The 72,089-nt window shown below is 37.1% G+C and overlaps 3 protein-coding genes across 8 annotated transcripts; 1 reads left to right on the top strand and 2 right to left on the bottom strand.

The window, feature by feature from the left end:
- Positions 1 to 7,537: 7,537 nt before the first annotated feature.
- LOC140012525 (uncharacterized) lies at positions 7,538 to 13,765 on the bottom strand. Of its 3 annotated transcripts, none has more exons than XM_072060644.1 (4): positions 12,231 to 13,765; positions 11,214 to 11,302; positions 8,623 to 10,677; positions 7,538 to 8,431 (listed from the first exon to the last, which is right to left on the bottom strand). In XM_072060644.1, exons 3-4 carry the CDS (start codon positions 10,660 to 10,662, stop codon positions 7,541 to 7,543), a joined length of 2,931 nt encoding a protein of 976 aa, XP_071916745.1. In that variant the 5' UTR covers positions 10,663 to 10,677; positions 11,214 to 11,302; positions 12,231 to 13,765; the 3' UTR covers positions 7,538 to 7,540. The 3 variants fall into 3 exon arrangements, with proteins under 3 accessions (XP_071916745.1, XP_071916746.1, XP_071916747.1); XM_072060645.1 differs by having other exon boundaries at positions 11,214 to 11,299; XM_072060646.1 differs by lacking the exons at positions 11,214 to 11,302; positions 12,231 to 13,765 and having other exon boundaries at positions 8,623 to 11,186.
- A 15,673-nt stretch (positions 13,766 to 29,438) lies between these two features.
- LOC113703707 (SH3 domain-containing protein 1) lies at positions 29,439 to 45,456 on the top strand. 4 transcript variants are annotated; one of them, XM_027225159.2, is made up of 12 exons: positions 29,439 to 29,917; positions 33,558 to 33,671; positions 33,795 to 33,864; positions 33,940 to 34,088; positions 36,171 to 36,242; positions 37,169 to 37,270; positions 37,381 to 37,602; positions 40,195 to 40,257; positions 40,411 to 40,539; positions 40,656 to 40,730; positions 45,035 to 45,133; positions 45,208 to 45,456. In XM_027225159.2, the coding sequence occupies exons 1-12, from the start codon at positions 29,858 to 29,860 to the stop codon at positions 45,262 to 45,264; spliced, it is 1,212 nt and encodes a 403-aa protein (XP_027080960.2). In that variant the 5' UTR covers positions 29,439 to 29,857; the 3' UTR covers positions 45,265 to 45,456. The 4 variants fall into 4 exon arrangements, with proteins under 4 accessions (XP_027080960.2, XP_027080962.2, XP_027080963.2 ...); XM_027225161.2 differs by having other exon boundaries at positions 29,440 to 29,917; positions 37,381 to 37,575; XM_027225162.2 differs by lacking the exon at positions 36,171 to 36,242 and having other exon boundaries at positions 29,441 to 29,917.
- Positions 45,457 to 52,548: 7,092 nt separating this feature from the next.
- LOC140012668 (uncharacterized) lies at positions 52,549 to 55,171 on the bottom strand. Its single transcript, XM_072060949.1, has 4 exons — positions 54,644 to 55,171; positions 54,203 to 54,417; positions 53,452 to 53,546; positions 52,549 to 53,345 (listed from the first exon to the last, which is right to left on the bottom strand). The coding sequence occupies exons 1-4, from the start codon at positions 55,169 to 55,171 to the stop codon at positions 52,549 to 52,551; spliced, it is 1,635 nt and encodes a 544-aa protein (XP_071917050.1).
- Positions 55,172 to 72,089: the final 16,918 nt, after the last annotated feature.

Here is a 72,089-nt window from a genome sequence, read left to right as displayed (position 1 = left end):
GCTGATGTCTCAACCACTCAAGGGACGCAGTATACTGCACCTCTGACAAGGAGTAAGGCCAAGGAGTTAGCAGAGAAGGCTAAGGCGAACGTTGTGACTGAAGAAGCAAATCTCGAGATGCTTCCTAACAAGAAAGGAGCCCATGATGAATCCATTGGTAGCCCAAGTGATTCGGCTGCCTCTGTGGTGATGCCCGTCATGATGACCAATACCACAACTGTGGAAGACCAGATCTCGAATCTAGCCAAAATTGTCGAAGGGCTAGTAGTGCATGCACAAAGTCAGGATGCCAAGATAGTCAAATTAATGGATATGGTGGAAAATATAGGCGAAAATAGCCTTAGCATGTCCAAACAGAAATTCAAAGTGCAAGATGAAGGGGACTCGTCATCAAGGGAGAAGGAGAAAGAGGATGCGAAGTCACAAGCCGCGAAGGAGTTTTCGATCTCCCCTGATGGCACCATTCATGTTGACAATCTGAAGGAATTTATCGAAGGCACAATCAAGGACAAGATTGGTGGAGGTGCCAAGTCATATAGTGGTTACACCAAACCTTACACCGCTAGAGTGGAAAGTTTGAAAATGCCTGTGGGGTATCAACCTCCAAAATTTCAACAATTTGATGGCAAGGGCAACCCTAAGCAACATGTAGCACACTTCGTGGAAACTTGTAACAATGCGGGCACTGATGGTGACTTGCTGGTTAAGCAGTTTGTTCGCTCGCTGAAGGGTAATGCCTTTGATTGGTACACGGATCTGGAGTCTGGAACCATTGACAGTTGGGAGCAGCTAGAGCATGAATTCCTTAGTCGCTTCTATAGCACAAAGAGAACTGTCAGCATGACTGAACTCTCTAATACACGTCAATGGAAGAGTGAACCTGTCATTGATTTTATCGACCGTTGGAGGAATCTAAGCTTAAATTGCAAAGATCGAATTTCTGAATCTTCTGCGATCGAGATGTGCATTCAAGGTATGCACTGGGGACTCAGATACATCTTACAAGGTGTACAGCCAGAAACATTTGATGAATTGTCCACAAAAGCCCATAAGTTGGAGATTAATCTTGATGGACAAGAACCGCCAGTTCCTGACCCTTACAAGGCCAAAGAGAGACAAGAAGCGAGGAAAGGGGGCAAGCCACCATTTAAAAATGAAAAGAAGGAGGCTATGGCTACAAGCGTAACGCCCTTTAAGGTTGTTCCCAAAACTGCCAGGAGAGAAGACAGCAAAATCAATGCACATCAAGAACAAGGAAAGAGGAAACCAACTCTCAAGGAGATGCAGGATAAGGAGTACCCTTTCCTTGATTCTGATGTCCCTGGTATGTTTGACGATCTGTTAAGTATAAACTTGATCACGCTTCCTGAGATGAAGCGACCTGATGAGGCCAGGAACACTGACGATCCAAATTACTGTAAGTATCACCGATTGGTCGGGCATCCCATTCAAAAATGCTTTGTCTTCAAAGACAAAGTAATGGAGTTGGCAAGACAGGGAAAAATTCTCCTTGAAGAAGACAAGGCGAGTGTGAATCAAACGTCCATTGGTTCCCTGCAGTCCATGGAGGATAAAAGGGTCATGGTACCTGTATTGCCAATAATTCAATTTGGATCACTTGATCCTATAGAAATCAAACAAGAAGGTGCTCCTTCAACTCTTCAGGAACATGTATATGAAGATGAAAAGGCGCTACAGTCTGATGTAAATGATGAAGGATGGACTCTAGTCACGCGAAGAAGGAGGCGGAAGTCTTGTCCATCTAGTAGGGCGAGCAAGGTCTTAACAAGAAGTATGGTGATTTGGAAGGGGAAAGAGAAAGACGTAAAGAAAACTAATGATTGTCATAATTTTCAAGGAGGCCGAATCTTCAGGCAAAAGTCGCGAACTCCTATCACTTTAAAAGAATTTTTGCCAAAGGAATTCTTTGACGTTGATGTGGTCGCAAGTCACACAACGCGAGTAGATCATATCGAGGAGCAAAAAGATAATACTTGCGAATCTCTCTGTGAGATGGCCCGTGCGTCCACCGGCAATGAAGAAGGTCGTGTGCCTACCAGCAATGAAGAGGTGAACGTCACAAGTATCACTTTTACTAGTGAAGACTTGTTGCTTGGGTCAACACCGCATAACCGTCCTTTGTTTGTGACTGGTTATGCAAAGGAGCAAAAAGTGAATAGAATGTTGATAGATGGAGGTTCCGCAGTCAATATTCTCCCTTTAAAAACCCTGAAGGAGCTTGGTATCCCGGTTGATGAACTCTCCAATAGCCGACTGATGATTCAAGGCTTCAACCAAGGAGGGCAAAGAGCTCTTGGGTCACTAAATTTGGAGATAATCATTGATGACATGACGTCCAGAACACTATTGTATGTGATAGATGCTAAAACAACATACAATGTATTGTTGGGAAGGCCCTGGATTCATGAAAATGGAGTTGTACCTTCAACTCTTCATCAATGCTTCAAGTACTATCAAAACGGGGTGGCAAGAAGTGTGAAAGCTGATGATAATCCTTTCACTGAGGCGGAAGCATATATCGCCGATGCCAAATTTTACATCAAAAGGCACATTGCGAAGGATAAAACTGAACAACCTCTATTTGGGGATAAAATCCAGAACCCCGAATCTCCAAATGCAAAAGGGGAGAAAGTGATGACTTCAAAATCAAAAGAGGAAGTTCATGAAGAAACTGATGTTTCATTGCCAAACAATGAATCAGTTGTCTTTCGCTGCCCTCCCAAATCAAGAATGGAACAGGGACAGTCACCTGCAATTCAGCATGAAACTCTAAAAGATTTGACTCTTCCGGTAGCTCATCTTGATACAAAAAAGGCGTCATCTTCTCAACTTAAAAGGTCTAACTTTTTAAGCAAAGAATCTGAAGTTGAACAAGACACCATACCAAAGTCAAGAACTAAAGAAGGTTTTGATCCTATCGCTTATAAGCTTCTCGCTAAGGCTGGATACGATCTCAAAGAATCTGCGGTGTTAAATGTTCCATCCCGTCAATCTACCAGTGACATGATTCATGAGTTGAATCCTACCCAAAAGATGTTGAAGGAAAAGGGATACGCCGTTGAAAATCCCAAGTTTGGCCTTGGCTACTCTTCTCCTACACCAATCCGCATCAAGATCAATAGAGTTAGTAGCCAATATATTGCTATAGAGGATGAGTCTTCTCAAATAGTTGGTAAATTTCAAGCTTTTCATGAAAAGGAGAATAAAACTCCACGGGTATCTGTTTTTAAGAGATTAGGACCACAAAGAAGACAAAAGCCTCAAAACTCTCATAAGAGTAAAGGAAAAATGGCAAAGTCATTGCAAAATCTTGAAAAACCTTCTAATGGTTCTCATAAATTTGGTAGTAGCATTCCTTCGAGAATGAGAAGATGCACAGATCTTGTAATAAAGTGTGGGACTGAATTGAGGGTCAGGGAGCATACCGTGGTGTACACAAGACCAAAAGAGGATGATGAAGAGAGTGTTGCTTCATGCAATCATATAACTATAATTGACGGTGACTCGCCTGAAGAAGAAGAAGATGCTGAAGAGGCTCCACCTGAATTGGAGGAAGGTGTTAAGGCCACTGTGGATGATCTAAAGGAGGTCAATCTTGGTACTTCAGAGAACCCACGTCCAATATATGTAAGTGCTTCATTGAGTCCTGACGAAGAGAAGGCATATATTGAACTCTTGTGGGAGTATCAAGATATTTTTGCATGGACTTATAAAGAAATGCCGGGTTTAAACCCAAAAGTGGCCGTCCACCATTTGGCTGTTAAAAAGGGAGTTCGACCTGTGAAGCAAGCACAACGGCGATTTAGACCCGATTTGATTCCGTTGATCGAAATTGAAGTCAATAAACTCATTGAAGCCGGGTTTATTCGTGAAGTTAAATATCCCACATGGATTTCGAGTATCGTGCCTGTGCGAAAGAAGAATGGACAAATCCGCATTTGTGTCGATTTCAGGGATGTTAACAATGCTTGTCCCAAAGATGACTTCCCTTTACCAATCACTGAACTCATGATTGATGCAACTACTGGGCATGAAGTTCTGTCGTTTATGGATGGCTCTTCTGGATATAATCAAATTCGATTGGCACCGGAGGATGAGGAGCTCACTGCATTTCGTACTCCTAAGGGTATTTATTGTTATAAAGTGATGCCCTTTGGTCTCAAAAATGCTGGTGCCACATATCAAAGAGCAATGCAAAGTATCTTTGACGACATGCTTCATAAGAATATCGAGTGTTATGTGGATGATTTAGTTGTGAAATCAAAGAAAAGAAATAATCACTTGGAGGATTTGAGACAAGTTTTCGATCGGTTGAGAAGGTATCAACTCAAAATGAACCCTCTCAAGTGTGCATTTGGAGTCACGTCGGGGAAATTTCTTGGTTTTGTGGTTCGCCATCGAGGCATTGAAATTGATCAGGCCAAAATTGATGCTATATTGAGGATGCCTGAACCTCGTGACATTCATGAATTGAAAAGTCTTCAAGGGCGATTAGCTTATCTGCGGAGATTTATCTCAAATTTAGCAGGAAGGTGTCAGCCATTTAGTCGCTTGATGAAGAAAGATGTGCCATTTCAATGGGATGAGGCATGTAGTAATGCATTCAATAGCATTAAGTCTTATCTTATGAAAGCACCTGTGTTGGCTGCACCTATTCATGGAAAGCCCTTACTCCTTTATATTGCCGCCCAAGAACGATCGATGGGGGCATTGCTCGCTCAAGAAAATAATGAAGGAAAGGAGGTTGCCCTTTATTATTTAAGCAGAATGATGACCCCCAACGAACTAAATTACTCGCCAATTGAAAAGTTGTGCTTAGCCCTTATTTTTGCAATACAGAAGTTAAAGCACTACTTTCAAGCGCATAGTGTGAGGCTCATTTCCAGGGCGAATCCCATAAAATATGTGATGAGTAGACCAGTGTTGTCCGACCGTCTAGCTAGATGGTATCTTCAACTACAACAGTTTGAAATTATTTATGTGCCTCAAAAAGCTGTGAAGGGACAAGTTCTGGCAGATTTTCTTGCTGATCACCCGATACCTGCTGAATGGGAACTAAGTGATGACTTACCGGATGAGGATGTACTCCTTATCGAGATTCGTCCACCATGGAAGATGTATTTTGATGGTGCGGCTCATCGTCATGGAGCTGGAGCAGGGATTGTATTCGTGACTCCTGATGGAGGGATATTGCTATACTCCTTTACTCTAAGTCATCATTGTTCAAACAATGTCGCTGAGTACCAAGCTCTCATACTCGGACTTGAAATAGCTGTTGATATGGAACAGTTGGACATTCAAATCTATGGTGACTCTCAATTAGTGGTTAACCAACTCTTGGGAAGTTATGAAGTCAAAAAGTCCGAGTTAATTCCGTATCACAAATATGCAACGCAACTAATGAGGCGGCTTGGAGGTGCAAGTATTAAGCATGTTCCTAGAAGGGAAAATAAGCAAGCTGATGCATTAGCTGCGCTAGCCTCTTCACTTACCATGCCGGATCATGAGATACAAGTCCGTGTGTGCCGAAAGTGGGTAGTTCCATCACTGATTGATGATGAAAATATTGAAGGAGGCGACGCTCATGTGGTCTCAACCTATGAAATTGACAAAGAAGATTGGAGACAACCCCTCGTTGATTATCTCAAGTATCAAAAATTACCTGAGGAGCAACGTAGAAGAACTGACATCCGTCGTCGAGCCCCTCGTTTTATCTTGTACAAGGACACGCTGTACCGAAGATCATTTGAAGGTGTACTGTTGCGCTGTCTAAGCGAAGACGAGGCATATCGGGCGATGCACGAGGCACATTCTGGAATATGTGGAGCACATCAATCCGGTCCCAAGTTACATTTTCGGATTAAAAGGATGGGCTACTATTGGCCTACTATGGTCAAAGATTGCATAGAATATGCTCAAAAATGTCAAGCTTGCCAGTTTCATGCAAATTACATTCATCAACCACCCGAGCCGTTACACCCGACCGTTGCTTCTTGGCCTTTTGATGCTTGGGGCCTTGATGTTGTGGGGCCATTACCAAAGTCGTCCGGTCAACACTTATATATATTGGCTGCGACCGACTACTTTTCTAAGTGGGCTGAAGCCATACCGCTCAAACAAGTTAGAAAGGAAGATGTGGTGAATTTTATTCGTGTGAATATTATTTACCGTTATGGAGTTCCCCGGTACATTATCACTGATAATGGAAAATCCTTCTCCAATGGCTTGATGGATAAGTTATGTGAGAAATTTAATCTCAAGCAACGCAAGTCCTCCATGTATAATGCCCCCGCCAATGGTCTCGCAGAGGCATTCAACAAAACTTTATGTAACTTGTTGAAGAAAGTGGTGGCAAAGTCAAAGAAGGATTGGCACGAAAGGATAGGCGAAACTCTTTGGGCCTATCGCACCACATACCGAACTCCGACGCAAGCCACACCATATGCCTTGGTCTATGGTGTAGAAGCTGTTCTGCCCCTTGAGCAACAAATTCCTTCTTTGAGAATTGCTATCCAAGAAGGGCTCACGGAGGAAGAAAATGTTCGCCTGCGCCTTGAAGAGTTGGAAGCTTTGGATGAAAAGAGATTGGAGGCCCAACAAAATCTGGAGTGCTATCAAGCCCGTCTCTCTAGAGCTTTTAATAAGAAAGTTCGACGTCGCTCCTTTCAAGTCGGGGACATGGTACTTGCCGTTCGAAGGCCAATAGTTATGACTCATCGCACTAAAGACAAATTCGTCTCTAAATGGGATGGGCCGTACATTGTTCGAGAAGTCTACACGAATGGTGCGTACAAATTAGTGGACAAAGATGGCGTGAAAGTTGGTCCTATAAATGGAAAATTCGTGAAGTTATACATGCCATAAAAAAAAAAAAAAAAGTGAACTACTCCACGACGCATGAGTCTAAACTGCCTGTTGCTCCAGACCCGCATGAGCTAAAACTGTGGATAACAACCACCAATAGTGTAGCACGTGGTTAAACTGCTGAAACACTCCACCAAATCTAAGGTGGTAAACAAATGGATACTCCTGACCCGCAAGAGTTTAAACTGTGAATGGTAGGAACTACGTGTGACTTGATTCCCTGTTGGGATACGTAGGCAGCTTAGAGGGCAACTTCTAAGTTCAGTTACAATTATATAAAACTAAATCCTTTGTCCGGATGATTCTTTTGAAAAAAAAAAAAAAAAGGAGCGTTCATCTTTAAGACAATTCGAATTATTTTGTGACATATACTTGAAAGTGTATTATTCAGATTACCAAATTATTTGGATAATTATCTTTTCAAGTGTGATCAAAATTATGCAAAGATAGAATTGTTCATACTACGGTTGATAGTCTAAAATGGTGGCTATCGAAAAAGCAAGTAAAGACGAGGGCGTCTGCAAGAATGTGAAAAAGAGAGAGCAAGCTTCATTATGAAATGTTTGTGCTCATAGCTACACGCTTTGAGCAGGTAACAAAAGATGAAATTTGAAACAAAGTAAAAAAAAAAAAAAAAAAAATTTTGCAACTATTCCTAGAATTCAAATGACGACAGCTCCTTTTGGTTGCTTTCAAGTAACGCTTGCATCTTGTCCAAAGTTTGACTCTCCTCAGCAAGTAGGGGCGGGGAATTCTCGATCTTTCGAACTTCATTTTGTAAGTCGACCATCACGCCTTGCACTCGGGTAAGATCATCTTGCTCTTCTCGTAGCAGTGAAAGCGTCTCCTTCCTGTGAGTATCCAAGAACTCAAGTCGCTTCCTCAACTCTACTTCCTCGCGATCAATCTCCTTAAGCTTCAACATGTGTGTTGAGATCTTCTCTGCCTGTTGTCTCTCCTTACTCTGAGCGTCTCTAAGATGTTGGGTAGCCGTAGAAAGCAACTCATCATATGATTCAGCTGGAATTTTATTTGAGAGAGAAGATTTCACTGCAACGTAACGAGCTGCATTTGCAAAGAAAGCCTTTAAAAGGCCTTGCAAATTTGAGATATCCGCGGCATTGAAGCTTTGCATTTCCTCTATGATTTCGTTGGCTTTCATTTCAAGTGCAGGCATGCGCTCTAAGGCTGTTTGAGATATCATCACCCTCAAGTTATTCCACAACATTTGGATATAGTCTCGACGGCATGTTGAGATCACATTTTGGGGGCAAAATTCAGATACTCGAGGTGCCCTTGGCCACGATGGTGGATCGAAAATTTTGAGTTTCTTTTGGGCCGATGGAGTCATATGTTCCACCTTCTGTGGCGTGATTTGCTGAATCACATTTCCATCCTCTACTGCCTTTTTGGAATTCTCACTAGCACCCATTTGTTGGGTAGAACTGATCACTTGTTTGGCCAAAAGTTCAAATGCAGTAGGTCCTTCAACTGATATTTGACTTGGTTCTCCATCATCAATGAAGATCAAGTCTTGATCATCCAACTGTAAGGAAAACGTTATGAGACAAATCATGAATATGAAATTGACAAGTAGATTTCAAATGCTAAATTAAAGAAGGCAAGGGGGGTCCTTACAATATTGACACGGCTTATACCAGGCACAGATATATCCGGAATGTCTTTAAAGAGTTCCTTAGGATCTAAACCAATATCATCCAAAGGGAAAGTCATTACCTTGGACTTCTTGCGCTTCCAATGCTGGTCCGTGCTAGTGGATTGCTCATCCTCCTCATCAAAAGGCTCGCTCCTCTTCTCCTCATGTGAATTGCAAGAATCATGATCAATGGCTTTCACAATTTTTGAGGGAAGACGAACTGAAGTACCCTTCGAAAATTGTTCATTAGGGGTAAGGTCCTCAAGGGTAGCAACCTTGTTGTTTGAACTCTTCAAAATTTCCTTCTCGTTTCTCACAGTCTTTTGCTTCATCTCAAGACTGTTGTCAACCTTGGAGAGATTGTTCAGATTTGCAAGTTCCTTCCCTTTTGACCTCTTCTGCTCCCCACTTGATTGGATACTCTTAATCAAAGTATCACGCCCTTTGAGGAGGTAATCATCATGTACCGTAGACCACCATGTTTGAAAGCCTGAAGATGTGTGCTTGCTAGCATTCAAGGGATAGCTAGGAAAAAGTATCTTTGACTCTGTTTTACTACGAATAGCAGTGCGCCAGAGTATTCGACTCAAGTCATAATTTGTGGAACGCACATCTGCCCCGAGTTCCTGTGGAGGAACTTGATAAAACCCGAATTGTCGCGCGAATCTATATGGACTATATGGCTCAACAAGGAAATCCCCTTCAGCATGCAAAACTAAGTAATTTGAGCAGGCGCTTACAAAATAACTTAGTTCGAGATTTGCTAGTTTGCCATCGTCAATAAAGAGTTCATTGCGATTCTTCACAAGAGAAGTGATTCCCCAAGTTACTTTATCTCCCTGATGAATGAGGTCGCGAGCACTATTTTCATCAAAGTATCGTGCGCCACCCTCTCCAGAATAGTTGGTCATGGTAGGTCCAGGCATGGTATTTGGAGTCGAATAATGGGTAGAGAAATAACTCGCTAACCAAGCATATACGTAGTGCACCGGAAAGGCCGCACGTGCACATCCTGGGGTAGCTGAGTTTGAAATTTTATCAAGCCCACGGTATATGCTTAGCAGGACAGGAACAGCAAGGCAAGTCTTACGACCGGCAGCCATCATACTAGCCATTTTGAAAGTAGATGGTCTAATATAGTGGGGGTCCTCATCTGGTAAAACAAAGACACAGAGCCAGCAAGATATAAATGCTGCAAGATAACTCTCTTCCCGCAAGTGAAGTTTAACTCCGATGGTATTAAATACACCATTGTCTTGACTTGAAAATTTGCGCGGTTGTCCAATTTCGCCATCCGGATTTTGGGTTGCTTGAGCACGAGATGCCCTCTTTATCCTTCTCTGCTTTGGCTTTGAGTACCTGGTTTTGCCTTTAAACCAGAAATTAATCCACTGGTCAGCAGAAACTCCAGCTTTGTTGGATTCCCCACGTTGGAGATGATGTAAGGCTGCGAACAGATACTCACAACTTTGTGGAATATGCCTTAATTTCTTTTCATTAACCCCAGTTAGCTCCTCCGCGCATGGGATTACCTCTTCATAGATACCCCCGATGATTGGAAGTCCCCCCAACTTGTGCAAGTCCCAAAGTGAAAGAGACAGTTCTCCAACAGATGTATGCAAGGTATTAGTGTCCGGACACCACGCCTCGCAGAATGCTCTAAGTACATGGAGGTTCCTATCATATGTGAAAAGCGAAGCATATAAGGCATCAAACAAGCAATTTTCACGGAGTTCTTGTTTGTTCCTGCCGAGAATATCCTCCAACCACTCCCAATAATTCTCGATGTAACTGAATGCACCACTGAGTCTCAAGGAAGGACCCCAATGTGCACCTCCATCTATGATCCGCCTGCCAAGGGTCTGAAAAGGAGTTGTCCTTGGCTCCTTATCATGAATAAGGGATTTCAAGGAGTGAACCTTCGTGCCATCATCTTGAGGAAGGTCGAGTGACCAATTCTTTAACTCTGGGTACTGGTGAGAAGGCCACTTACCTGAGTAACTTCCTTGTATAGGGGGATGCACTAATAATTTCGTTCCTTTGTCACCGGAGTCACCATCGCTGTCAGTGATAAGGAGATACTTTTCGTTTGAAAAAGCGACTTCCTTGAACACCACCATTGCATCAAGATTAACCTGCAGCAAAAGGAAGGAAAAAGAAAGTTTGGTTAAAATGGCATGGTCGAAGATAGTAAAAGCTTCTTGAATTTTTGGGTGAGTTTTATTGAAGTGGGTAGTCGTGTCTTATTCTTCATGTACTCCTCAAGCCATGATATGGCTCTCGTGGGAGTTTGCGGTTGCGCCTTCTTCAAATTTCTTGGTTGCACCGTCTTCATGTACTCCTCAAGCCATAATATGGCTCTCGTGGGAGTTTGCGGTTGCACCTTCTTCAAATATTGGTCGCACCTCCTTGGTGTACTCCTCAAGCCATAATATGGCTCTCGTGGGAGTTTGCGGTTGCACCTTCTTCAAATTTCTTGGTCGCACCTCCTTGGTGTACTCCTCAAGCCATAATATGGCTCTCGTGGGAGTTTGCGGTTGCGCCTTCTTCAAATTAAATGTCCACCATACAGGATGTGTCGGGGATCCTTCTTTCATATCACAAAAAAAAAAAAAAAAAAAAAAAAAATTGGCATTGACAAGAAATAAAAGCCATAAGGTATGTGAATTACCTTAGTTTTTTGAACTCCAAGAGCTATGGTCCTAAAATTGTGGACACAATTGGAACAACAATTTGCTCTAGCAGAAATGTCAACGTCTGCTGCAAATAAAAAAAAAAAAAAAAAAAAAAATTCGTCAAGCAATGAAAATTTTGCCTGGCTTCGCAAAAAGTGACATGCAAAAGAAAGTTGTGATGCGTGGCACGTGTTGGTGAGCACTTCGTGCTAGCTACCAGTTGAATCAGCATGGAATTATATTAAAACAAGAGGGGACCGTGGACTTGGCCTAGCTCTACATATTGTGGCCTGAAACAAGGAAAGATGTCTTGCATGTAAGACAACGAAGAAAGCTTGAATGGTCTTGGAATAGGGACACTTATTAGCTAAATAATGGCATGAAGTAATCATCTGGCAAGCAGCCTCACCCTATGGTATTGGTGAAAACAATGTGAATGTGCCGCGAGGTGGGTTTTGTCATGTTCAACTTGATGGGTCCAGCAAGGTTTATCGCTTTTTAAAAAAAAAAAAAAAAAAAAAAAATCATGAATACAGGTGGTTATGCTATTGTGAAGTGATTCATTGGCCCCAATTTGGTGAATAACCAGAATAAAGGGTCATACCATGCAAATTTCGAGAATTCAAGGTTCGGGAAAGACTTGATTCTCAATGAAAGCAAGAGCTTTCATACGATCTTATGATGAGCCAGGTTTCATCCGGCAGTACAAAAAAAAAAAAAAAAAAAAAGAAAAAAGAAACGGAATTGGTGCTTATAAATTTCGTATCTTCATATGATGCCAATTCACATGCAAAGTGACAATGAAGTCCGAAATTGACTTGAGACAGGGGGTCAAGCATGAATCAAAGCCAGGCAGTCCCTATGTGCACTAAGTCTCATTGGGTCAATTGAACAAGCAACACATGCAATTTTTCAGCAATAAAGGGTGCACGAAAATTAAAATTCCAGCAATGACAAACGTGAGAAAATCGAATTTCTTAGTAAGAAAGTTTCCAGATGAGATTGCGAGTTACCTGGGGTGAAGTTCACAAATTGTAATTCCCCAAGAAAGCTGGAAAATTTCGGTCTGAGTGAAAGCTGGAAAACTGCACAAGCTAGAAGGCTTCGCAAATTGTAATTCACCAAGAAGGCTGGAAAATTTTGGTGCGATTGGAATAGTATCAAGACGAAAGCTAGAAAACCTCACAAGCTTGAGAGCTTCGCAAGTTGTAATTCTTCACGAAAGCTGGAAAAATTTTCGGTATAGCTTCGGGCAGCTCTACCTCTGTATATAAAACTCATATACGCTAGAAAAGAGGAAGTCAGTTTCTCATTCAATTGAGGAAGCTGGTGAAATTTGGGAAGTGCCGTGTTGCCGAAAAACTCGTTTAGGCCATGAGTTGGTCTTAGCACTTTCTGGTTTCAGTATCTTGCTTGACGCTTGAGGGGTTTGGAAAGTGAAGCAATAGGGGTTTGATTGAACAATTGCTCGGAAGCTCGGTTGCCTAAAGGTCCGCGATTTGTCTCTTGGGACATCTGGAATTCTAAAAATCAATGAAGCCATCTTGCAGACAATACCATTGGTTTGATAATTACCAAACCACTTCGATGATACAACTACAATTTTAGCATCTTGGGTTCAGTTTCCAAAAGTCATTCGGTTGATAGTTTCCAATGGTTTACAAGTTGATTTTAGCAATTGTCGATTTGCTCCCATGGTGTGTGATTCTGGGCGGTGGACCTATTTTGATTGGTACGTGAAAGTAAAGGTCAGAAGGAAAGAAATCACCTACCTTCTACACCGTCCAATAGTTGGTTTTGGCAATTAGCTAATTCATTGCAAGTGCTCAATGGATTTGGCAGTGCTCAATGAAGTTTGTTCAATTCCGAATGCATTCGGCAGTACTCAATTCAGCAGGCACTTGCCCAATTACCAATTCATTGCAAGTGCTCAATGAATTCGGCAATGCTCAATTTGGAAATAATCGAAGGTGGTATGTTTCTAATTCTCTTGGAATCAATTGCAAGTCAAAAGGGAAAATGGGCTCCTGTCTCTTTAAAGCATTGAAGCCACGGCAGTATGATTCTATACATGAATCAATTGGAAGCTACAAGTTTCGGCAGTAGTACTTCTTTAAATCAAGTTTGAGAAATCAATTCCAATTTGGAAGCTACAAGTTTCGGCAATGGCACTTCTTTAAATCAAGTTTAAGAAATCAATGCCAATTTGCTTGCGAATAAGATTCGGCAACCATCAATTTTGTTTCCTGGTTTGAAACCTCATACAAGGTGGTGAGAGTTAACATGTTTGGTTGGCGGTTACCTAAGTTAAGAAGGTTCCAAATATTTGTGACCAGTTTCTCATAGCATTTGGAAATATAAAATTCAATGGGTTTTGCTCCTTCAAATCGAGCTGGTGCCAGGTTGCCAAAAAAAAAAAAAAAAAAAAGAAACCGATGGCCGTCTGGAATTTGCAAAGGCTGGTTATAACAAGATCATGAACTTGGAAGCTGCCAAATTCGAGTAACTTCCAATTAGCCGAGATGCGAATTGGAAATTATCTTTGATTTAGCAAGTCTGCCGCATATAATTTTGAGTGCCGAATTGTGAAGACATTTCCTAATCTTTGCACCACGTCTCGGCTCTCGAAAGTGGAAGTTTCATGATAAGTATTCCACCGAACAAAGTGATAGCCATGCTTTGATTATTAGATGTTGGGCGGTGCAATGGTCATAGAAGTTTCCCAAATGCACGAGACTAATTGCAAGCAACAGTTTCATTGTAATCACTTGGGTAATGATCCTACGCATTGCACCTTGGTGTAGACCACACGTGATTCAAGGGAAATCAGCCTCCTTATATTAAACAAAAAAAAAAAAAACAAGTACTTCAAGTCTCTATTTCAATCCTTGACAAGCAAGTCTCAATTGAGTCTTGAAGTGGGGGCATTTGTAGACAAAGAAAATTTATTTAATTTATTTTAGTCAAGATTTATTTAAACTAAATCGATCTTGATTAAATTAAATTAAATTATAGAAGTCCATCATGTTTTGGACTGGCAAATCGGGCCAATATTATATGGGTTATTAAATCAAATTAAATCCGTAATGTCCATTTAAGTTGGAGTGAATTAATTGATTTATTAATTCACAATGGACTATCTGGGTTGGCCCAATATTTAAGCCCAAGTTAAATGGATTTCTTGGGTAACAAGTGATCCAAAATGCAGGAAGATTCTGAGGGTTTTCTTGAAGTCCTGGCCTACATATTTTGGCTATAAATAGAGGTCTTCCCTCAAGGCAAAGATATAGAGAAAAATCCCTAACATTCGGAGAAACTCTGTCAAATTCCCTCAAGAGCTTTCTTCCTCAAATCCAAATCCAAATCAAGTCAAACAAATCCTCCTGCTATCGGTGTTGAAGACTCGAAGTTCCAAGTGTTTGACGCCATCATCAAATCAATTGTTTTCTACGCCGAAATTGTAGGTGTATTTGTTCTATTACTGAGGTCCATAGAGAATAGATTTCGGGGATTTTTCCTCGGACTACTACAAAGTATGAAAAACTTTGTTTTGGAAAATTACTAAAATAGAATGCTAAAATATTGAAATTTTAAATTTTATCATGACTATTCTTGCTATTTTAGAGGTTATTTAAGATATCCTACTGGATTTCTTCTAATTTACTTTCTGATGTGCTATGGAAATGAAGGTTGGATCCTTTGGGATACTTTTTGAGTTCCCATTGGCCAATTCTAACTTTATTCAATGCTACCATCTGAAACATAAGGAGTTAGTAGTTAGGATAAATAATCTACTAAACTATTATCACTACCTTTGGTATATTCAAAATTTATTTTGTAACCATTGCCTATTATTCTATCAACAAAATTTAACAATCTTCTAGTTGAGCTTTTCTTTTCATTTTTCTTTTTAAAATACCTAACTATGGCTTCACAGTCTGTTCTTACTGTTATTTCATTTTTATTTAATATAAAAAGTCTAAAAGCATCTAGGCTATATGTTATTGCTAATAATTTTGCATCTATGCTATTTATATTTCCTCTTTCTCTATATTTTTCGCTAGCATATCTACAAATTTTTTCTTTATTTTTGTTATCATATTTATTAGATTTTGCTAATAATGTGGCTTCCCATCCTAATGAGCTTCCATTACTTTCTATAATTAGGTAATCTGTATCTAAGGATAATTTTAGGTCTAGTAATCTATTAACTTCTTGTTTTATTTTCTTTACTCGTTCTATATCTTCTTTATTAAAATATTTTTGTCCTTTTAATGAAGTTTTAGCATAACGTGGTCTTATAATTCTACTTAAATTTTTAATAAATGGCCTAGCATAATTTAACAGTCCTAAAAATTGTTGTAATATTCTTCTATCTTATCAGGAAATTCTAGGATCTTTTTACTAATATGGGGTTGTAATTTTATTTTCCCTTGTCCTATTTCTATTCCTAAAAATTCTATGTTTTTTCTAAAAAATTGTATTTTTCTAGAGACTATGACTATACCTTGTTTGAGGAATTCTTCAAAGACTAATTTTAAATGACTAATATGTTCATTCCTAGTTTTACAAAATACTAAGTGTGACGCCCCCACTTCTTCCAAGCGCGAACCCAAGGGTATCCACGGGACGCCTGCCCAACTCTCGCCAGGATTCGGTACAAATTTAATTCAAACTTAAGAATAACCAATCGATACTACAAGTCGAAGATATGAAGGAAGGTCAATTCCTTAATAATCATTCAAGTCTTACATCATAAGCTACCAAAAATATCTTACATTCCCAAAATATACAGTTTTCAAAAGTTGTCTAAACAAATACATTCAAAATTCTAATCAAAAGGGCCATCAAATCGACCTCTCCATAATCCCCTCCATTTCGGCTCCTGTTAAGGAAAACAAAACTAATGGGATGAGTTGATACTCAGTGAGGCCAAGAAAAATCATGCAAGCAGGTAATTCAAGTAGCAATAAAGCTGGTACGAGAGATAAAGCTATAACATTCAAGCAATTCACGAATATTCACAAAACACATTCAAGAAGGATACGGGAGCTCTTAGGAGCTCATTTCCACTTGCTTTGCCAAAGTTCAATCCAATAATCCGTAGAACTTTACTTATTCCATTTATGATTCTGAGTCGAATGAGAGGTACCTCCCACCCGAATCGGTGTGGTACATACTATCGCTCAGTGGTCGATTATACGTTTATGGTTCTGAGTCGAATGAGAGGTACCTCCCACCCGAATCGGTGTGGTACATACTATCGCTCAGTGGTCGATGAGACATCGCTCCAATCGACTTATGCTTTGCTTATAGTTCTGAGTCGAATGAGAGATATTTTACCCAAATCGGTGTGGTACATACTATCGCCCAATAGTCGATGAGACATCGCTCCAATCGACTTAGAAAGGTTTATGGTTCTGAGACGACATGAGAGGTACCTCCCACCCGAATTGATGTGGTACATGCTAGCGCTCAGAGAACCGATCATTTATTTAGGGTTTTGAGCCGACATGAGATGTACCTCCCACCCGAATCGGTGTGGTACATGCTATCGCTCAGAGACCCGATTATATGATTATAATTGTAAGAGTTGATGACATTCAGTCCAATCGACAAATACCGTTATAGGCCGATGAGCGCACTCCAATCGGCAATCATACAATTCAATTATGAATTGAGGAAATTCACTCCAACGACATATACAGCCATAGCATATAATGCAATTCAATTCAGGCAATTCAATTACAATTCATTTTATTGAGAACGCATTCGATAAATTACACACTCGACTCAGCAGTTATAACCCATCCATTTCATATTGAGCAATTCACATAATTTCCAAATATTCATGCACTTGACACTCACCAAGTAAACAAAGAAGTAATGCCCTCTTGAGGGTTTAAGCATCCACCGTAGGATCCTCTTGAAGGTCCTCTTGTGTGCCTGAGCAATTAATAACGAACTACTACTTAGAAACCCCATTTATCGAAGAAGATTGTACTAGAGTACAATCTAAGAAAATTTCACAAATACGAGCCTTAATTACTCGTAAATCGAGACTCAAAAGCGCGGTTTTAAAAGTACAAGAGAAATCTGATTTGCATCTTTAAAGTCAAGTGCGGAACGGTCGAGTGATATGGAAGGAAAATGGAGAGTTCGAAACCCTCAATTTCCCTTAAGTTCGGAAATTTCAGATTTATCAAGCGGTCTTTGAAAAATAGTATCTCACTCTCAGTAAGTGCAAAATTGAAAAATTTGGTACCATTGAAAACTACTTCTAAAGTACTAAAAGTTCCTCGAAAACACTTTTCCATAATTCCAAATGGATGACATTCGAAATATGGCTCAAAGTGGCTGTTTTGGACCATTAAGACAGTTTTGGGTTGATTTTCGGCAAAGTTTACAAATTCGGCAAAATTCACACAATGCGAACTAGCCTCTAAAATTTGGAACTCAATTAGAGTTACAATCAAAGTTTAAAACACAATAGGTGGAATAGGAATCGGAGTTTTGAGTATTGAGAGACATCAGTCCAAAGTTGGTCACATTTCGCAAACCGGTCAGTCATTTTCTAGATTTAAAGACTATCTTTGAAATATCATTTGGCCATCGATTTGGCATTAGAAATACACCAAAATTGGTACACTAAATTCTCCATGTGTGAACAACATTTTTACCAAGTTTCATGCAAAAATTCCCACGGGAAGGTAGTCATTAAAACAACCAAAGTTCAAGAAATATTTCAAGGCTAATCTGCCTTCTCACTTTTCTTTTGCTTGCAAATGTTTTGTGCAATGAAATCAGTTCTAAATCACTCCATTTTCGAAACCAAGAGTCCATAAACATCCATTAAGCAATTTAAAAGTAATGGACATCACAATTTTCGAAATATAACTCCCCAAATCAGATTTGACCATTCGGCCAAGAGAAAAGGAAAAGTTTTCCAGATTTGAAAAGCAGACTTTGGGACATCTGTTGGGCATCGAGAAGGACTTGGAATGGCACCAAATTTGGTAGTATTACCCTACCATATAAGGTCTATTCCTCTGTCAAATTTCATGTAAAAATTCGTACGGAAGATCAGTAAACAAAGCCATTAAAATTCCAAGAATTTCCAAAGCAAATCTGCCTCGTACGTAAATTTTCCTTTTCTAAACATTTGGCCAATGAAATCTTCTCAAACATGGTCCATTTGTGTAGACAATGTCTAAGAAACAACCAAGATGTGTTTGGTAGGTGATTAACACCAAAAATTCAAAGCAACAAGTCCCAATCAAGGTTAAGGCATCAACTAGCCAAAAAGAGGGTTTTCAATCCCTGAGTCAGTTTCGAACTTCGATCACAACTCACTCAATTCAACTTGGAACTGAGTGTGATTGGTGGCGTTGAAAACTAAATTCAAAAAGCTACAATTTCTCAGAAGAAATTATTTTAAAAATCTATCTACAACTAGCTCATATTCGAGCATCAACTCGCTGCTTAAAACAGAGCTTCCAGTAAAACGAGAAACAGAACAGGCAAATTTTCAAGGTTGGTACGGATCACTCAAGTCGAATTAGGATGTGCATTTTATACCGTTGGAAAATTGGGAATGTCTAGTTTCCAGTGCCACAAATGGCACTCGATTCCGATATCGGAGTAAAAAGTTATGACCGAAACAAAAACACTACCAGAGTACACTGGACACCCATTTCCAGTTTTGATGAATTTTCGAAATCACAACATTTGGCCAACCAAATCACGTAATTTTTTGTGGAAACCTTCCACACAGCCCACACAACATATATACATCATAAAAAAGTCAATTGAACCTCAAAAAAATGCTCTAAGGGTCACGGCATTGATAGGGGCAGAAACGAAAAAATTTCCCTCTTCACTTCCTTTGAGTTTCCATCCACAATATCACTTATTTCTACTAAATTAAACACTAATCCAACATTAATAACATCAAAACTTATCAAATCAGTCCATCAAACTATAGTGGGAGTTCATAGAGCCCACACACCAAAATTTCAACATAAATAAAGCTACCCACATGAATATATGAGCTTATAAGTGCAATATAACTTCCATAAGTCAAGATTTGAGAGGTTGATCACCACTTACTTTCTTAAATGATCAAGGCAGAAATTTTGGTCCTTTTAGCTCAAGAAAAACCATGAGAGCAAGCCCCTTTTCCTAGCTTGAGGTGATCTCCAAGTGGTTAGCAAAGTGTATGTGAATTTTGAGGTGATTTGGTGAAGATTTGAAGGTGAAATGATGAAGAAATGTGGGCTGTTTTTCTTCCTCCTTTGGCCGCTGGAATGAGAGAGAGAGAAAGGGGAGTGTTTGGGCTGCAATGAAGCTTCCTTGAGAAGCTTTAATGTGTGGCTCCAAATTGTGCAAAAGTCAACTCTTTCCCCGAGCGGGCACGTGCGTTTTTTATGCTCGATTCCTCTCGAGTTTATTTCACTAGTGCACTAAACCACTAATGCACTTTCATTCATACTATTATTATTCACTCTTAAGGGTCTAAAAATAAGGGTCTAAAGTCTCTCAATTAATCGCGTGAGAAAAAACGGGTAGTATCGATTTGTGCGCGATAAAGTGGAATCTCCAAGAATTTCTTATAACGATAATATAACTAACACTTGAACACTTAAACATAAAAATACCTATTTTAAGACTAATGTACAAGTCTCCAATTTTCCAAGCTCATAGTACTCTCAAATCGGTTATTGTCTCCAAACGCGCATTCACTATACTCACTTAACGAGTTTCCAAAAATTAAATTTGGAAACAAATCATTTTAAAAATATATGCAAATCATAATTCCATGCAATTGGGTCTAAAAATGTTGGAATAAAATATTCGGAGCAAACGGCCAATTAAATATTTAAATAAGCCAGTAATAGGAGTTTAAAATAAGTAAATTTGCGGGTCCTCACATGAGTCTAGTATTACTTCCTCAAATCTCCAATAAATTTGTATCAGCGCGTCTTTCGGAAAACTAACGACGCACGAGCGGTATGCACTTAATTAGAACTCTTTCACCTTTGATTTCTCAATTAGCTTTTCTTAATCTACTATTGATCATTCGTAATTTCCCTAAGATAATTACACTCTCAAATAGAATATCACCTCGAAACACATGTACTCATTATTTCTCACTTAAACGAACCTTCGAAAATTAAATTTGCTAATGGGACGTTTTAAAAACATAAGGAAGACATTGTTCCATATGAATGGATTTAAAATGATTGAAATAAATTATTTGGAAAAAATGAGTGAATAAATAATTAATTAAGCCATTAAAATAAGATTAAAATAAGTAAAAATTCGGGTCCTCACACTAAGATATCATCTATGTATACTAATACTGTTGACCTTGGTCCCTGGGTTTTGATGTTTACAAAACAATGGATAATACTAATATCTCTTCAAGAAATACTTTCAGTTATGAAGCAAATCAGATTCAAAGATCAAATGCAATTGAAAGGGACAAAGGCTGCTGAAAGCTATCGGACGCTTGTGAAATCAGGATCGGACGTCCGATACTCATTGCGCAACTTCGGACGCATGAAGAACTCCATCACCGGACGTCCAAAAGAATTGATGAAAATCTCTTAAGCTCACTGCCTGCTGTCGGACGTAAAAAACAGGACTATCGGATGTCCGACACTCCCAACGGCTAGTTGACTGTTCAGCTACTTTCTATCCGTTGGAAGCATTAATTAATCACTTTCTTGGTCTCCTATAAATAGAGCTTGGTCAGATATTTCAAATAACTTTTGCACACTGAAAATACAAAAGATCTAGAATAGTTTTAGTGAGAAAACATTCTCCAAGGAAGATTTGTAGTTTTAGTGGTGTGAGATTCATTGTAAACTTTTCATTTGTGAGTGAATACTTCATGAGTGTAGCTCTGTGAGGGTTGTCTTGAGGGATAGTAAAACTTCCTAACTTGACCGAGTGGAGTTCGGGGCAAGGAGGAGGTGAACCTTTCTTTGTACACAAGAGTGATTGTAATTCATCAACTTGAAAAAGTTTGTTTGAATTAATCTACAAGCTCAAGAGGAGTTGGATAGTTAATTGGTTTACAATTCTTTCCTTTTTATTTACTTATTATTACGTTTGTGATCTTTACATTGCTTATCTCTTCTACTTCTCTCAAGTGATTTTGTTCATTCATTAATTGATTCATTGTGTGATCACTTAGAAAAGAGGGTAAATTTCATATTGAGCAAAAAGTGCCCATAACTTAATTAGATTTTTAATCAATCTAATTCACCCCCTCTTAGGTTGTCTTCAATCCTTACAATTGGTATCAGAGTTTGGTCTCCTATTGATTATGCTCAAGCGACTTAGGAGTAAAAATGACAACCAACAATGGCATGTTTTTGGAAGGACAATCTGTGATTAGACCACCTATATTTAATGGATCAAATTATGTGAGTTGGAAATAGAGAATGATTATCTTTTTGCAATCAATTGATATTGAATTGTGGTTTATTATTAGTGAAGGTCCATATGATGCCTCTGTTATAGATGAAAATACTCATAGACCTAAACCAAAAATAAGAAATGAACTGACTGCTACGGATAGAATTCATCTCACCTTAAATGCAAAGGTTATGTATGTGTTATATAGTGCTTTAGACTCAAATGAATCTATTAGAGTCAAAGGCTGCAAGTCAGTCAAGGAGATTTGGAACAAACTGAGAGAAATTCATGAAGTAAGTGAGAATGTGAGAGAACAAAAGAAATTTATCTTAGTTACCAAATATGAATCATTTAAGATGGAACCTTATGAAGATATTGATAAAATGTATTGTAGATTTAATGATCTTATTAAAGATTTAGAAGTGCTAGAAAAGGAATACTCTTTATGAGAGAAAAATAGAAAAATCTTGAATGACTTGTCCAAGAATTGGGAGAGTAAAGTGACTGCCATTGAAGAATCTAGAGATCTAAATTCCTTGCCTATTGAATCTCTTATTAATTTTCTAACATCTTATGAGGTGAAACTTAAGTCCAAAGTGCAAGAGGAACAGGATGCAAGAGTAAAAATGAGCATTGCTCTAAAGACATCTCAAAATGAAAATGATTCTGCCTCTCTAGATGGAGAAGATGCGAAAGTTCATGACAGTGATCTATCTCTCATCACAAAATGTTTCAAAAGAATTCTCAACAGAAGGAGATTCAGAAAAGGAGGACCTAGCAATACATTTTCAAATCAGTTCAACAATGCAAGAAACAAAGCAAAGCAAGAGGCCAATAAAAAGGAAACTGACAAATGCTATGAATGTGACCAACTTGGACACTATATGAGTGAGTGTCCAATGATGAAGAAGAAAGAAGGAAGAAAATCAAGATCCAACAACTTTCAATTCACATGGAATGAGTGTAACTCTGATGGTGAAATTGAAGAGGAAGAAGAATCTGCTCAATTGGCTTTTATGGCCATTGGAGATGATGAGGTAACATCTTTTAACTCTCAATTTGAAAGTGATGATGAAACTGATGATGATCTTGAATCTTTCATTATAAAATTGCATGATAGTTTGAAAGAATTTTATGTTAGAAACAAGGAATTAAAACACAAATTTGGCTTTCTTCTTCTGGACAATGCACGTCTTTTTCAAGAAAATAAAAAGCTGAGAACTGAAAGTGATTTCTTAAAAAAGAGTGAGACTGTTTTACATTTTGAGTTTGATAGAAAACAAGACTTTGTGAAATGTTCAAAAAGAAACAAGGTGGTTTGAAAAGAAGAATGGATAATTTAAATGAGTTGCTCCAACATAAAAAATAAGACTGTTTTCAAGGAAATAAATCAAAGGCTCATCTTGGCTCTCATAAGAAGAAATTAAATTCTGGTGCAAATAAATTTACTATTTATAAGAGAAGACAAGTAAGATTTATTAAACATGTTCATGTAAATAACTCTTTGGTTATGTGTAATTTTTATTATCAAAAAGGTCACATGAAAAGTGATTGCTATGTAAAAAAAAACATGAGAAGAGGCATGAAATGCATGTGGATAGTTAGACATGATACTAACTCTAACAAGTAGGAGATATTGGTAAGATTGGTGAGATTCTTATTCATAATGCTTTTTTTGTAATTCTCTTTTGATGTTTCTGATGCTTTGAACTGAGTTTTTCTTGATGTGTTTGAATATTACTGAATTTGTATGATGTCAAAAAGGGAGAGAAAAGAACAATTCTGATCTAATGATGATTTGCTTTGTTAAACTCTCTGTGATATGTTGGTACTTCTTTTGGTATCAAGTCTCTGTGATATGTTGGTATGTTGGTGATTGCTGAATTCTGGTATCATTTCTCTATTTTTGTTTGGAATATTGGATTCTCTGTTATTGTTGTTGGATTTTGGTATGAGATTTTTACTCTCATCTTATGATGACAAAAGGGGGAGAAATGGATGCTATGTGTAAGAGGGAGTTATTCTGAGATTATAAGTTTGGATGCAATGAGTGAGGGGGAGCTTATGCTCATATGCTCAATCTTTTTCTTTTTTCCATCCATTGTTTTGTCATCATCAAAAAGGGGGAGAATGTTGACCTTGGTCCCTAGGTTTTGATGTTTACAAAACAATGGACAATACTAATATCTCTTCAAGAAATACTTTCAGTTATGAAGCAAATCAGATTCAACGATCAAATGCAATTGAAAGGGACAAAGGCTGCTGAAAGTTATCGGACGCTTGTGAAGTCAGGATCAGACGTCCGATACTCATTGCGCAATTTCGGACGCATGAAGAACTCCATCACCGGACGTCGGAAAGAATTGAAGAAAATCTCTTAAACTCACTGCCTGCTGTCGGACGCAAAAAACAGGACTAATGGACGTCCGACACTCCCAATGGCTAGTTGACTGTTCAGCTACTTTCTATCCGTTGGAAGCATTAATGAAGCACTTTCTTGGTCTCCTATAAATAGAGCATGGTCAGATATTTCAAATAACTTTTGCACACTGAAAATACAAAAGATCTAGAGTAGTTTTAGTGAGAAAACACTCTCTAAGGAAGATTTATAGTTTTAGTGGTGTGAGGTTCATTGTAAGTTTTTCATTTGTGAGTGAATACTTCATGAGTGTAACTCTGTGAGGGTTATCTTGAGGGATAGTAAAACTTTCTAACTTGACCGAGTGGACTTCGGGGTAAGGGGGAGGTGAACCTTTCTTTGTACATAAGAGTGATTGTAATTCATCAACTTGAAAAATCTTATTTGAATTAATCTACAAGTTCAAGAGGAGTTGGGTAGTTAATTGGTTTGCAATTCTTTCCTTTTTATTTACTTATTGTTACGTTTGTGATCTTTACATTGCTTATCTCTTCTACTTCTCTCAAGTGATTATATTCATTCATTAATTGATTCATTGTGTGATCACTTAGAAAAGAGGGTAAATTTCATATTGAGCAAAAAGTGCTCATAACTTAATTAGATTTTTAATCAACTTAATTCACCCCCTCTTAGGTTGTTTTCGATCCTTACAAATACAAATTCACTATACTCACTAAATATATTATCTATTTTTCGTTGGAATACTGCAGGTGCATTTTTAAGTCCAAAAGGTATAACTAACCATTCAAAATGTCCTAATGGGCAGGTAAAAGCTGCCCATTCTATACTATCAGGATGCATTCTGATTTGCCAAAATCCTGACTTACAATCAAATTTACTAAATATATATTTATCTTGTATTCTGTTAATTAGTTGGTTTTGTCTTGTATATCATAACTATTTTCTTTTGTATTATCATTTAATCTTTTATAATTAATTACCATCCTACTTTTTTCCTCTAGCAATTTCGCTATGTTTATTAATTATGAATGTTGTGCTTTTATGTGGACTTTCACTTCTTCTTATTACTCCTAATTTTTTAAGGTTTTCTATGTGCATTTCAAAATTCTTTTATTTCTTCATTACTGGCTTCTATTTTTGCTGTGGAAATTTAGATTTGGATTTAAGCTTTCTAATTTACAATATATTTTATCTTCTTTCCAAAATTTTGTTGGATTTTCTTGTGACGACCCCACCTCCCCCTAAGGCGGACCAGAGGGTTCGGCGGGCCGCCTGTCCAGCTCTCGCCGGGACTCACTCACTCATTACGATCCTCAAATAAATTACGAGATAAATCTCAACTATACTTCACATGGTCCACAAATATACATCAAATTCTCCAAAAATTACATGTCATAAGCGAAACGGAAACAATTCCCAACTATACATAAAATGATTCCAAATCCAAACTGTACAAGATATAGGCCATCCAGACACATGAATAAGCACAACAAGTCCTTCCTTCGCCTTGAGCCCTGTGGAGGGGAATAAAATATTTTTGGGGTGAGCTAGAAGCTCTGCGAGTAATCAGGAAAATCATTAAACAAATATATTTCACAATGTTGCATTTCGATGATTTCGATGATGTCATGATTCAGAGATCAAATGTCCGTTTAGTGCTCTCGTGAGCCGGTGAAATCATAGCACTTGAACACCCAACGCTCAAATATTTCATTTAACATTAACTCACGAACTCACGAAAGTGGGAGCAACATCGGTGCTCTAGATAACCATGAACATGAACCATAAACAAGGTGGAGACGTTGGTGTCCAGCACAAGACTTTCCCAGAACTCATTGAAGCCAAATCATGTCATGAATTCACATGCAAGCACGCATGATATGCAATCGAATAATTAATGCAAGAAACATTTCACAAGTACTTTGGAAATAGTTTAGGGTCACTCACCTCCATGGCTCAGAAATCATCCAGCATATAACATTGCCTTGCTCAAATCCAAGTCTTAGATCACAAACTCAATTGCAAACAAATCCCTTCAAAGTTCGGACAACACTTCCCCTGAATTTGCTAACTTTTCCAGCCATCATGGCTTCATTATTTCCTCAGCCAGTCCCAAAGATACACACACATCAACAAGTTCATCCAATAGCCATTCAGCAAGCTCCAAGTAGTACTAGTACAAGTCAAGCTAGGGAAAAGTCCGGAAATGAAAGTTAAGCTCAAAACCAGAAAAACAGTTTTGACGTCATTTTGCGGTAATGGTACCAAAGGCGCTACGATTGTCGGATGAAGGTGAAAGATATACCGTTTCGAAGCTAAGAGATAGGGCTACAATATTTCAGAAGGTCAGCCCAGTTTCGAGTGTAACCAGGTCAAAAATGCAAGATACTATACCAGAATTACAAAAACAGATTCACAGAACGCATTCTAGCGGAAACATCATAAAACAGGCTATCCAAGTCCAAATCCAGAAATTCCAAAACCAGCTGAAAGCTAAGAAACAGGGTTACATTTCATCAGAAGGCCTTAACAACCAATTCGGAAGCAATTCCAGCCAAAACAACCAATTACAGGCGCAATTCTTACATTCGGGTAAAACCAGAACAGTAAGGGTAATTTCGACTTTTCACAAGCTACGCTGCTCCGATTGACCTGAAATTTTGTAAGCACCTCTAAAATATCATTCCCTACAACTTTCATGTTTTAAGACAAGGCCAATTCGGCCTCTAACTAGGAGCTAAAAATTCGGGCAGAATGTTCCTTCACAAAACCTAATTTTCTGAAATTTCTTCCAAAACAGAAATTGATTGCAATTGTCCACTTTTTCCACCTTCTAGAATCATTACATACCATTTCCAATCATCATAGATAGCCACACAATCATGTTCATATTAAAACAGAAAAATCCCCAATAATTATAAAACTTCACCACTTCAACCACAAATCAAGAAATAATCCATAAACTTGCATCTTATACCACCACCAATCATGAATTGAACATCATTAGAGGAAGGAGAGGGGTACTTCACAACTCACCTTAGCAATACAAGAGATAGAGCAACTAATCACCTTAGCTTTCCAAACAACTCCACAAAATACCTCAAGACCACTTAGCAAAGAGATTTTATGGAATGATTCGGAGTTTTATTGGTTAGATTTGAAGATTGAGCAAGAAATAGAAGGAAGAAATTGAGAGCTTTTCTTTCTTTCTTGAGCAAGAACATTCGGCCAAGAAGCTTGCAAAATGAAGTGATTTTTGGGCCAATTTGAATTAAATGGTAAAGTTATGAATAGTAGTCAAACTCAAGACTTAATCTTATGGTGACACTTGTCACCTTTTGGTTCAAAACTTATCTTTTTGTCTCTCCAATACAAATATCTTAACACCTTGTAAAATAATATCACTTAATACAAAATTCCAACAAGTTGTCAAAAATATAATGCATTTACCGCACTTGCGGGTCCCACGTTCAAAATACGCTCTTAATTTCTCAAAAACTAACCGATACTAGAAAAATCATTTTAAAACTATCTTTGCTCATAAACTTTATCTGGGGAATTTTTCTAATACAGAAAATGTAGAAAAGGCGGGCGATTAAATAAAATAAACCCTAGAAAATTAGAAAATTTCCGGGTTCTCACTCTTATTCTTTTCGGGGCGTCACATTTCTCCTAATATTTCCAATTTTTCTAATTTACTTATAATTTTATCAATTTCTTCTATTCCTATTTCTAGTAAATTATAATTTTTTTCATTTTCTATAAGTTCCATACAGATTTCTAATTCATCATAAATTTCTTCTAATTTTAATCCTAAGTCTTCTTCTAGAAGTTCTTTACATTGATCTGGTATTTTACAGTTGCATTCTTTTTCTATTATTTTCCTTTGGGTTATATCTAAAAATTTGTCTATATTTTTATCTAATTGTCTATATTTTTCCATATGATTAGTCCCACCACGCTTCTCTCGTAACTTTGATATTATTTCTAAGGTAGATTCTTTAAATATAGTAATACCTTTTCTAGTTAATATCATACCGTGATAATAGTAAAGTAGGAAGTCTAGTCCCATTATAAGTTAGAATCTTATGGGTCATATATATATTTCTTCTAAGTAATAAGGAGTACTATATGAATCATTATGTTTAAATCTAAAATTTACCTGTTTTACTGTTGTGCTATAAGTATAAAATTTACCATCCATTTGTCTAGCTGCTACAACCTCTGAGGCATTTGTATGGTAATCTAATGGTACTATTGCACTGTTTAAAACTGTATTTGTACATCATGTGTCTATTATAGTTTCGACTTCATATTTCCAATTTTTTATCTGTACTCTAAGTTTGTAAAGAAACTCAAAAAATATAAAACAAAATGTATCGCTAGAAAAAATATTATCTTAGAAAATCTAGAGTTAGAAAATGATACTTACAAAAAGAAAAACATGTTAGAAAATGTAGACCAAATAGGAAATATACAAATAAACTACATTGTTATGCATGTGGAGAACCAGATCACTTAGCAACAAATTATCCACGAAGGAAAAATCTATACAATAGATAAAGCCAACTAGGAGAAACTGTCAATGAAAACTTAATAGAAGGAGATGAACATATGTTAGACATAGAAAGTATTTATAGTATAGTGTCCTTAGAAGATAATCAAGACATAGATAGTGAAGAAGAAGAATCAGAATTCATAGAAGAAATAACAAATCAAATAGATAATTTTACATCTTATTTATCAGAACTTGTAGAAAATGATTGTAACCATAATTGGATACATAGACAAGTATAGATAGTAAAACATGTTTTAATTTATGTGTGTGTGTGTGTGTATATATATATTTCAACTACATTATTTCTCCCAAACCAGAACATTCTCTCTTAAAACCATTCAAAGATGTATCTAGACTTGAGGACAAGACACTAGTACTAACAAATTATATAAAGTAAATAGAAGATCCCAATTTGGATTGATATTTTTTTAAAGTTTTTGTAAAAAAATATAATATAGCAATGTAATGTATGTGAAGTAAAAAGGTGATTAGAAATCTGTTCATGGACAACGTTAAAATTTTTTCTAAGAAAATAGCAATCCAAACATGGAAAATGTCCAAATCAGAGACCTCGAGAACTTTAAAAGGGTTTGTTTATTTTAAGAGTCAAAATATAAAGGTAATACACTATTATAGTTGAATACATGATACATATATAAAATTTAGATTTTAAATTTGAATTTAAATGGGTAGTTATGCATTCAATAATTTTATTAAATACATTATACATATACAAAAATTAAATTTTAAATTTAAATTTAAATTAATTATTATGCATTCACTACTGAAATTAAATTTTAAATTTAAATTCAGATCCGACCGGTTAATGTAAGCATTACAAGAGCAGCTAAGTTCTCTCTCTCCAATCACTTTCGCAGAGTCACCGACCCTTTTGGCCTTTTCGACTTTCTATTTCCCTTTTCTACTGTCCTAAAGCCACCGAACCTTTTTATACTGTATTCTCTATGCCCCCAATTCTGACTCCACTGATTGGCTCTTTTTCTCTTGGAACTTTCCATCACCCACTTTTTTCCAGGTAAAAACAACTGCAGTGGAATATTGAGGCCTCCCCCTCCTTTATCTCCCCAAATTCTGTGCTTCTTCAGAGACCCTTTGCTTCCTTTTTTTTTTCATTGTCTTTTGAATTTTGGTTGGTGGGCAATACTAATATATGCATAGATAGTCGATACAGAGGTTTTAATTTCTTTTTTCTGGGGAGAATTTGGAGGTCTTGTGATACAGAGGGAGGTTCAGGCCTTGAGGGGAAAAGATTGAAAATGGATGCTATAAAGAAGCAAGCAAGTAAATTAAGAGAACAGGTGGCTAGGCAGCAGCAGGTACCTTTTATTTTCCTAAAAAATTTATTGAATTTATGCAGTTTTTATTTTTTGGGTTTTCAAGTATATTTTTGTGTGGGAGGAAATGAATTGTTTAGTCTAAATTTAGCAGAATTGAGTTTGTTTTCTGGGTTTTTCATGGTTTTGGGGGTGGAGTTTTATTATCTATATTTAGAGTTCAATTGCCCTTTGTATCTGATTTTTTTGATGATTATTTTAGTTTTCTTATGTATTTGTATTTATTCTTTAGTCTTTTTTCCATACTGGTTGAGCTTGATGTAATACTCCTAATATAATTTGAGCAATAAATTTTTGGTTAAGTTAGTTGTTGGGATTTCTGATTACAAAAGGGACAATGATAGAATGAGTTGGAAAGAGAAGGGTAATGCTGGCTTATGTGAAAAAGGCAGTCACTATTTTATGAATATTCTTTGTCCTTTAAAGAGGATAATAATTTGAAAATATTTTTAATGGGATTTTATCCTGGTCAGTGTTGCCTTTTTGCCTGGAAATAAGTGTTTTAATATGGTCTCCAATTTCTAAAATTTTGTGGATATGATAGGACTATATAATTGGTAACTAGTGACAAATGTCTTGGTATGTCAAGCTGTTCCATGGTTTTTGATGCTGAATTTGATTGGAAAATATGGGTTTTGTATTAAATGCTGTAAATATGTGCGTGCAGTAATCCAAAACGAACATGTGGAATCAACAAACAAAAAATTAGATACAGAAGTCCTGCATAGATTTTTAATGGTTGTTTGTTTGCGTAGCACAGTAGAGACTTCATTGGCTGCATAATTTAAATAGGGATGGATCCAGGATAATATTCAGATGGGGCCATAATTTTGAGTCTGTTAGTGATGCAGCACAACACTTGGTGGGCACAACAGCTTTTTAGAAAAACCTAAATATCGAATTTCACCCGAAGTTGAAATAGCTACTAGGAATAGAATGAGAATATATGCTTAAGAAGATTAAAATCTGATTAGTAATTCTAGCAATCACTCCGAGGACTCTTTAGGCATCACACCTAAAGTTAGGATGTATCACACAATCCTAAGAAAGACATTGAGTCTGCAAGAAAATTTTATTAACGATAAAATCTGACTTCTCTTTATGGAGAAGTGGTTATTTATAGATGCTGGAACAAAGCCAACTCCAATCCTCATTAGGACTCCTAACTAGAATAGAATTCTAGTAGAAAGCTAGAAAGCTAAGCTTTCTTATTCCCCATAACAACTAAAATACTAATTACCAAAAAAATTACTAAACAGAAAATTACCATAAACATAAAATTCCTGCAGCTAACCAAATTACTAAAATACCCTTGCTGGTGAAAATCAGAAAACGAACTCAATAGGATTCAAACCAACTCCCAAGTTGGTTCCTTGTCATCAAAAGCATGCCAAATCAATGCTAGGGCATTCGACACATCCCACGCCTCCTATAAACCTTAGTGGATTTTTGCCACTTATCTCTATCAGTTAGTCAATTATTGCATGGTAAGCTATCTTTAGATTTTAGCTGCTCTAAGCTTTGTTCTGGACAAGCTACGAAGATCAGTTTTCGGTTCATAAGTTTGTGAGTTACATTTAGGCATTGTAGGTGGAAAACATCCAGTTAACAATGCATTTCATTTTCATAGTTTTTTGCTTTGTCTTACCTGGTCCCTGCTGAAAAATTGTATCATGCTGAGTCTATATCTGCACTATGTTAGAATGATACAGATGCTTTATAGTGGGAAAAAAGAAAGATGGATGTAGCAGTTAAGGTTTCGATTCTGGTAACATTAGGCTGTTGGAAATTATTTTCTAAAGGGTATAAAAATTGTGTGGGGAGAATATAATGCCTCCAAGTAGATTTTGATGCTTGGTGAAGGTATTTTCCCGCAGCAACACCACTCTGCCATTGGTGTAAAAACAAAGGTCCTGTTAGCCAGCATATAGAGCTCAGATCATTAGTTTCACTGGACTGATCCATGATTTACAATGTTTTATAAAGAATATTTAATCTGTTTTTACTGTTTTGCGGAGTACAAATAGCTATTTTAGAAGTCGTTTCTGGCTGTTTTTCCTTATCTGATAAGAACAGTAAGGTATTATTCACAAAATACACAAACTGCTCAAGTTCATCCAATATGCATATTGGAATGAGTTCCTTCCCCACAAGAACATAAAACAAAATCCAGTATATTAGAATACGTGGAGGTAGCTGTATACTGTGTAAAGTTGCCAAATTCCTTTCATACTATATTACTCTTGCAAAAACACAGAAAGTGCAGCAAATTCCCAGGCTTTTCCATTTCTTTTATACACTCTGCCATCTGCAACAAAACATGATGTCTAAAACCCTCCTTGGCGTAAACCAATAACATCCAAACAGACGCAGCACCATTTCCCAGCTTTATTGTTCTGTGTGGGTTTTTAGTCTACATGGGTTATATTTTTGGACAAGCTTTCTAGGTAGGCGATACATTCTCAGGTTGGACCTTTTTCTTGTTTCTTTTTTATTTCACCGGAAGGAGGTGCCTTTTTGTTATGCTTGGAGCCATGCATGTCAGACAGTGGCTACCTCTTTTTTTGTGCTTTTTACTTCAAATGATTGTATGAAAACAACTTGACCACATCGATCCACCATCTCCTTACATTACCTAACTGTCTGCTATTTAATCTTCTCTACCTTTATAATCCTATAACTTTATTCTTGAAGTCATTTTTTGACATGATAGATAGCGCAAAAAAAAAAAAAGGAGAGTAAAGTAGAAAACTAACTGAGCAACATAACCTGTACTTTTCGTTCTCAAGCAGGATGGAGACCGTAGTATATCTATCTAGTGTTTAAAATACTTTTGAATGCATGATTGACAGCTTTGCCACTAATACTGAAATTTTAGTTGCCAGTTTTTTCATCAACTTGACTATCTTCCATCATTTCTTAAAAACTTTTGAAGGATCTATTATCTGATAGCTCTCTTTTTAAGTCAACGGTCATTTAATAGGTTTTAGGGTATTGGATTGCTGTTCGCACTATTTAGCATTTAATGGTGTTGTGGGATTTGAGACTGAGAATTTCTTGGTATCAGGAAGCAGTTTAGCTACAGGTACACTCCTGAGGGTCTTCAGATATGAGTTTGTTTTTCATTTTGGTCCACTCTGATGTATAAATTCTTACGCTGCCCTATGAGGAGAGATTCCTCTCTTTACTTTAACCCGAACAAAGAAGCCACAACTTATATAATACAGTGGATTTCTTGGTTCTTGGCCTAAATAGTACTCAAAGTGGTACTAAAAATAACAGGGAAAATAGCTAATTTATGTTCCTTTGAGTTTCATAATATTCCAAAAATTTCTTTGGCTGTCCTAAACCTAATTTTTCTTTCTTGCTATGTAGTGGTTCATAGGAGCCACATCTTACATCTTTTTTTAAGGTCTGTTCTAATGATTACTGCATAACGACTCTTCTTAAATGTTTGCAAGATAATGCTCAGAATTCACTATACATTGTAGGAGCCAAAACTGGCTAGGTGTTGGTTCATAGGAGCCAAAATTTACCTCTTTTCAGTTCTATTCTGATGATTACTATGTAAGAATCATTTCTATATATGTGCGAAATAATGCTCAGAAATCCTCTACATCAGGCAATTCTCAGACAACTAGGACAATTGGGTCATGAAGCTGTAATGGTTGATGACACTGAAATGGAGTGTTACCAACAACTCCAAAATTTGTACAAATCTACAAGAACTGCTAAGGTACCTCATTGGGCTGTTTTTGGTTTATCTGGGTATTTTCCTTCTATTCATGGATTATGACATCAGTCTACATATATAAGAAGATTTTACATAGTAAAATATAAACTATGTTATGCTGCACAGCATTTGCAGAGGGATATCGTCCGTGGTGTAGAAGGATTTATTTCAATAAGCAAAAAGCAGATGGAGATAAGTGAGTTGGTCTGCCCTTCATCTTAAGTCACTTCAATTGCTAGGTATGTAACAAAACTTAACCTGAATTTGGCAGCTAGAAAGTTGGCAGAAGATTGTTGCAAGTATGGGATTGAGAACCAAAGTGATGCTCTTCACCTTGCAAGGGCTGCCTCTGGTTTCAGTACCACACATGTTTCAATGGAAGATCATAGGGAAACTATGCTTGGGATTCTTGCAAACCAGGTTATGTTCCTATTCTTGAATGCGCTGCCAGCATTAACGGTTCCTTGAATGTGCTGGTAACATTAACAGTTCCTAATAGTTTCATTTATGTCATCTTCATAGCCTTCTTTCCCAGCCAATTGTTTTCCAGAATTTTGTATGTTCCCCAATACGATAGGAGACTTAGTTACATATCTTAGTTGAGCTTTGCTTGGTTCATAGGGCTAAAATAGTGGACTGGTTTGGTACCTGGGAGGGGTTTCTTTGTGTTTATGTTTATTGTTTGACTTATTGTCTCTATTGGAAATAAAGTCCTGAAATGAATAGTTACTTGAACAAGAAATAAGTGCTTCCATAGTCTGTGATGGCTGATGCTACCATTGCTTGTGGCAGATTTGAGAAGTAATCACCATGTCATTGGGTTGACCTATGGTCAAGTTGCTATTGGTTACCCATGATTTAACAGACAGAATGTAAGGCATATGAATAATCAAAAAAAAAACTACAGAATAAAGTTCAGTGGTAACTCTTGCATCATTCTAAATGATTAATGATGCAGCTGCTATTCTGCATAGGGAAAAGGAAGAATCCCTTGGAAAAATTAATAGCAGAATTGTATCAAAAAGGAGAAGGTTTTGGTCCAAAGGAAGATGCCCATGGTAGTTTTTTTTTAAGTGGTGTTAGATTTCTCTTTTTTAGGTTAGAATATTGAGGGTGTTTTTATGATCTCTGCAGTTTCTAAGCTAGGCCAGGTTGAAAGGACTTGAAGTCTCTTTTGGCCATCTGTAATGACTTAGGAATTAGAGCTTTGTTGGAGTCTTGTCTTTAAATATTAAAGTAAAAACAAGGCTATGTCTTAGAGTAGTCAAGTTGAACTTGACTTTGTACACTTTTAAGTTCATTAGCTGGTGAGGTCTTTTATTGGTTAAGTTGCATAGCTCCTTTAATCTTTCATTGAACAAGTCTTGTACTCTATGCAATAACATTAGGAGGACAATTTTGGGAGAATGAAACTGGGTTTTGATTTGAAGTGTCAGAGAAATGCCAAATTCTCTTTCCTTCCTATCTTGCTTCTCTTATTTTTTCTGCCTTCTCGTATCCTCATATTTTCAAAGCTAAAATCTTAAACTTTTTATTAACTGTGTGAAAATTCTACATAATTCCTATATTCAGGCCTTTTCCACCATAGTTTCTTGGCGCTGCATGATTCATGCTTATTTTTTTAAGATATATCAAATGAAGATAGGATAACTTTATAGACATTTGAATTATCAAACAATATTGGATGAACATGTGTCAATTATTAGTACCTAAAAATCTGGAACGACTTCATAGCTGTATGATACATAGGTGCATCATTTGGCTTGAAATTTTTGGTTATACACATAAAAGGATCGAAAAAAGCTTACAGAGTTATTATTTTAAACAATATCGAGGTGCAAAATATTTATGGTTTGGCCTTCTCCTTTCTCTTAGGATTGCTTATATATGTTAGATGAAGCATTTCCATGTGAGAAGCGCAGTTGGTGAAAGAATCCTCCTGGAGGTGTTTCTAATATTTGTACTTCACTTTGTTCTCAGCATAGGCTGCTTGCTAGTTATGATGCTTATTGGTTGATGACCTAAGCTTAAGCATACTGGGATAGTGGGCTATGCTCGAAGGAGATTGTGTTCTACCTGGATTTTAAGCTCCAACTGTAAAATTTATTTTGAAAATTCTTATATGATGTAAAGTTCATTTGGGAGCATTTGAGAGGCAAGATTGGACAAGAGAAATTCAACAAGCCGAATGGAGGACCCATGAACATTTTTGTAAAACCTTCAAAGGAGACAAGTAAACACCAAAACAACTTAGTTGCTGATAATTCTTTCAGCAGCTCTTCTTTCTGTTTTTTTTTTTTTAATATATATATTTTCTTATCTTTTCTTGAATACTTCTGCAGTGTGGCTTGTGATATCACTTATTCTGTGCTTCTTGTGCTTAAGCCTTTACCCCATCTCTGGACCCCAGCCATGAATGAGATTCCAAACTTTCCAAAAGCTAGAACTTGAATTTCTATAAAAGAGCTCTAATCAGATTTTTTTGCTTTTCTGGAACCAAAGGCATCGTGGCTTACTAAAGCTGTGTCAAGGACAAGGATGATATATTTATCCACTGAGAGATTGTGCTTTCAGGTTGAAGCCTAACATTCAAGTTTGATGGTATAGCTTTCGTATAAACTTCATCCTGATAGCTGCATCTAAAGACCTGATTGAAATTCTTGATTCGTCAACTTGAGAAAACTGAATTTTTGTGAACTAGAAGGAAAATCAGTGACTTGAATTGACTCCTAAAAAGATTTTGTATGGAGTTGAACTGAACTTTTATTTGCTTATCTTTGTCTTTTTCTCACAGAAACTGTTAAAAGTGCCAGGATGCCCGTTATATCCTTGGTTGTAAGTGTTGGTATGATATAGATTTTAGTTTTTCTTGGTTGTGATCAACACATTTCATTTTTCGGCCCTTCTTTTTCTTTTGTTTGTCTGCTTGTACATCTTATTCAAGTAACTTTCAGTACATGTTTGGCACCACAGTTCTGTAAGTGAAAGTAGGAAGAGTGGAGATTTTTTTATCACCCCCTTCTGCTGATTGGGAAAGTGAAACTGGAGATCATTAATAATGAAAGTGTTGCTGCACCAGGAAGTCTGGTGGATAAGATTCAATTTCAGAACTTCAGTTTTTAGAGATTTTAGGAGATGGAAGATAGTTCCAGATCGTTGCGCTGAAAATGAGGATTAGAGAAGGAAGGAAGAAAGAGGAACAGAAATTTTAACTATAGTATCTGTGCATGTGATTCTTGGTGAAAAAGAATTAGGTGGATTTGTGTTGATTTTCAGCTCCTTTTCGTTCTCGCTGAAGTCAATGCAATTGATATATGGTTGTAATTAACGAAGGGTAGGTTTCAAGTGGGGATTACCCGTAGGATTCTATGTTGAACTCCTGTTAGGTGAACGACGTTACCTCTTGATACATGTATTTGTTAACTGCACTTTAGTTTTTGAGCTCCTCTGCATACTTTACGTTCCAATCAGTTTTGAAAATTCTGTTTCACAACCTTCAGGTTTGTGAACCTCTGCGCGTGTCCATAGCTGGTGCTCCATTAGAAGATGCTCGCCACTTGACTCACCGTTATGACAGAGTCCGGCAAGAGTTTGAAGCCCAGGTACTCCAATTTAAGAGTCAGTACGTCAGACACTGTTGGAAATTTGTTATATGCTGATGCATTGTCCTTTATGTTTCTTCTCGGACCCCTCCATACCAAAAAAAAAATAGGCAGCTGATGTATTAAGGCGTAGATCAAAGTGTAAAGATTCTTCTGCAGAGAGTGTTATAAAGCTAAAAAGTTCAGAAGCAAAGTTGACTGAGCTTAAATCTTCAATGTTGGTGCTTGGGAATGAAGCAATTTCCGCTATGTTGTCAGTTGAGGATCAGCAACAGCAACTTACTTTTCAAAAGCTTCTTAGCATGGTAATGCTATTCAAAAGTTCATGTCAGGTGTAACTTTTACCCTTTATTATCTGGAAGAAGTAATGTTGCCTCAGCTGTTAATGATGTGGTATAATACAACAAAACACACAAATTTTATCTTGTCTTGCCAAATTCTGATAGTTCATGCATAAGCTATGTGCATTTTGTGAAATAATCTGGAGGGGGTGGATTCTCTCCTTTTCTGCTTTTGCTGTTTCTTCCCTATCCCCATCAAGTGTAAAATAAGGAAAGATAGAGGATTACATAAGCAACCTAGCTATCACAGAAGGTAATGAACTTTCTTCTAGAAGCGGAGACCTATGAGTTACTAGAAATCTGTATGCTTAGTAGATATGTTATTAACTTTTGGTCACATGAAACTGATAGTGAAATAGATGAAATTAAAGTTCTCTTTCTTATGCATGATAACATTAATGAACAATCATTTGGATTCAACATTGAAACTCTGTCCCTAAGATTTTCTTAACAGCAAGTGTTTGCAAATTTTTCCAGTTGACATTTTATGCACATTTGGCTGTTTACTTCTCATGGTGATTTTTGACTTCCCAACAAGGAGAACATTTTTCTCTTCACAATCTATTCAATATTTGGTTTAATTTTTTTTTTTTGGATGAACAATTTTGCATTGAATTTGAAATTGATCTATAATTACTATTATTATTTAACATAAAAAGGACTTGTTCTTGAAAGAGCAATTGTCAATCCTAGAAAGCAAGATTTTTTGTCACACGAGTCAAGACATTTCCACATTCAATCATGCTTTTCATTAAGTGGACCATAATTGCAAAAGAAATATATATTATGTTTATGATTATTTAAATGTATCTTTTGCCACAGCAATGTATAGCTTTTAAACCAAATTCATTTATGATCAAAATCATAAGAATCTTTCTTCAACAACCATGGTCTTGTCAAAACCGGGTACACTATATCTTCATAATTCACCATCTTAAGCAGAGATACAGAGCATTAATATTTTTATCATTTACTGGATAGTGGGTTGGTGGGGTATAGACAAACCGTTGGTAGTTTAGAATTTGGCTTAATTTATCTGTATCTGTATTGTAATCTCCAGAGGAAAATACTGCTATTTTATGAGCCAAATTCTCCATGGATTGGGTACCCTACGAACTGGAAATTATTAGCATACAATCCATTTGAATTATTAGCATACAATCGACCTTATATATTGATGGATGTATCCATGCATGCATGGATACACGTATGCGTGTATGAATGTATGTACACACTCGTGTGTATACATGTGCATGTATGTATATATGACACAAGGGACTTCTGTAAAAATGATAATGTTTTTGAAGGAATTATTTTGATAAATTTGGCAATGCTTTTATTTTTTCTAGTTACATTTCATCTCATTATAACTACTCAAGGCTGGCTACTTTCATTGGTTTGTTCAACTTTGATTCACAAATAGATATCCATAGTCAGTTGAGCATTTGATATCAGCGGCATTCTTTTTCTTGTATTGTCCTGCATTTCCTTGCCAGTATCTTCCTAGATTTGTGCTTTCTTATGATCTAATTTATTCTTTAATGCCTTGAGGGTGATTGACTGTGGAAGTTATTTATAGATCAGGCATAATATATTTTTGGATAATTGAATCTGTAAAATGCATTTGGTGTGCATACAAGAAAGACAAGGGAATAAATTAATCATGCATCTTTTTTTTTTTTCAGAATTTTCTACTGCAGTTGGTTGGCCAGGTGGCGTTAATCTAAAGGGCATGGTTTTCCGGCTAAGCAGTTTTTAAGTATTGTCATGATTGTAAAAGATGATGTTGTACATGGCTGTTTTAGTGAATCTTTTCAGCATATTGTCAAAATGTCTTGAAATTGGAATAATCCATGGACGTGGAGCAAAATTATGCTACAGAGCCCAAATAGTTAGCCGCTGTACTTTTATTCAGGCAACTTAAAAGAACACAAAAATTAGCTCTGCTCTGGTTGTGTGTTTATTGCAGCCTAGTATTCCATGTTATTTCTTTCTTCCTCTAGCTTCTCTGATCTTTTGTGCATGTTGTCTGTAGAGGATAGGAATTACACTTGAAAACATTCAGGAGAATTAAATTCATGAGCAAAGTGTAGAAAGTAGAGACATTTTCCATTTCATCTCTACTACATAATAGAAAACAAAGTCTGAGAAAGCTTTTACTTTGAATTAGATTTTAACCATAATCCCTTTCTTTTGATCCGTAAACTCCCTTTTTTCTCTTCATTTGATTTTTCCTCTTTCTGGGGAGGAATGGGTGCAGTATAGGTTGAAACGGTTTGAATGCTTTTGGCCCACTTCCTAATTATGTTACAACTCAGGTGCTGGTTATGTGGGTTTTTTTGCCAGATTTAAGACTATTTGAGCTATTTATTGTATGGTGAAATGCAAACCGAAAGTAATATTGGTGAGCTGGTGGTCCGTCTTTTCTTTGTTCTTTTGTTACTGCAGATTACACTTACTTCTGTTTTTCTTTAGACATTGCTCCTATACAGAATTTTCATTGCACAGAATGACTTCTTTTCCATATTAATTTCATCACTTATAGACAATACTTATGGTATCTTACATGAATTCAGTTAACAGGTGGATGCTGAGAGATCTTATCATCAAAACATTGTTGCTCTTTTAGAGAAGCTGCATTCTGAGGTCTGTAAATTTCACTAATGTCAAATGTGTGGGAAAAGTGTAGGTTCCCTTTGGGGCTTCTGGATTTTACTATGTATTTCAGTTATTTGCACCTTTTTCTGGACTTTTAGGGATTTTATGGTATTCATTTTTGCCATTTATGTCTTGAGATAGATGATTCTGGAGGAGCAACTGAACGAGTCTTCGTTACATTCATCATTTAGCCAGAAAGATTCCTGTTCTCTATTTGTACATGTAGATACCATAAATAAGTCTGAAGATGATGCATACTTTATTGCAAAGGTATGACCTCTCTTATTTTTGAAGGAAGCATATGGCATATTTTTCCTTTCTCCTCTTGAAATTTTGATATTCTTTTTGTTCTTCATTATGCGTTGTATAATCTGTCACCACTGCAGGTTATACACTCTTTTGATGCCCAAGCAGATGGCGAGCTTAGCCTTGCAGTTGATGATTATGTTGTTGTTAGGCAGGTAGTTATGTTACTTCTTCCCATTCAGTCAGAAAAGTAATCTTGTTATAAGCTTGATCGTGTTGAATTCATATTTCTTTTGGTATTATTTGTTCATACTTCTGTCTTACTACCATTCATTATGTTTGTCAGAGAATTTATTAATTCAACTTGATGTCATGTTTGAGATTGGTTTATAGGTACATATGCTTAAAATACCTTCTCAAATTCTATTGTCCTCCTTCTGAGAAAATGTTAAACTTAAAAATTGGTTTTTGCAGCAATATAGATATAAATAGCTTCAAGTATAAAAAAATTTATTAAAACTCCAGTCATTGTTTACAAATACAAAACTGGATTATAGTAGGATTTGTTTCTAAAAGACACGTGCAATTTACTTTTTGTTTTTCTGATAGTTTGTCTTTTCCAAGACAAGACTACCAAACAAGTTTTTGCATTAATTTTCTAATCTTTGCTGGTTTTTCTCACAATCAATTACATAAACAATAAGGATCCCTCAAAATAAATAACAAAAAAAAAATTCCTCGAGGATTTGTTTCCACAATCTTCATCACATGCATTGCGCTTTTGATTCCAAAAAACATTGGTTACCTGACCATCTGCCAGGAGAGTGCTAGTTTCCTTTATTTTGTATGACTAACGAGGAATGCCAAATTTGTATTGGTGTAGCCTCTTGATGTTAGTTATCTTTGTGTCAAGTTTGTTGCATTAAAGAGTAATGTCATTTTTGTACTTAATGCAAAAATTCAACAGTCCTTGTGAGAATGTTATTACTTCTAAAATATTTAATAAAGGAACTGACAAGTATGTTGTTTTCCTCCTGATCCTCATTGTAGCGGTCTTCAGCTTATTGTTTATGTTCTGTTGCTTGTTTAAGGTTCATTTACCAGTTAAGTCACTGTAGACATAGACCACCATGCCAGGAAAAATTTGTAACCTTCCCGGTCAATCATATACTTGTACCACATTCGTGGAATGCATTAATCCTTTCATAAATTTTTCTTGTTCTACTTTCCCAATATTGCTAGTCTTGTTGGTTTCATCAACTTGACTAGATCTTTTCCTACTTTGTGTTATTTTCCTGGTCATTCTTGAAGCAACATCTGTCTCAACTCGCGAACATATAAAAAGTGCATAATCATCTGCAATTGAGGTTTTCGTGTAATTCTTTAAAACCAACCTAGCAAAGAGAGTGACCACAGATAAGGATTATAGTCATAGTAAAAGTTGATGAACTACACAAGTCAATCTGCCTTCTGGAAAAATTTATGCTCCGTCAGTGTGGCTGTCCCAAAATACATGTCACTATTCTTGGCAAAGAAATTTTCACAATTTTCTCAAGATACCCTCTTGCTTTCCTGTTAATTTGTTTAGAACGATGGGCCATGACTAATATTTGGATGAGATCTAGAAAAGTTGCAATGCACTTGGGTCCTATCAGGTAGATAACATTAGCAAACTCAAATTTCAACTGATCCAGTTAAGGGTAAATAAGGGAATGAGATATAAATAACTCACCATCTTTGCACGGTACAAGCACAAACTCCATAATTTTTTTTTTATTTTTATGGGAGGGTGGGAGGGAGCAGTAAAAGAAGAATTCTTCAAGCTCACATGTGGAAAGAAGGAAGAATAGACTACCTGGAAAAAAAAAAAGCATCATTACTAGTTCACAAAATCTCGTAAACAGTGTCAAGGCTCAAAGCTGCTTACCATGTGAATGAGAACACTACTGTACAAGCTCACAGAAATCTTAAAATCTTTTTACTGATCTTTTTCTGCATGCAAGGTGTTGTGTTCATGACTTGGATTCAGAAAATCTTATTCTATGCATATACGTATCTTTTAATGTTCCACTTTGCTAAGGTTCATAATATCCTGCAGGGAAGTTGCCATTATTTTGCAATTTTCTCCATGGGGTCAATCTAGTAAACCTTTAAAAAGGTTTGTTTCATGGGGTGCAGAGGAGCTGCAGGTGTGAGGGGAAGGGGTGGTGGCATTGCAGGAGAGGGGTGGTGGGCAGGTTGGGGGAGGAGGGGGGAACAAATAAAAGTTGTTTGTGATACAGTGATAGTGGTAAAAAGACATGAATCCAAAACCTCTAGTGCTATGTCTGAATCAACCTTCAAAATAAGACAGCAGGCGTCAAAATTGATTCTTGAAGATTATACTTTGAGTTGCACATATGACACAAGCTATGCTGCAACTCTTTTAGTTGATTGTGGATTCTCATGGTTGGGCATCTCAAATGTTAATCTACTCTATATAGTCAAGTACATTAACAAGTAGTAGTTGGAATTCCTCCGTTCAGCAATGTCCTTGGGATGGTGGTTTCAATACTCGTGTATTGTTCACAAAACATTATGGAAAGCAATAGAGAAACTTCTTCACAAAACATTATGGAAAGCAATAGAGAAACTTCTTCACAAAACATTATGGAAAGCAATAGATTCAAATACTAATTAACTATCTGGTTTTCTAGAAGCTTTCTTGACATGGTATGTTTCTTCAAGTTTTTTCAGTCCATCACAAAGAAGCATGATTTTCTTCTACTACTAATAGACAGATTGTATTGTCATGAGCACCAAAGCTCTATTGCTTTTTCAGATACACTAAGACTAGAGTTGTTAAATTAATCGCCTTTATTCTTTTCATTATCATCCATGTAAACCTTGTGTTCTTGAAGTAAAATATTTGTAAATTGCTTTTCTTATGCCTCATATTTTATATCCATGAGGATTTTTTTGGTCAGTTGTGATTCTCCTATGTTGAGGTTGTGCTAATCTTAAACGTTGAAGTTTATGGTTTGACTTTGCGACATCATTCTGCTGTTTTATGTAGCAACTCTCAGCTCTCCATATGTTCATGCAAGAAATTTGATAAAGGTCATGAACTCATTGATTTAGAAGTCTGAAATGTTGAGGATAATGCTGCGGAAAGAAATAAAACAAGTTTTACAATTTGAAGCAACATGCCTTTATTCATTGTAGAGTTACCTTTTAAGTGATTTTGCAGCAATACCTTGCTTGAACATGCATTTATCTAGTATCTTCCATCATTAATGCTTTAAAATTCTTGATTAACACCACATGGGATTGTTTGCCTAATCTATCTGCTACCAGAATTCTATCACTCGAATAATAAAGAGTTGTTGGTACAAGCCTTAATGAGATTTTGGTTTTATTTCTTAATGTTTCAAGTAGACAGAAGATGCAATGAACTAGTATGTTATTTTATCTGTTATCTTGCGTTAATTGGATGAATTGGGGATGAACTCTGTTTGTAGTTTGAAGGAAATAGCTTTCACTTGCCTTTTCAAGCAGTTCATTCTTTACCTTGCCAGTTATTTGAGGAGTCCAAGCAAGTTCTATTTATGACATTACTAAGAGAAAGCTTTAAAGTTCATTGATAAAGGAGCATTATACTTAATTTCTTTTGTATGCCCCAATCAGGGAAAAGATTGTCATTGCCACCCCACTGGAATACGAATAGCTTAATTCCTTTGGCTCAAGTCTTCATATGCAACCTCAAATTGAGAGGACCCTTTTACCAATTGGAATATGAGATCATATCCGTCTTTTAAATGTTAATGTTAATGTATCTCTGAATGGCAGTAAATGTTGAATGGGCTTTCAGAAGTAATGGATCATTCGTTGATGTTTAATCAGCTGATGACTCCACTTGTCTAAGGATTGAAATAACATTGCATGTATCATTCTTTAATAATATAGCTCTATCTTGTTCAAGAAAAAGTAAAGAACTAGAGATGGTGGTAGTGAAGTTAAATGGAAGATTCATGAAGCAGATCTTTTGTAGGAAAGAATTTGTACATGGAAACAAACTCCAACACACACTTGCGCGCACACACACAGAGGATTACTTTTGGTAACCATTCTTAGGAACTTTAGCACCACATAAAGTCTTAATAATATATCTACTAGTAACAAACTTTGTTCTGTAACAGTAGCTAAGCTCCTTCACCCTGGAGGCCTTAAAATAAATTGATTAGTTAAGGTTTGAAGACAAACCTTTGAAAGACAAACTTTTGAAAGAGTATGACTTGTCAGGCCTTTTGAATATGATGAGAGAATTGATTGGTTGCTTCCATGGACTTCTATGTTGAAATTTTGCATATTTATAGCCATATGTTTTCTTTTGCTACTTGACAGTGAGATTTTCGCTGTTATGAACTTCAAGTTAGCAATTAAAACTTTACTTGGAAGCTGATCATTCTAGTCTTGTCAAATTGGAAATGCAAGCTACTGGTTCCTTTTAAGCATTCCATGGCTATGTGCCTTTTAACAGGTGGCTCCTAATGGATGGTCCGAAGGAGAATGCAAGGGTGAGGCTGGATGGTTTCCTTCAGCCTATGTAGAAAGGAGAGACAAGATTCCTGCAAGCAAGGTATCTTGATGGTGGTGACATTCTGTTAAGAATATGCCTTGTTATAGAGCTGAATATTTTGTATATCTCAACAGCACTGGAAGGTTCGGGCAATCGGTTTTAGTTTTTGCTGCCTTCAAGTTCATACATGAAATTCCCCTTCATTGTATAGTTCACTGTTGCTCGTTTGTTGTTGACAAGTTTACCCTAGTTGGGATCTAGGATTCTTTTCCATTTGAAGATTATAACTTTGTGTACTTTTATTTTTGGGTTGAAGTGCTTTGATGGGGATGAATACTGATGCCTGGTGGAGAGTAACTAAAATGCATGGTTCTTGGGAAGTAGTACTGATTTCGTAGTATTGAGTCCACCGATTGTTGCTTTCTATTACTAAGTGCTTTATTTGAAACCAGCAAACAGCTTATACTTCTGACTCAGAGAATCACAAATCTGTAACGGTTAGCAAGTTGGAAAGTCACTTTTGCAGATCATTAATTAAAATTGATTTTTACGCGCCAACTATGAACATCATACCCTTTGCATTAAATATTTATTTCTTCGTGACTATGTTGTGGCCAAAAAAAAAAAAAAAAATCCCCATTAATTGCTCCCTACAAAAGTAATTGGTTGAAAGTTGAGGCCTCGTCCACATGCATCAATCATGTCCTTCATTTTGCATTTGGTGGGCATATCTCAATCTAGGGCAATACTAGGTCGTGCAGCTCTATTATGTTCAGCTGTATTTGTGGGCATTTCTCAATTTTGGGCACTGCTAGGTTGTGCAGCTCTATTATGTTTAGCTGTATTTTGTGGGCAGTTCTCAATCTAGGGCAATATTTGGTTGTGCAACTATCATGTTTAGCTGTTGAAGTAAAGAGTCCTTATTTTAACGACCGAGAGTTTCAGCTATCTTCGATATTCTTAAACCTACAAGCTATTCCTTTCTACTTATTAACAAAATTACTATTCATGTTTTACTTTTTTTTTTGGACCATTAATCAAGATTGGGGCCTCACAATTGGGCCCACTTTTTATTTTGTACAATTGCATGGTCTAGATTAAAAAATGGGAATCGGACATTGAACAATAATTCACAAGAAAGCATAGTTATTAAACCCGGTCTGGTCTGACGGTTCAACCGGTCAACCCGGTGAACCGGCCATAAAATCGGGTTGGATTTGTAATTGGATCGTTTGTGCAAGAAATTCGTTGACTTTTCAACGGACCAGTGGTTCAACCGGTTGAACCGGACGATTTTGTAAGAAACTCGGGGATGGTTTTGTAAGGAACCCGGTTTTGGGATAAAAATGATTAGAAGATGTTCCAATGTTGATTTGAACCTCAGACCTCAACCGGTTGAACCGGACAGTTTTGTAAGGAACCCGGTTTTGGAATAAAAATGATTAGAAGATGTTCCAATGTTGTTTTGAACCTCAAACCTCAAGTATAAAGAGTTGAACCGGACAGTTTTGTAAGGAACCCGGTTTTGGAATAAAAATGATTAGAAGATGTTCCAATGTTGTTTTGAACCTCAAACCTCAAGTATAAAGGTTAAGCGCATTCACCACTAGTCCAACAACTCACTTAGTGCTTATTTACTCCTTCTATATTATATATTAGATTTTTATTCTTATTTTATTTCTTCAAAACAAAATTTGTTTGGAATCTTTTAATAAAATTTTATTATTCCCTAAATTCTATAAATTATGAAATGGATTTAAAAAATAACATATTACACAATTCATTTTAAAAATAAGTATTATTCTTAATAACCTTTTGCACTTAAAATTCGTAAATAAACTAGATAATTACACTTAGATAAAATTTTATACTTGAAGTTTGGTGGATTACTAATCAAATTTAGGTTTTGTTAGTTCTTATAAGAATTAATGATTCTATAATAAATTGGGCTAATTGAGTATTTACTATAACATAGTTTATTATAGTTTTAACTATATCAAAAATTATAAAACATAATATTTAAATATATGTAGTGACCCACCGGTTAGACCACTCACCCACTGGTTGAACCAGTAACACGTTGACCCACCTCTTTCACCGGGTTCCTCTCCGGGCTGGTTTAATAACTATGCAAGAAAGTGTCGTCGTTATGAGGGAAAAAAAAGTTGAAAGATGAAATTGAAAGAGATGATTTTGTTTGGAGGAATCGTCAAATATACAAAAGGGGGAGATTTCAATTAGAGCAAAACAAGGGGTTTCTTCTTTTGTTCTTTTTATTTTGTACAATTTCATGGTCTAGATTTTAAAATGGGAATGTGACATTGAATACTAATCCACAAGAATCAGACATTAAATACTAATCCACAAGAAAGTGATGTCATTATAAGGAAAAAAAGAAAACTGAAAGATGAGACTGAAAGAGATGATCTTGTTTGGAGGAACTGTCAGATATACCAAAAGAGGAGATCTCAATTAAAGCAAAACAAGGGACTTGTTCTTTTGTCCTCTATTCTTCTTAGTTTAAAAGTTTTTGGAGATCAGGTTCTACCGATAAACAAAATTAATTTGAGGATTTCAATTCTCAACTCTGTAGGAACCCAATGGAGAGAGAAATTATACACCAAAAAAACCCATTGACCTAGTTAAGACTTAGATCGTGGGTTAAAGAAATTGAGGAAAATTGGCTTCATTACTATCACATCTTGAGATACGTGTTTGGATTTTTTTACAATATCAGTAGTTTTGCCTTCTTGTTTATTGCAATTGCAATTGGATCAATATTACATGGTTATTTTCCTATGTTTGTGGAAAAAATTCACAATCTTGAATGGCGTTGTAATAAGAGAGTAAAAACCCCAATATTGTATTAATTCAAATCTGAGTAGTAGATTAAGTCTTGTTTAATTTTTTATCCACAAATAAAGAATTTATGGTTTTGCTGGGTCTTGTTAAGGAAACCGTTAGAAGCTGTGTTGGTGTAATTATATATATATATATATATATATAATGTGAATGATAACAAAATAATAAATGCCATGGGTTTGTAATGAATTAGCTTATTGCAAATAATTTGTTGTTTATTTTGTAATTTATAGGGACAGAAGCTTGATTAACCTGATTCTGGTCGATTCACTGTAGTTATTATATATTCACACCAATGGTTTTCTATATTTAAGTCTTTGTTTACAAGTGGTCAGACAATTACACCATTGGTCAATATTATTAAATCTAATTGTTTAGCCACCGCCTTCTAATTGGTTCACAAGCATTTTTTGGACATTGATCTCTGTGATTTTTATTTAAGTGTTGAGGGATTGATATTGTACTTGTTTTACCATAAAATATTATGTGGTTTTTGTTGAAGTGTGAAGTGATTGATACTCCTAGTTGTTATGCAACCAATATTGGATAGTTAGACTAGTGGTCTTTGTTTTTACATGTAAGTATGGAGACTTGAAAGTACAAAGTAGTAGGTAGTATTAGTTTTTGCTTTTCTTTGAGTGGTTACTGTAGTTAAGGTTGAATTTTCCTTTCGTTTCATGTCAAAACATGGTTTAATGAATATGTTTTTGTTTGGTTTTCCCTGCTGAGCACCACTATTATTCTAATAAAGTCCACTTTTTTATTGTTTCAAATATTAGGTTATACTCATGATTTTTGGTATTTGGGAATTTCTGGTGTCAAGTTAGTCGACTAAATCATAGGATCATTACAGTACAAGTTCATTTTTGTAATTTGAGGAACTTTGTTTAGGCAAACATCATTGAAGCTTTGTTAAAATTTGAAAGACAATCATATATAAAACAACTACAATGAAAAAACATATCTACTACCCCAAAAGACATAAAAGAAAAATTAGTTTAAAATCAGTTGTTTCACCTTCAATACTGGTAAATGTTTCCATATCCAAGTGCAAAGGGCCAATTGATGTACTTTATTATAAAATTAGATATTTGCATCATTAAGTAATATCTCAGATTTAATTGTTAAGACACCAATCCAATTGAGCACTTGAATTGGTATAGCAGCCTTTTGTGGTGTATGAAATAATATTATTGCTCTGCAGCTTCTGGTGCTTTGAATAATTTTTTGTAAGTTCATTTTGTACCACACTACAAATTCTACCGTATATTTTTTCAACAAGTGAAGTGGCTTTAAAGGGAAATAGAGTTTTGCATCAGTGTATGACTCTCTATCATTGCATGATTATATTGGGGCATTTGAACAGGTGATAGAGTTTCAAACTTTATTTTATCTAATTCTTTAATTTTAGTTTTGCAATAAAAACTGCCGTCTTTAGTGAAACCATTAAAAGAGAAAAACTAGTAAGATCGTTATCATTGATGATTTAAGCAGTAGATGGTTTTTTGATGGAATATTTATTGCTAAGTCCTGTTCAACTTGTAAGTAGCTTGACATTTGTCGTGGTAAGTTTCTTACCCAAATAAATGTCCAAAGGAAAAATTGCTTTCCTCCAACTAACTTGTACAAAGTCTATGGATTAATCTTTTATACATTAATAATGTATACACTATTAGCATTGGATGAATGACAACTATACAAAATTTAACTTTGAAATTCAATTTTTATATGCGTGTTATGGATTCAATGGTGACAGTGTACAAATTATCAATGTATACAAAATTTACTCAAAGTCTATTTTGTGACGACCCCACCTCTCTCAAGGGTGTATCCTAAGGTATCAGCGGGTCGTCTGCCAAACTCTCATCAGGACTCGTTAACAAACCACAAAATCAAATTCAATAACCAATCTTACCACAAATACGCTAAATACAACTAACACATTCTGTCAAAGCAACTTAAAATACAAAAGAGAGTTTAAACTTACAATTCACATTCAAAACAATATAGTACCCTAATCACTTAGTCTAACCAAAACAAAAGTTAAGTGCTAATTCCCCGAATCATGAACCAACCCTGCTAAGGAAAACAAAAGAAAAGGTATGACCTTGCGCCTAGTGAGGTCTAAAAAAGACATGCAATTTAAGAAAGCAATAATTTCACATTTTTAAGTCAGTAAGAAACATAACAAGAGGTATCATATAAGCACATCATTAAAATCAATACGTCAATCATTAAGAATACTGAGCACTGGCAAACACTCGATCAATCAGTAATTCAAGTAGTTGACACTCTGTCAACTTTCATGTCCATGTAGAATCACCACTTCACGCCACTCCGTCCACCTTTCACCCCCTACCGGGCCCGCATACCAACAAACTTTCAGTGATTGGTATTATTTGAGTATACCCAGAACAGTATGGATCCAACACATATATACACTACCCAAGGTTCGCTAATCGAGTTGACCAAGCCCTTGCCGGCTCAACCTCGAATAACTAGCCATTGGGTTTTGGGACCCTCACGTATTATTAATATCATATCACGTTCACTTTTTGTAATAACAATTCAGTAAGGTCAAGTGCGATAAGGTACACACTCGCCCGTTCATAAACAAGTTCAAAAATGACAGTTCATAGTCATATCATTTTTCTCAAGTTTATTGACATATCAAGCATATATATATATATATATATATATATATATAGTGCTATCACGCACTTAGAACACTCACCAAATAGCACTTAAGCGTCCACAGAAGGATCACCTGCACATTCAGTTTCCAACCCTGACAGACAAATACAATATATAAGTGAACCTTTAGTGTTCACCAAATCAATTCATTTAAGCACGAAAACTTTGTTTTTAAATTAGTCAACTTTAGTGTCCTAGACACTTCAACCCATTCAGGCTTTAAAATCGATAATTCAAGTAAAACTACAACTTTCCATTAGGGCAAAAGCATTTCAAAAGTTTGGACAAGGCTTAGCAAGCAAATCATAACAAAAGTCCAATTTTCAATTACTTACATTTGTAGCTTTTGTCCCAAAATCATCTTATAAACAATGATCAAAGTTTAATATGGTTTCTTAAACTAAACCGACCAAAACTTCATGAAAACAAGGATCCAAAGTCAAATCAGTCCATAAAGTTGTCAACCACTAAACTTTGGAGGAAATCTTACTTTCCTCCCTTTTAACTTCAAAATTTTGATTTAAAATCATTATACATACCAAGATCAAAGTCTAATAGAACCTTTTGAGCTAAATTCCTCCCAAAACAGTTTTTAAAATAGAAAATTAAAGCTGGAGTTTTAACTCGTAAATTTGGCCAGCTTAGGCCATATTTTCCATCTTTTGCAACTTTACTTTTTCCAACCAGATAACCCACATTACCACTTCATTTTCCTACAAATTATTCAACATACTTCAACCAACATACATAGAGTCAAGTAGCATCAAATTTCCTAAAATTTTTCCAGTACAAGTGTACAGACAAGCCACAAATTCAAGGAAGGTAAAGATGAAAAATTGCCCATGATAATTGGCCATCGAAACAGAAATTTTGGCATATATACACTCCAATTTTCACCAACAATCCACCATAAATCACACTTAAATCCTCAAGGGTTTCATCAATCATTAACCCTAGGATCTCAAGAGACATGAATCCACCAAATTCTAGCCAAATATATCAAGATCTAAGCATACCAAGATCATTAAAGCATCTAGTACAAAATTTCCATAAAACTTTCAAATCCAGCATAGGTTTTCCATAAATACCATAAATCTACCAAGATCTAGTCCAAAATTGATTGAAAAGCAAAAGAATGAAATAGATTAGCCACTTACCTCTTCAAAACTCCAAACCCTAGCAAAATTAACCCAAGAAGATGGCAAGATCCACTCCTAGGACCCTTTTTTATGCGAATGAGCAAGCTAACTATGGTGTTCACGTAGATCCTGTGAAGGTCCCTCAAGGACCCGTGACACGTGCAAGAGCTAAGAGGTTCAAAGAGTCACTTCAAGCCTTAGTTCATGCCGTACAAGCTCAAGAGAAACCGTGTTCAAGCATTGAAGGAATTGACATGGAAGATTCTTGCAAGCCCACAAAGATATTGCTAACTATTGAGGACGCAAGTAATCAAGCTTTAGGGACGGATTGGGCCTAAATAAATCAGCTCATGTTGAGCTTAGGTCAGGATCAATTGGGCTTTAGTCACTTAGTTAGTTAGTAGGGTTAAATCCGGCCCAATGAGTATAGGCCTTGTTGGCCGAAATTAGTTAATTATTTTCCAGACTCTATTAGGTTTGAGGAAGGCTATAAATAGCCCTAAGTTGATGTATTCTTCTTTGAAGCAATTTTTCCTTTAGCTTGTGAGAGCTAAGTTGAACACCTTAGAGTTGATCCTAAGTTGTTTCTTGACTTATCAATCAAGCAACACACTTGATTGTGGCGTCTTCTACCGTCGAGTCCATTCTTAAGTGGTCCAAATTTGGGATCGATTCCATCAACTTCGCAATGTATCCTCTAAGATCTAGGGTTAGCAATGTGCAAGGCATCATCGGTTTTATGACATGCAATAAAGTGAGCCATCTTGGAAAACCTATCTACTACAATGAAGATAGAATCATATCCACGTTTAGATCGGGGTAAACAAGTACAAAATCCATGGAAATGTCGACCCAAGGTTGGTTAGGTATAGGTAAGGGAGTATACAAACCGTTCGGGTTAACCTGTGACTTAGCCTTGTGGCACACTCCACACCCCCCAACAATCCTTTCCACATCCTTACGTATGTGTGGCCAATAGAAATGTTCCTGTAAAATAGCTAAGGTCTTGGAAACACCGAAATGCCCCATTAAGCCACCACTATGTGACTCTCGAACAAGTAAGTCACGTATAGAATCTCGGGGAATGCATAACTTAGTAAGATAAAATAGGAAACCGTCATGCACATAGAATTTTCCAAAGTCGGACTTCCCACAATTCACATAAGCATTCGAAAAATCCACATCATCCTTATACAATTCTTTCATAAGCTCAAATCCTAGGAGTATAGCATCTAAGGCAGTGAGCAAAGTATGTCGGTGAGATAAAGCATCAGCTACTACATTAGACTTACCCGTCTTGTATTTGATGACATATGGGAAGGACTCTATGAATGCTACCCATTTGGCATGCCTTTTGCTCAGTTTTTGTTGCCCCTTTAGGTGCTTGAGAGATTCATGATCAGTTTTGATAATGAACTCCCGTGCACGTAGATAGTGCTGCCAAGTTTCCAATGCGCGCACTAGGGCATACAACTCCTTGTCATAGGTTGAGTAGTTGAGAGCCGCGCCATTTAACTTTTCGTTGAAGTAGGCAATTGGTTTTCCTCCTTGCATAAGTATGGCTCTAACACCTACACCTGATGCATCACATTCCACTTCAAAAATTAGGTCAAAGTTAGGTAATGCAAGAAGTGGTGCATGTGTGAGTTTGTGTTTGAGCAATTGGAAGGCCTTATCTTGTACTTCCCCCCAAAAGAACTTCTCGTTCTTCTACATGACTGCGGTGAGTGGGGATGCAATAGTGCTGAAATCCCTCAGAATGCGGCGGTAAAAGCTGGCTAAACCATGGAAGCTGCGTACATCACTGACAGAGGCAGGTGTCGGCCATTCTTGAATGGCTTTGACCTTCTCTTCATCTACATGAATTCCCTATGCACTAACTACATAGTCTAGAAACACCACACGATCAGTACAAAATGTGCACTTCTTAAGGTTGGCATATAGCCTCTCCCTTCGAAGTACCTCAAAAATAGCTTTGAGGTGCACAAGATGCTCCTCTAAGCTTCTACTATAGATTAGAATATCACCAAAATAAACTACAACAAATTTCCTAAGGAAAGGTCTCAAAACATGGTTCATTAATCGTATAAAGGTACTAGGTACATTAGTTAAACCGAAAGGCAAGACTAACCACTCAAATAGACCATGCTTAGTTTTGAAAGCGATTTTCCACGCATCTCCTTCTTTCATTCTTATTTGGTGGTAACCACTTTTCAATTCAATTTTAGTAAAAATAATGGCACCATGCAATTCATCTAACATGTCATCTAATCTAGGGATAGGGCGACGATATTTTACCGTGATGACATTTACTGCCCTACAATCGATACACATTCGCCAAGCTCCATCTTTCTTTGGCACGAGAATTACTGGTACAGCACATGAATTTAGACTTTCTTGAACCTAGCCTTTCCTTAGCAATTCCTCCACTTGCCTTAGCAACTCCTTCATTTCTTCAGGTCCCATCCTATAGGCGGGTTTGTTAGGCAGTGGGGCTCCCCGGATGAGGTCAATTTGATGCTCGATCCCTCTTAGAGGTGGTAATCCATCTGGCACATCCTTCGGGAATATATTCTCGAACTCGTGTAAAAGAGATAAGACATTGGTTGGCAAGGAGTCGGTGGGTATAGATGATATGACCAACTCTTCCTTGGACATAAGTACGAGTAAGAGTTGGTTGGAAGACAAAGCTCGCTTTACATTTTTTGGCTTTTGCTAACAAGTTTAGTTTCCACTTGTTATCCTCTCTCATGGCCGACCCTATTGCTGCCTTTTTCTTTTCTAGGGGTTCGGCACTACTCTCCATCCTTTCTTTCCCACTTTTCTCTCGCTTTTTTCTCGCAAGTTCTAGTTCGTACTCATTTCGAAGCCTCACTTGATCTTCATATACTTGTTTTGGTGTGAGGGGTTCAAGAGTTATCTTTCTATTACAAGGCATAAAGACATATTTGTTAGCTCTTTCTTTGAACTCAACATTCTTGTCATATTGCCAAGGTCGCCCAAGTATGAGATGACTTGCTTGCATCGACACAACATCACAAGTGACTTCATCTTCATATTTTTCAATTCGAAATGGCACCTTTACTTGTCTAAACACACGGACTTCCCCTTCATTGTTCAACCATTGAAGGCGATAAGGTCTTGGATGCTTGATAACTGGAAGCCCTAGCTTTTCCACCATGAGTAGACTAGCTACATTGGCACAACTTCTACTATCAATGACAACACTACAGACCTTATCTTTGATATGACACCTCGTGTAGAAAACGTTGTCCCGTTGTACCTCCATTTCCTCTTCCTTGGCTCGAGTAGTGAGGATCTTTCGAACCACCAAACAACCAATCTCCTCATGAGTAGGTAGCTCTTCACCCGAATCATCCTCTTTCTCCACAAGAAGTGGCATCCCTTCATATTCCTCCTCCTCATCAGAGACAATCTCTCCATTCAGCAACAAGAGCATGGTTCGTTGGTTGGGGCATTGGGAGGCGATATGACCAAATCCTCGACACTTAAAGTACTTAGTGTCTCGGCTACGTGGTTTGGGAGCGTCATTATTGGCCTAGGTTCCACCTTTGCCTTCGTTTTTGGAGAAAAGGCATTCGGCCTTGGTGGATTAGGTGAAGCCGCGGCCTTCTCCTCCCTCTTGGATTGAGAATTTTGCCAACTCCCCGCATTGTACGTAGTGCCTGGACGTGCACTATGCCTCATCTTGAGACGCCGTTCTACTGTTACCGCGTTCTCCAGCATCTCATTCATGTCAAGGTAGTGTTGGAGCTCCATTACTTCGGCAATTTCCTGCCTCAGACCATGCAAGAATCGAGCCATGGTAGTTTCTCCATCTTCATGCAAATCGACTTTCATGATGGCCATCTCTATCTCCTTGTAGTAATCTTCGATTGACATGGAACCTTGAGTGAGAGCTTGTAGCCTTCGGTGTAAGTCTCGGCTATAGTAGCTCGGCACGAACCTTTTCTGCATCAAGCTCTTCATTTCTTCCCAAGTTTCTACGGGCTTTTCTCTATTTCTCCTCCGGCGGAGACGTAGTTGGTCCTACCAGATGGAGGCATAGTCTGTGAATTCCATGGCCGCAAGTTTCATGTTTTGCTCATCCGTGTAAGTGTGGCACTCATTGACTAATTCAATTTTTCATTCCCATTCCAAGTACGCCTCGGGGTCCGACTTGCCTTGGAAGGAGGGAATTTTGAATTTGACCCATTTAATGGCATCATCTCCTCGCCATTGGAACCTTTAGTCAGCTTGGTTCGTCCCCTCAAATTGTTCTCTCAGTTGGTATCACGAAATGAGTATAGATTGTGGATCAAATCTATGTGTAGTTGAGTCAAATAGGGAAACTTGCATTGTTTCCAACACCAATTAAGTTAAGTCGTATGGGTAGTTTCCTAATATTGCTTGGCATCAAAGTATCATAGATTTGGTTGGTATTGAGGGTATTGTAAACTCTATATAAGACTACTTTTCATTCATTAATAACAACAAGAAATTTTCCAGCAAACTTGAGTGAGTTTTCTCATAGCTTTCGAGCTTCCTTTGAGCAACTTAGAGGTTCTCTAAGTGTTCAAGTTTCAGCTTATCAATCAAGAACCTCACTTGATTGCGGCGCCTTCTATCAACACCTTTGGTTCGCTAATCCGTTAGTTTGTGGGTTGAGATAATATCAAGATTGTTCACAATCTCGGGGATTAGAGGGGGCATAAGGTTCCGCTGCCAATTCCAAACTTGAATTCGACCATCAAGATCCGGGCTTGTAATCACGAACTCCGTCGCACCCACGGGATTCGTATCAACTGGCATCAGAACTGGTTGATGGTATTCAGGTTATATCTCTTTTATTTCTAGTGTTTTTTGTACCTTTTGTGTCATCCCTAACCACCTAGGGTTTTGTTCTTCATCTTGTTGCCAAATCTGTCCATTGTTGTCTTTTGCGTTTCCGCTTGTGTTGCTTCAATTTCGATCTCTTGTTGTGTGTTTGTGTTGTGTCCAACCTATTTGCGTATAGTTTGGCGTCTATTTGTGTCCCCAAAAAAAAGGTACTATTCATCGTCACTGTTCACCGCTACTGTTCATCCCGAAAATCGCTGTTCACGTTAAATTCTTGTGGCTGTTGGGCTGTAATCCCTTGTCTCTTGATTACTGTCAATCAAGTTTGTGGAATTCTTGAAATTCTTGATTGAACGAACATCAATCTTGAAGTTCCTGAAAACCCTAATTTGATTCTTGAATTTCTTGAACGTGTGCAACGAATCTTGGGCTGTTTTGATTGAATCTTGCAAACCCTCTTGAAAATTCTAGAAAATCATGTTATCAAACACAAAATCCTGTCTTCCTTGAATTGATCGAAGGGTTTCTTAAAAAAAAAATTGGACCCAAAATTTTTTTTTTCTAAGGTCCATCGGGTTTCACTAACTTGCCAAAACTGTGACGACCCCACCATGCCCAGAGGCAAACCAAATGGTTTGACGGACCGCCTGCCCAACTCTTGCTGGGACTACAGATCTGGAACATACATAAACCCTACAACATGCTCAAAAGGACTTCGAGAAAACGAACTTTCGAAAACCATTTTAGCTAAACCAAACGATGCAATAGAACTTTGATACAATGCTCCAATGAAAATCGAAAACAAAATGAAAGAGGCACGGCGACGTCACAATCCGGCCGGATTCAAGGCAGTGAGTCCAACCCAAATTTTGTTTTCAAAATCCCTTGCTAATCCGGCCAGATATCTGGCCAAGAACCGGATTCTGAAAATAGTTTCCTGCCAAAAGTTTTTCTCTTCGTCATTCAAGTTCCGCGCTCGCTCAACTTCCCAAACGGGTCCACGAAAAGTGCACCAAAGCCATAAAGATAGACGATCTCAACCATATACACATAAGAGTCACAATATACATACATGAGAAACTTTACACGTCAAAATATGATACTAGATCAAAATGCAATTAGGGTTTTCTTGTACAAAGGATCTTAACAAAAGTATATTGATACTAGCTCGACTCTTTCTTCAAAAATCATGATTCCTAACATTTTGAACCCTGTAAGGAAAACAAAGATAACGGGAACGGGGTGAGCTAGAAGCTCGATAAGGTACCAAAGTATAACCAGTCAAAATCGTGAGATTTCACTTTTAGGGCAAATATATACATCAAGTAAACGAAATGACCAAACACCACAAGCCAAAGGATACAGGTGGCTCTCAGGAGCCAAATTTCCCTTTTTGCTTCACCAAAGCTTGATCAAGTGTTGACACTCCGTCAACTTTTAAATAGAGGAACCAGTCCAGTAGAGCACCACTTTATCACCAATTTTCGTCCACCAAACATACCCCTTACCGGGCCCGAACACCTCACAGAAATAGTGGTGGTAATACTCGAGTATACCAGAAATTCAGGGTATAACTTAGCCCCAAGTCAAAGATTTTATCCCTGGTGGTGCTGGACAACACAACAAACTAGCACAACGGCCATACTTCACCAGGGAGCCTCAGTTCAGGATTTTGTCCCTGGCGGTGCTAGACAACACAACAGGCTAGCACAACGGCTACACCTCGCCAGAGAACCTTGGTTCATGATTTTGTCCCTGGCGGTGCTGGACAACACAACAGGCTAGCACAACGACTATATCTCGCCAGAGAACCTCCAAACGACATCAGATCAGGCGCAGATAACGGATTCAAATTTACACAGTAATCAGTCACACAGGCAAGAGAACGAGTGTGATAAAGTACACCATCGTCTCATTTAGAATAAACAAAGTTCACAGTCATTCCAGTCACAGATTTCAAGTACAAATAAACCAAGTTAAGCAACAAAGGAGGGAGTGGTACACTCACCATCAATGGCAACACTTCACTTTCCTTGATTCGTCCCCATGAACTCACTCGAGTCCTGTGATCATACATTATATTACAAGGCTAGTGATACCAAGCCAAAATGCATGAAGAAAGGAAGGTTTCAAAGACTCCATGTCCTCTCATTCAAACCTTACTTCCACTCAACACCATACTAAAAATGTGTAAGGTCCAAAGACAACCTAAGAGGGGGGGTGAATTAGGTTGATTAAAATCTTAATCAAATTTATGCTATTTTTGCTTAATAAAAATTTACCTTCTTTTCTAGTAATGATCAATCAAGTAGATTAGAAGAAGAGAGCAATATTGATTCAAAAAACAAGTATAGATAAGCAATGAGAATTTTATTAAACAAAAAAGAATAAGATAGAATATCAAACCGATTGTCTACCAAGCTTTCCTCAAACTTGAAGACCAATCACTAGGTTGAGCAACTTCTCTTTGATGAAAGATGATCAACTAGATGTACAATGGAGGGAGCACTTCCTCCTTGCCCTAAGCCTCACTTAGTCAAGCTAAGAAGTTTTACAATCACTCAGATAACCCTCAACAAAGCTACACTAATGAAACTTTCAACCACAAGAGAAATGCTCACAAGAAATTCACACCACTTAGAGAACAAATCTAGCTTTGGAGACTATTTTCTAGCTAAAATATCTCTTGAGATCTTGTAAACAAAGTGTGCAAAAGTCCCTTCTTTGTTCAGAATCGTTTGTATTTGAAGGGGACAAAAAATGGGCTTCATTAATGCTTCCAACGGATAGAAGGCAGATGAAGAGTCAGCTAGCCGTTGGGGCTGTCGGACGTTCGACGGCTTAGTCATCGTCCGATCCCATCGTCCGAAAATCAGTCAAGTTGTTGTTCGGACGTCCGATGGGATTTTATCGTCCGAGCTTTTGTGTCCGAACGTCGTCCAGAGAGTTATCAAATATTCGTGGAATTTTTAGGACGTCCGATGAGATTGATGTGTGTCCGAAGCATGCGTCCGATCCTTCAGGACGTCCGATGCTTCCTTACGAGCGTCCGACAGAGTCTTGGCAGAGAGTCATCAACACTTTGTGGAATTTTTAGGACGTCCGACACGTTCGATGTGCGTCCGAGGTGTACGTCCGATCCATCCGGACGTCCGATGCATTCTCACGAGCGTCCGATAGAATCTTCTTCTCAATGATCTTCATCCTTTCGGACGTCCGACCGATTCCTTCGGACGTCCGACATGAGTGTCCTGTTTTTGCTTCTTCTTTTGGTTGATTTTCATTTCTTGACATATTCGTACCTGATTCTTTGATAGGCAAAAAACACTTATATTTGAAGAGAGTTAGATAAACATTTCAAAGTACTTTGTGATCATCAAAACCAAGAATAACATTCTCCCCCTTTTTGATGATGACAAAACAAAGGTTTGAAATGAGATTTGATGATTGCAATAAAAACTCCCCCTTTCTCAATAGACAAGAACTCCCCCTTACTTAGTGAATCATAAAAAATTTTGAAAAACTCCCCCTCACTTAGCTGCCCAAACGAATTAAACAATTATCCAAAATATGACAATTAAGCAGCCAACATCCAACATTTTACCAATTCAATCCATCAGCCAATCCAAATTTAATCAAATCATCAATCAATCAATCCAACATCATCAATCATCAATCAATCCAGTCCTCTCCCCCTTTTTGTCATCACAAAAGGGCAATCAATCACATCCATCTCATCCACAAACACATTCATCAATGCAAACCAAAAAATTCATTACATCCACACAATCATCATTCAAAACACTTAAACATCTATCAAACAGTACCAAAAGAAACATAAACATAATCATAACCAAATGTTGAATTCATCTACATATCCATTGTTGAACATCACAAACACATGAAATAGACAAACAAAATGCAAATGTCCTAAATGGTGAACTATGTGGATCCAGGTGTTCTTCGAGAGAGCTGATATTGGGAGAGGTCCTCCTCTTCAGTTTCTTCATCATCTTCAGCAGCCTCTTCAACTGGTGCCTTGCCTTTATCTGATGTGGAAGGGCCATGAGGAGTCACAGGAGTTGATGAGCTCGGGTCTGGAATTAATGAACTTGGATCAGTGTGGCGTGGCTCTTTGCCATGTGAAACTTCCTCAACCACAGGTGGGGGAAAAAGAAGATTCTTTTTGTCTAGGTAGGCTGTTTGATGTTCAGAGGACATGGTGAGCATTAGACCATGTTCTAGAAGAAGAACATGCTGTTTGAGTTCACGAAGGAGCTCAATCACTTCATCATTGGAGGAGGAAGATGCCTTAGTGGCAGACTTCCTGGGATGAATGGGAGTGAGTGAAACAGATGAAGGATCATGTGCAGTCTTAGACCTCTGTTCACTAGATGATGCCCCCTTATAAGCCCACAGATTATCTTTAAAAACAAGATTTTTCCTTTCAAAATATCCTTTGGTAAAGGCATAAGAAGATGCTTCTTTGGGACAAACACCTAGAATTGGAACTTTGTAAAACTCAAAAATCTTTTGAAGAAACTTTCCATAAGATAATTTTCGGCGAGAATCAGTGGCATAGCGAAGTAAAAACTTGCACATGACAAAACCAAAATCAATACGAATTTTTTCTCGAAAACAGTAAAAGAGATACAACTCTATTTTGTTTGCATCAGTTCTATGGCCATCAGTGGGTACAAGCAGGTTTGAAATGATTGAAAAGGCAATTAGATTCACAGGGGCAAGATCATTCAGTTTAGCATCAGCAGGGGCAGAAAAACTTCGTTTAAAATAAGTCAACATCTTAGCCCCATCAAAATGATTATCAGCAGTAGGATGCTCTTCATAAGAAAAGAAATTTGCAATTTTACTCTTGCATCCAGGTTCAATAGTAGTTTTTAAAATATCATTCACAATTTCAGAATCAAAGACTAAGTCTACCCCATTAACCCTGGACATAATCTCAGTCTGGTCAGTGCCTTTCCTAAGATTAGCAAAGAATTGATACAGCATTTCAGGGTAATAAACATTGGGCATAGAAACGAGATGTGACCATTTCTGGAAAGCAAACAGACTCAGAATGGATTCTAAACCTATTTGGCGAAATTCAGAAGAATTTATAGTGCGTTGAGGAATGACACCTTTTTGGGATATCCAGGAGTGTTTGTCTTTTGCAGCATCATCAAAGAATGTAGGGAGTGTGGCTGATTTTGGAGGCGGTTGAGAAGATGTTCCCTGTCCAGATTCAGGCTGAGAGGTGGGTTGTGGAGTAGGCCATGACATTTGACCCTTTACGGCTCCTCTCTTGAAACGTTTGGATGAACGTTTGACCGTAGGAAGATCCTCATCCTCATCCCTGAGTGGATGCTTGCGTCCGGCAGTAACCTTTCCTCCTCTTAGATTCACCATTGTGCGAAATGTGTGGAATGAAAGATGCAAATGATGCACACAGTAGTAGGGAAGTGAATCGCACAGAAATTTTGGGACAAAAAGGCCTTGAACAAGATTTGACAGAGCGGTTATGAGAAAGTAGGGTTTTGAGAGAAATTTGGGAATTTACGAAATGTTATGCGATTCGATGAAATGATCAGGAGAAATGAATCGCAATCAATCAGGAAAAGTTTTGTTTGAGTCAATTTGGGAATGAGAGCTTCAGAATGGTATGAATTTGAGAGTGAGAAATGAGAGAGTTTTCGTCCGAGAGGAAATAGAAGAAAAAGAGTTTGAAGCAAATGAGGGAGAAAGTTATTTTAAAAAGTGAGCCGTTGCACTGTCGGACGGCCGAACGAAGTCGTGTGTCCGACAGCTTCGTCCGAACAGGTGTTTTCTGGAAAAAAATAGCTGAAGAACATTATCGGACGTCCGTTCATCTTCTTTCGGACGTCCGAAGACTTTGAGAAATTTTAAGATGATTTTTCGATTATTCCCAATTTTGATCTTAGATGAATGAACTGATCTAATGGCAAAGCTTTGGTAAAAATATCAGCAAATTGATCATTAGAACAAACATAATTTACACAAATTTCACCTTTTTGAACAAGATCTCGAATAAAGTGGTGCTTTATATCTATATGCTTTGTCCTGGAATGTTGAATTGGATTTTTGGTCAAATTAATAGCACTAGTATTATCACAGAATATAGGCATGCAGTCATATAACAATCCAAAATCATTCAAGGTATGCTTCATCCATAAAAGTTGAGCACAACATGCACTAGCGGCAATATATTCTGCTTCGGTTGTAGACAGAGATATTGCATTTTGCTTTTTGCTAAACCAAGAAACTAAGCAATTACCAAGAAAGTGAGAAGTTCCACTAGTACTTTTTCTGTCCACACGACAACCACCAAAATCCGCATCCGAATATCCATATAAAGCAAATTCACAAGATCTAGCATACCAAAGACCATAGTCTAATGTACCTTTCAAATATCTAAAAATTCTTTTAACAGCATTTAAATGTGATTCTTTTGGACACGATTGAAATCTAGCACACAAGCAAACAGCAAACATAATATCAGGTCTGCTTGCGGTTAAATAGAGTAAGCTTCCGAACATACCTCTATAGTGCTTTTCATCCACATGATTACCTTCTTCATCTTTGTCAAGTTTTGTAGAAGTGCACATTGGAGTTCCAACTTGCTTTGAGTCCTCCATGCCAAACTTTTTCAGCAATTCCTTGGTATATTTTGCTTGATTTATAAAAATTCCCTCAAGGGCTTGATGTATTTGAAGTCCAAGGAAGAAATTTAATTCTCCCATCATACTCATTTCAAATTCACTTTGCATAGTGGTGGAAAAATCCTTGCATAGATACTCATTAGTAGCACCAAAAATAATATCATCAACATATATTTGCACAATAAGAAGGTCATTTAACACTTGCTTAGTAAAAAGTGTGGTGTCCACAATACCTCTTTTGAAACCATTTTCAATCAAGAAACCACTTAATCTTTCATACCAAGCTCTTGGAGCCTGTTTTAAACCATATAATGCTTTAGATAGTTTAAACACATGACTTGGAAATTTTGTATTTTCAAAACCGGGGGGTTGATCCACATATACTTCTTGATCAATAAAACCATTTAAAAAGGCACTTTTAACATCCATTTGAAACAATTTGAAACCTTTGAAACAAGCAAAAGCAAGAAGCATTCTAATAGATTCTAATCTCGCTACGGGAGCAAATGTTTCATCAAAATCAATTCCTTCTTCTTGTGCATATCCTTTAGCAACTAATCTGGCTTTATTTCTTACAACAACACCTTTATCATCCAATTTATTTCTGAATATCCACTTTGTGCCAATGATAGGTTGATTTTGAGGTCTATCAACAAGTGTCCAAACCTTATTTCTCTCAAATTGGTTAAGTTCCTCTTGCATAGCCAAAATCCAGTTATCATCCTTTAAAGCATCATTGATATTTTTGGGTTCAAAAAGAGAAACTAAAGCAAAATTGTCTATCAATTTTCTAGATGAAGAACGAGTCTTTACCTTTTCGGATGGATCACCAATTATAAGCTCTCTTGGATGATTTTGGCTAAATTTCCAAGCATTGGGAAGGTCTTTGACTGAATCATCATTCTCATCTTCATCACCCTTTTCTTGATTATTATGAGCTTCATCCATCATTTCCATCGCTGCTGGTTTAGATATTCCTTCATCACCAATTTTCAGTTTTTCCATTCCTTCACGAACACCTACATCATCATCCTTACACAACCTTTTGGAATTATCATCATTAGTTTCATCAAATGTTATGTGAATGGCTTCTTCTATCACAAGAGTCCTTCTATTAAAGACTCTATATCCTCTTTTGTTCTCACAATAACCCAAAACTATTCCTTCATCAGATTTTTTTTCAAACTTACCAAGATGTTCCTTTAGATTTAAAATAAAACATTTACAACCAAAAACTTTGAAATATCCAACCGTAGGTTTCTTATCAAAAATCAGTTCATAAGATGTTTTATTCAAAATGGGGTCTCAAAAGGATTCTGTTCATCACATAACATGCAGTGTTTACCGCTTCAGCCCAAAGGTATTTTGGCAAACTACATTCACTTAACATAGTTCTAGCAGCCTCTTGTAGTGTCCTATTTTTCCTTTCTACAACACCATTTTGTTGTGGAGTTCTTGCAATTGAAAACTCATGTGTTATGCCATTATGATCACAGAAATCTGAAAAACCACAATACTTGAATTCAGTTCCATTATCACTTCTAATCCTAACAATTTTTAAGCCAAGCAGATTTTGCACTTTAGCAAACAATGAAGTGAAATTCTTGAAGGCATCATCCTTATGAGCAAGAAATATCACCCAAGTATATCTAGAATAATCATCCACAATCACAAAGCAGTATTTCTTACCTCCCAAGCTAGTGATTTGAGTAGGACCAAATAAGTCAAGATGCAAGAGTTCTAAAGGTTTAGAAGTTGAAACACACTTCTTTGGTTTAAAAGAAACTTTTGTTTGCTTTCCAAATTGACATGCATCACAAATTTTATCCTTTTCAAAACAGATTTTTGGCAAGCCTCTAACCAGCTCCTTTTTTGAAATTTCCTTTAGTAAATCCATGTTAAAATGACAAAGTCTCCTATGCCACAACCAAGGATCTTCATTTGAAGCTTTAAGACATTTGAAGCTAGAAGAATCAATTTTATCAAGAACCACAATATATATGTCGTTAAACCTCTTACCTTTGAACACAACATTATATTTGGAATCAAGCACAATGCATTCATGCTTTTTAAACAGCACATTCAAGTCTTTATCACACAACTGACTAACACTAAGCAAGTTATAACCTAAGTTATCAACTAAGAGCACATTTTGAACAAAAGTTTCACCATCCTTACCAACATCACCTATTCCAATTGTCTTAGCTTTCACATCATCACCGAATGTCACCTTTCCACTTGATTTTGATTTTAGCTTTATGAACAAAGAGGGATCACCGGTCATATGCCTTGAGCAGCCGCTATTGTAACGACCCCACCTCCCCCTAAGGCGAACCAGAGGGTTCGGCGAGCCGCCTGCCCAGCTCTCGCCGGGACTCAGTCGCTCACTACATTCCTCAAGTAAATTACAAGGTACAACTCAAATAATACATCCAATTCTCCAAAATTACATATCATAAGCGAAGCGGAAACTAGTTCTAAGCGTAAAATGTAGATTTACATCCGATTCAATTCCAAATATTTATACAAGCCCAAAAGTACATAAACCAAAACCAAAACTAAACTATACAAGATGTACGCCATCCAGCCACACAAATATCCAAAAATAAGTTCTTCATTTACTTCGATCCCTGTGGGGAGAAGAAGGTAGTAGGGGGTGAGCTAGAAGCTCAGCGAGTGACCAGTAAAATCAACAGCCAAGTATATTTCACAATAAAGCATTGATATGATGTCATGATGCAGTAATCAAATGTTCATTTATTGCACATGTGAGCCAGTGAAGTTCTTGTACTTAAATATCCAATGCTCGTTTAGATCAGGTAACCGTGAAACAGAAGTAAGGAGTCATCGGGGTCCAAAGAATATGTAAACAATAGTGGAGACATTGGTTCTAAGCACAAGACTTTCCAGGAACTCATTGGAGCCAAATTATGTCATGGCACACACCCGAACCCAAATGATATGCAATGGAGTAATAAATGCAAGAATTAGTTCAAAAGTAACTTTGGGAACAGTCGAGGGACCACTCACTCCAATTATAGTGCTTCAAGTATTCACGTTCAACTATACTCTAGGTTTGAAGTCCAGATCTGCGATAGAAATCCAATTTGAGAACTTTGAAACACGAGTAAGATTCGAAACTTAAACGTTCCGTTCATTAAGAATCAACCAATTGAAATTCATTTGAAAGACATTCGTGAAACACTTGCTCGCTTTTCAACTCGTAAGGTTTTTGTAGTATATATACTTGGAAAATAACACTTGAGTTGAAAGTACAAAGAAATACAAGTTTACATTGGCCATTATATCTTTTCCTCAAGGGTACAAGTTCGTTTAGGTTTTTAACGTATAACCCTCGATAACAAAGTAGTAAAGGTGCTCGCTAGTTTAAGTGATAATCACTTAACCTTTACACAAGTTACAAGTATAGTTTTCTAGTCCTTGAGCGTAAATTCGGGCAGCATGCCCTTTGTGTTTACCTAATTTTCCAGCCATTTAGGCTTCATTATTTTTCCTCAGTCACAACCCAAAGTCACGCATATCATAATTCAGGTCAAAAGCCGTTCCATAGGCTCATAATATCATAAGCATAAGAATCACAATAATAACAAGTGCAGAAATACAATCTAGCAAAAGACAGATTTGACGTGTGAATGCGGAAATAACATATCCGAGGCTACGCTTATCGGATTGAGGCGCAACCTATACCGTTTCGAAGCTAAGACACAGGGCTACAATGTTCATGAAGATAACTTAGTCCAGTTCCTAATGTAACTTAGTCAAATCCTCAAATTATAGAACCAAAATCTAACTTGTCGGCTATTTAACCGCATTACACTGTAATGATCATATCTCAGAGTACAAAAGTCCGATTCAGGTGTTCTTAGAAGAATTTGAAAGCTAAGTCAGAATAATACAACTTTTATGTTTTGGAAAAAAGCTAAATCAGTACATATCCTAGTCAAAAAACGTGATAAACTGGACAAACTGATCACACGGACTGCTGGGGAAAAACTTAAAATAGTAAGGGTATTTTGGACTTTTCACGACCTACATTGCTCCGATTGAGTTGAAATTTTTTAGGCACCTACAAAATACCATTCTATACAACTTTCATTCTTTGACCTAAGGCCAATTCGTCCTCTAAGATAGGGCTACAAAACCGGACAGAATGATGGAGCAAATTTTCCAGAATTCTGGGATTTTTAGTATTTAATGCAATCTTCCTTAATTTCTCACTTCAATCACTACCAAAACCCCTTCTATAAACTTAATTTCAACATATATACATCATACATCAAATTGGGCAGAAATTCCTCAAGCCCTAGTTCATCATATAAAAAGGGGAAAACTTCCAAAACATGATAACATCCATGATTCCACCACAAAAGCAAGTTACTAAGCTTAATTTAACAAGATTGAAAGTAAAATTTAGAGAGATCATCTTTCTTACCTTGACTAGAGTTCACTATGTGTAACCCAAGCTTTCTCTTTCCAAAATCTCACCACAAATCACTAACTAATCACTCAAAGGCAAGTTTAATCGGTTTGTTTTGTTTGATTTCTCACTTAATAGTTGGATTCAAGAAGAAATGGAATGTTTTCCCTTGGTGTTTTTCTCTCTTACTCCTCTCGGCCAGCAGCAGCAAAAATGAAGAGGAAAATGCTGAATTTTGGTGTTAAATGGAAAGACTAAGTCTTGGTCAAGAAGCTCTAAGGTGGCGACACTTGTCGCCACCACTACCTTCCATTTTTCTCTTTCTTTTCCTTGTCATTTTAGCCACTAATTTCGGTCAACCTTAGCTGCCAAGTAAGAAGATATTTTGCTCAAGTTCAATAAGCTTGTTTGGTAAGAAAAATGGTGGTCAAGTGGTGCGTTCAATCGGTAGTGCGCGGGACCCGCTGGTTCGCGCCGTTTTTCTTAAAAACACACTTATTAGGGTTTTTACTTCCCATTCACTAACCTTATATCATTGCTACTAGTCACATATTATTTCTCACTTAAAAGTCACTTTTAATCTCCAAATTTAATCCTTACTCTGTACCGAAAATTCATCCGGCGAAAATCGCGAAAACCCTAATTTTGCTCCAATCTTGAAACCAAAAGTGAAACCCTACTTTCTAGGTTCATTGGCACTTATTGTGGGGTGATTGAGTAGTAGGGCCATTATAAAGTGGTATTTTTCAAAGAAAAGGGAATTTTTAAGAAAAATACAAGGAATTTGCACGGCTTCTGGCCGAATTCCCCACAAATCACTATTCACCAAAAATTTTTCCCTTTTCTTCTGCCTCGGGGCATTACAGCTATCAATAAACCATTTGGACTTGTTTGAGCCTTTTTCCTGAAAAGAGAAAATGTTTGGTACCCTTTTTAATTTTTGGGTCCACAATAGTTAGCATTGTATCTCACTAACCACATGCATTTCATCCCTCTGTTCAGATTTCTTTTCACATAGCAATCTCCTTTCAAATGCCCTTTTTGACAACAAAAATCACACATAATGGAAGAGTCCTTAACATGTACTGGTTTGACATATCTCAATCCATTTCTTCTATATGTAGTGAAACCATGTACATTTTTGTTGCGTGCTAATGTTCTTTGATGAGCAGTAAGAAAGGTAGATGACATGTTCTTTTTGAGAAAATCTTGTTTTCTTGCTTTCAAAGTGTCATCCAAGTTGTCCATTCTTTTTTTCAAATCACCATGTCTTTCCTTCAGCATTCTACAAATATTTGTCTTTCTATCAAGCTCATTTTGAACATTAAATCCGGCTCTTACAAGACAATCATTGTCAGTCTTTAGTTGCTTATTTTGTTGAAGAAGACTTGTATTTTCATGAATGAGAAAAGTAATTTTCTGTTTTAGCTGCTTGTTTTTATCATAAGATTCCTTCAAGGCATTATGCAGTTTTTCAACAAAGGATTCAAGATCATCATCTTCTTCATCATTACTTTCAGATTGAGAGTGTATGGAAGTTACCTCATTATCTCCAATAGCCATGAAGGCCATTTGAGCTGATTCTTCCTCTTCTTCAACTTCCCCTTCAGAGTTGCATTCATTCCAAGTAATCTGGAAGTTGTTGAATCTTGGCTTTCGATCAGCTTTCCCATCTTTCATTTTCTTCATGGGGCATTCGTTTGCATAGTGTCCAGGCTGTCCACATTCATAGCATTTGTCCACTAGCTTCTTGTTGCATTCTTGTTTTCCTTTGTTCCTTGCATTTGATGAATAATTTTGAAATTGATTGCTAGGTCCTCCCTTTCTAAACTTCCTTTTATTCAAGATTCTCTTGAAACCTCTTGTGATGAGAGCAAGATCATTATAATCACCATCCGAGTCTTCATCATCCAAGTGAGCTGGATCATCTTCACTTTGAGTAGTCTTTAGAGCAATATTTCTCTTTGCTCTAGCATCCTCTTCCTCCTGCACTTTAGATTTCAGTTTCAACTCATAAGAGGTTAGTGAGTTAATGAGAGATTCAATAGGCACAGAATTTAAATCCTTAGCCTCCTCTATTGCAGTCACTTTATTTTCCCATTCTTTGCCCAATGCATTGAGAATTTTCCTGTTCTTCTCTCCCAAGGTGTACTCTTTGCCTAACACCTCGAGATCTTTGATCAAGTCATTGAACCTGCAATACATTTTATCAATATCCTCAAGAGGTTCAATTTTAAATGATTCATATTTTGTGACCAAGATAGCCTTTTTTTGTTCTCTCACATTGTCACCACCCTCATGGATTTCTCTTAGCTTATCCCACATTTCTTTGGCCGATTTACAGCCTTTTACTCTAATTGATTCATTTGAATCTAAGGCACTATAAAGAACATTCATGGCCTTGGTATTCAATGTGAGGTTAGTCCTATCTTGAGCATTCATTTCAGCTCTCATTTTTGGCCGAAGCAACCCTGTATCTGCATCAAGAAAGTTAGCTTCATGCGGTCCTTCACTCACAATAAACCATAGCTCAATATCAATAGATTGCAAAAAGATAATCATCCTTTCTTTCCAGCTAACATAATTGGAGCCACTAAACATGGGAGGCCTAGTAACAGATTGCCCCTCAACAAACATAGCATGACTGGTTGTCATCTTTACTCCAAGCCGTTTGAGCTTAATCTCTAGGAGACCAAGCTCTGATACCAATTGTAAGGTCCAAAGACAACCTAAGAGGGGGGGTGAATTAGGTTGATTAAAATCTTAATCAAATTTATGCTATTTTTGCTTAATAAAAATTTACCTTCTTTTCTAGTAATGATCAATCAAGTAGATTAGAAGAAGAGAGCAATATTGATTCGAAAAACAAGTATAGATAAGCAATGAGAATTTTATTAAACAAAAAAGAATAAGATAGAATATCAAACCGATTGTCTACCAAGCTTTGCTCAAACTTGAAGACCAATCACTAGGTTGAGCAACTTCTCTTTGATGAAAGATGATCAACTAGATGTACAATGGAGGGAGCACTTCCTCCTTGCCCTAAGCCTCACTTAGTCAAGCTAAGAAGTTTTACAATCACTCAGATAACCCTCAACAAAGCTACACTAATGAAACTTTCAACCACAAGAGAAATGCTCACAAGAAATTCACACCACTTAGAGAACAAATCTAGCTTTGGAGACTATTTTCTAGCTAAAATATCTCTTGAGATCTTGTAAACAAAGTGTGCAAAAGTCCCTTCTTTGTTCAGAATCGTTTGTATTTGAAGGGGACAAAAAATGGGCTTCATTAATGCTTCCAACGGATAGAAGGCAGATGAAGAGTCAGCTAGCCGTTGGGGCTGTCGGACGTCCGACGGCTTAGTCATCGTCCGATCCCATCGTCCGAAAATCAGTCAAGTTGTTGTTCGGACGTCCGATGGGATTTTATCGTCCGAGCTTTTGTGTCCGAACGTCATCCAGAGAGTTATCAAATCTTCGTGGAATTTTTAGGACGTCCGATGAGATTGATGTGCGTCCGAAGCATGCGTCCGATCCTTCAGGACGTCCGATGCTTCCTTACGAACGTCCGACAGAGTCTTGGCAGAGAGTCATCAACACTTTGTGGAATTTTTAGGACGTCCGACACGTTCGATGTGCGTCCGAGGTGTACGTTCGATCCATCCGGACGTCCGATGCTTCCTCACGAGCGTCCGACAGAATCTTCTTCTCAATGATCTTCATCCTTTCGGACGTCCGACCGATTCCTTCGGACGTCCGACATGAGTGTCCTGTTTTTGCTTCTTCTTTTGGTTGATTTTCATTTCTTGACATATTCGTACCTGATTCTTTGATAGGCAAAAAATACTTATATTTGAAGAGAGTTAGATAAACATTTCAAAGTACTTTGTGATCATCAAAACCAAGAATAACAAAATGATTTACCAACTCCGAACTTAAAGTGGGAATTGAAAGTAAGAACAATCCTAGAAAAAATAGATTTTTTTCAGTTTTGCACAACACTATTTGAAAAATTATATCTCAAGATTCTTAAGTCCAAAATTGATAAAATTTATACCGTCGGAAAATAGACTTAAAGGAGTACAATTTCTCAGAAGACACATTTATAAGATTCAAACTACAAGTCAGTCAAATTCGAGCCTCAAATTGCTGTTTCATCCAGTAAAAGACAGAACAGGTATGCGATTTCAGTCAACTTTGAAAGATCACCATAAATCACACAGACAGAACCAGAGTCTGAAATTTTCATGGTTTATAGCCCTATGAATCTAGTTTCAAACACAATAAACAGAACTCGATTCCGACATTTCTACATCAAGTTATAACAGATTTTCTGAGACTGCACAGGAGTTCCTGTGAAAA

This window comes from Coffea arabica, chromosome 8e (genome assembly GCF_036785885.1).
Source record: "Coffea arabica cultivar ET-39 chromosome 8e, Coffea Arabica ET-39 HiFi, whole genome shotgun sequence".
In the NCBI taxonomy this organism is placed as follows: domain Eukaryota; kingdom Viridiplantae; phylum Streptophyta; class Magnoliopsida; order Gentianales; family Rubiaceae; genus Coffea; species Coffea arabica.
The sequence above is the reverse complement of the archived record's forward strand: the minus strand, read 5'-3'. Positions and strand labels throughout refer to the sequence as shown.

Excerpts from the sequence above, each read along its gene's own strand:
- LOC140012525 (XM_072060644.1), bottom strand. The coding sequence starts at position 10,662 with ATGGTGGTGTTCAAGGAAGTCGCTTTTTCAAACGAAAAGTATCTCCTT. Across the intron at positions 8,432-8,622 it reads GGAAGCGCAAGAAGTCCAAG|TTGGATGATCAAGACTTGAT; the intron begins GTAATGACTTTC and ends TTTTCCTTACAG.
- LOC113703707 (XM_027225159.2), top strand. The coding sequence starts at position 29,858 with ATGGATGCTATAAAGAAGCAAGCAAGTAAATTAAGAGAACAGGTGGCT. Across the intron at positions 34,089-36,170 it reads TTGGGATTCTTGCAAACCAG|GCATCGTGGCTTACTAAAGC; the intron begins GTTATGTTCCTA and ends CTGGAACCAAAG. Across the intron at positions 45,134-45,207 it reads ACAAGATTCCTGCAAGCAAG|CACTGGAAGGTTCGGGCAAT; the intron begins GTATCTTGATGG and ends ATATCTCAACAG.
- LOC140012668 (XM_072060949.1), bottom strand. The coding sequence starts at position 55,171 with ATGCCACTTCTTGTGGAGAAAGAGGATGATTCGGGTGAAGAGCTACCT. Across the intron at positions 54,418-54,643 it reads AACAAGTATATGAAGATCAA|GAAGAGTTGGTCATATCATC; the intron begins GTGAGGCTTCGA and ends CTTATGTCCAAG. Across the intron at positions 53,346-53,451 it reads AGAAGTTCTTTTGGGGGGAA|GTGTAGGTGTTAGAGCCATA; the intron begins GTACAAGATAAG and ends GTGATGCATCAG.